The 72,089-nt window shown below is 36.8% G+C and overlaps 1 protein-coding gene and 2 pseudogenes across 2 annotated transcripts; 1 reads left to right on the forward strand and 2 right to left on the reverse strand.

Annotated features, from left to right (window-relative positions):
* Nucleotides 1-22,467: 22,467 nt before the first annotated feature.
* On the reverse strand, nucleotides 22,468-22,926 carry LOC122742787 (nucleoside diphosphate kinase B-like). Of its 2 annotated transcripts, XM_043987293.1 has the most exons (2): nucleotides 22,699-22,926; nucleotides 22,515-22,585 (listed from the first exon to the last, which is right to left on the reverse strand). In XM_043987293.1, exons 1-2 carry the CDS (start codon nucleotides 22,924-22,926, stop codon nucleotides 22,565-22,567), a joined length of 249 nt encoding a protein of 82 aa, XP_043843228.1. In that variant the 3' UTR covers nucleotides 22,515-22,564. The 2 variants fall into 2 exon arrangements, with proteins under 2 accessions (XP_043843227.1, XP_043843228.1); XM_043987292.1 differs by having other exon boundaries at nucleotides 22,468-22,926.
* A 6,082-nt stretch (nucleotides 22,927-29,008) lies between these two features.
* On the forward strand, nucleotides 29,009-42,562 carry LOC122738658 (annotated as a pseudogene).
* Nucleotides 42,563-43,403: 841 nt separating this feature from the next.
* LOC122744301 lies at nucleotides 43,404-44,544 on the reverse strand (annotated as a pseudogene).
* Between the last annotated feature and the right edge of the window lie 27,545 nt (nucleotides 44,545-72,089).

Below are 72,089 nucleotides of genomic sequence, written 5' to 3' on the forward strand. Positions count from 1 at the left end.
ATCTGTGTGCTTGTGAACAGAGCTGGTTGCTACCATTGGAGATTGTCAGTTCAAGAAATCAAGAAAAGTATTGGGGCCAATAAGTCAGTGATATAAGAAATTTTCCAAAGTGTACCAATTCTGAAGTTGTGAACTGATCCAATAATTCTGGAGAGCAATTTGGAACCATGCTCAAAGGGCTCTAAACCTGTGCATACCCTTTGATTCAGCAATACCATTACTAGGTCTATATCCCAAAGAAATCATAAGAAAGGGAAAGGGACCCATATGTACAAAATATGTATAGCTGCTCTTTTTGTAGGGGCAAAGAATTGGAAATTGAGGGGATGCCCATCAATTGGGGGATGGCTGAACAAATTGTGGTATATGAATGTAATAAATGATGAGCAGGCTGATTTCAGAAAAACCTAGAAAGACTTACAGGAGGTGATACTGAGTGAAGTGAGCAGAACAAGGAGAACATTGTACACAGTAACAGCAACATTGTATGGTGATCAACCGTGATAGACTTAGCTCTTCTCAGCAATACAATGATCCAAGATAATTACAAAAGACTCATGATGGAAAATGCTCTCTGTATCCAGAAAAAGAACTATGAAGTCTGAGTAAAGATTGAAACATACTATTTTCATTTTATTTGATGTTTTCTTTATTTTTTGTTTTTTCTTTCTTGTGGTTTTTCCCCTCTTGTTCTGATTCTTATTTCACAATGTGACTAATGTGGAAATATGTTTAACATGATTGTACATATATAACTTATATTAGATAACTTGCTATCTTGGGGAGGGAGGAGGGAAAAAGATTTGGAACTCAAAATCTTACAAAAATCAAGGTTGATTACTATTTTTATATGTAACTGGAGAAAATAAAATACTAATAAGGGTAAAAGCACTAAATATTTGAGTTTTGCTGAGTTTTCACAATATTTCAATCAAATCTTCCATATGGCTTTGATTAGAGATAGTTTTTAGTTGGAATGAAAGTGGAATGACAGGAGGGCTCACTTTACTAGGTTTCATTTATTGTTGACATCCAGGGGCATGCTGGTAAATAACAAAATGCTCACAGGACACACTTGCCTTATAAATATTTTCTCCAACACTTCTTTATATCTAGACAGTCAACAAAACATTCAATCAAACCCTGATTTGTAGTTCACTAATTTCAAGGTGTAAAGGCTTATACTGAACATTTATGAATTCTGGTTTGAATTGGTTCTGGCACATCCTTGCTGACATCACAAGTGTGAATTGAAAATAAGTAGTATTAAAATGAATTTTAGGAGAGACAGACAGACAGAGATAGAGATAGAAAGACACAGAGACTGAGAGACACACAGAGATGGAGACAGAGAGACAGAGACACACACACAGAGACAGAGACAAAGGGGAGAGACAGAGACAGAAATACACACAACACACACACACACACACACACAGAAATGTGTGACTGCATTTCAGCTTGAGAAATAGTGAAAAGTGAGTAAGATGGAACCATTGACATCATTTAAGTAACTAGGGATAAAGTCTTTCCTAACCATTCTTTCTTTTCCCACTTCAGGCAGGCAGGGTACAGAATTATGAAGGAGGAATACATTCTTCGGTATCTAATTTTTTCTTCTTATTTAATTTCTTTTATTAATACCAGTTTTGGGCAAAGAACACACCAGCATAAGGGCACACTTTATTTTGGCAAAAGCTACTCTGTGTAAAACTCAATCTTAGATTCAATTACTGTGGCTCAAAAGGTATAAAACACTCAATTTAGGAAGAATATCACCTTTTTGCTTCAAAGTACTCCTGACAAACATGATACGCAGAATACCACTAAGAAGAGATGGGCAGAAATTAGGCAGTTCTGGCATGGGATGCTTTACTCACTCCAAGTCATGGAAAGTTAAGTACTAAAAAAGAAAAAGAAAACTAAAAAATATGTTTAATCTGAGGAAATTAACCCAGCTCTTTGTTCTAAAAAGCATGACTAGGCCCTGGGAGAGGTTGGGGGAGGTTGAGAATTTCCCACTGGGGGGATGAGAGGCCTCTTACTGGTGCCTACAAATTTTTCTGTAGCTTCTTAAAGAATTGGAAAGCATTTATGGGTTTTAAGATGAAAGAGCAAGGCCGCACCTTCTTTTCCATTATAAAAGCCAAGAATTTCAGATAAACCAGAAACCATAGACTGGAGAGCACCTAACAGAGCAGTATCCAGCAGAGAATATGTGTCCAGTAAAGCAGCATCCGGTGGAGAATATGCATCCAGCTGAGCAATGTCCAGCAGAGACTACATCCAGCTGAGTAGTGTTTGTCAGGCAAGATATTATTTGGTCAAGCACTGTTTTAAAAGATTTGTTCTGACTAAGCATTGCTCCATGAAGGCTACATACCCAGCAGGGCTCAGTGCTGATGGAAGCAACACAATGCCATCACTAGAAGAAATCAATGGTTTTGCAGGCATGAGTTACCTGGTATTTCTTCATTGATCTTCCCTAAGTATATGTCCTAATACATGTATGCCCTTTCATATGTGTTATCCATATGTGCTCACCCTTTCCACTGCTGTGGAATTTTATTTGGGTGTAGGAAAGTATTATTGCTACTTTTCTTATTGTGTTATTTTGTTAAATGCTTCTAACTGTTTTCTTACTATTAAAAATGAATGCATCAGTAATGCATTATGAGTTTAGAGGATATGGAGCCACCATTTCCCTTGAAGAGGGAGTCCCTGGAAGCTTGGATAACTGTTCCCTGGAACTCCTGTTTTCTGTGTTTGTGGTGGTGGGATGTTTTGCCAATGCGCACTACAATAATAATACTCCCTTGTCCCACAAATTAGTTCAAAACTTGCTAAAATTAACCTTTTTGAATTTACTTGGTTCTGTGCCAGAGTCAAAGGAGTCTAGATTTTGCCCTTCAGCTTTCAAGATATCAGATACTGAAACCACCTCCTCTCCCAGAATTATAAGCATTAAACAGGCTGAGAAATTCAGAAGAGAGAAGACCATTGAATGTAGGTAGGGAAAAGCTAAGATCTATTTTTAATTCTGTCGCTTGTTTCCTGTATAATTATATTCCTTAGTCTTCTACAGACTCAGCTTTTCTTCCTGTCCAATTCAATTCAGTTCTGATTATTTTATTAAGCATCTACTATGTTCAAGGCCCCAACAGCTGGCCTTGAGTTAACACTGTGAAACCGACTTGATGTTTGCAAAATATTTAAAACACCTTGGAGACACGGCCTTATTTGTGTACTGAACATTAAATATACTATTTGCTAAATAATGTAAAGAAAGATTCCATTGACTTCTTTTAGTTTGCCAATTCAGAAGTCTTTCTCCAAAGTAGAAATTATGGGATTTTTTGTTTGTTTGTTTTTTTTGCTTAAATATAGATCTGGGCACAGTTACAAATTTTTATTATGTTTTTGGCTCCTGGTTTTTTATATCAGCTACTCAACTGCTTGCCTGATTTTACTGTTCTTGCTCCCCCCCCCGCCCCGCTTTAATGCAAAACATTATTTATTAAATGTTCTTAGTGGTAAAATATGGTAAGTTTTAAGAACAAGTCTTCTGCATGACAATGTTCCAAATGATTGTTGATATCCATTAGGTCTTTCCTGAATTTTTTCCAGATATATATCCCCAGTTCCTTCAATCATTCCTTATATGAAATGGATTGAATGTGGAAGTACAGGAGGATAGCTGAAATCACAGTCCAACTATAAAAAACAAACAAACAATAACTTGGTTCTGCCTACCAGGCCCTGGTAAGTTAACAAGACCTTGGTTTCCCACTGGGAAATAGAGGACTCAGTGCCAATCTTCTTGGGATTACAGAATTTAAACTAATGCACTGGAGATGTCAATGCTTTGGGTCTATGAGACTGTACCAATGATAAGTGCTTCTGAATTCATCCAGGAAACTTTGTCTGATTAAGATTTATTGGGTGCCTATGGTATGCATAGCACAGTTCTGGGAGTAGAGAGTGCATTTAGTTGATCACTCAGCACATCAGATGTTTCTGTTGGCATTTCATGCACTTAGGCTTCATTTGCTATTCTCTTTCTTGCTCTCAGAGAGCTTTGTTATTGACCAAAGGTCATCAGCAGACATTTCCTGGATAAAACTCCATTACTTTGCTACAAAAGAACACCTTTTGATTTTGTTTTTAAAGAAGACTGAGGTTTATTGCAACAGAGGATTCATAAACATTAGGCAAAAATATTCATATATCTTATGAGTTTGGAAAATCCAATAAAGAATATTACACATTATGAAATAAACAAAAAAGATAAAAGAATGGAAGCCTGTTGCTAGAAGCTCATTTTCTATAATGTAAAAAAGCATAATGACTATGGTAGAATAACAACTAAGATGCAGTTTGATGGTAGAGTCAGTAGCTTAATCTGACATTTGCTTATTTATTTTCTAAAAGGAGAACCTTTTGGCAGAAGACATTGAAGGCCCAGTTGATGTTCTACCTTATAGAATTCTCACAAACATAGGATGATCAGAGTAAGGACCTCATCTCTTCCTCGCATACGCAGGGTTTTTTTTGTTTTTTTTTTTATTAAACCCCAATTGTCCCAAATTCCAGGCCAATTGTGCCAGCTGTTGGATATTAGATCTGGAGTCGCATGTTTATTATCTGACAATTTTTACCCCAAGTATCTACTTGACAATGCAGCTTCCCCCTTATCCATCTACCTAAGTTCTCATACCACAGGGAAAGGATGCCATGGTTGTGTAACCACTTTCCTCAATAGGGCATCTTCATATTGTCCCTTATCTTCAAAACTATGCCATTTTTTGACCTTTCATTTCAATCTTTAACTTTTTAGAAGTCAGGAAGAAAAAAAGGAATTTCAACTAAAGTAGAAAAAAATTCAGGCCTTCTTTAGTAAGAGATTGAGGCTTTCCACTAAGAGCTAGCCCATCTCTTATTTCAGAAGCTTTTGCATCTTTACCACTCTTTTTATTCTCCTGTTTCTGTCATGCTAAAAGAGGACTTTGAATAGCTAAAAGTAGTCTGGCAAGAGTTAATATAACTGACTCCATTTTGTTCTATATTCATAATTTCTATATATGCTGCTTTATGTCCTACTGCAGGACCAATTTACCCCAGGCTGGTTTTCCCTTATGCCTTTAATTGCTTTATGATTACAAAAGAGGACTTTGAGGAATTTAATAGCCCAAGGAAGTCTGCACCCTCTCTGTATCTTATTTGATGAAGTAATTACAATTCCCTATGAGCTAATGGAATTGACTTTGGACACATCTCTTCTTCAGCATTTTCTACATGGCCAGCATGAAGGTCTCATCTTTTTTATGGTATAAATGTCACTAACTGAATGATAAGACACAAATTTGTTGACTTCTGATAGCATGTCACACTCTGAACGATTAAACTTTATTAATCTTTCTCTACTTTGCCTGACTAATTTTGGCAATATTATCTAATAGATCCCAGACAATTTTATTTTTATTTTTGTCACAGAGAAAAAGCCTGCTCTGTTTAATGAAACTCTTTTACCTGTAATTTTAAAATTTCATAACCTTTGCCCTTTAGGATTTATCTCTATCTTCTTTCTCTATTTTGAATGTTCAGCTTACTTCTGTCTCTCTATCATGTATATATAAACTACATTTTCCACTATCTCTTTTGCTATCCCTCCCCATAGAGTAATCCTGTATAATAGAGATTGGTATAATGATGCTGCAAAAAAAAGGAAAGAAAAGAACATATATGTGACATTGGTAAAACATAAATGACAGAAGATGGGTGGGGGCTCCAATAAGGAGGCCAATCAAAATTGTCTTATTTTGTTAGGTGTAATAGGGATAAGAATGGAGATAAGACTTGTGATTTCATCAGTATTGGAAAATCTTAGGTGAGGAAATTCCCTTAATTGGTGCACGTTGGTACCTTCCTTTCAACTTATAGAGTTGCCTGGAGTAAGAGAGGTTAAGTGAGTTGCTTGGTCTGACATAGTGAGCATGTTTCAGGGGTAGGACCTAACCAAAGTATTTCTGGCTTTGAGGCCAACTCTGTCCACCACACCTTGTAATATGGAAGAAAAAAAAAGAAAAAGAATTAAGCAAAATGAATCACTGTATCAAAACACACACACACACACACACACACACACAAACACAACAAAACCTGATGATGTGTAATGTTCCAAATTCATGTTCTTTACCTCTACAAAGAAGTAATAGGAAATCTCTTTTCCTGTGTGGAAATTTATTGTGATTTGGGGACCCTGCCTTTGGGCTGAGATTAAAAAGCCTTAGATGCTCAGGGTTTTTCTCTAAGACAGGCTGGTGCCCATCCCCCTCTGCTTCAGAGACCTGAGCTGAGAAGCCCCATGGGCCTTGGGCTGGATGGCTGAGGGAAGTCCCAGCTCCCTCTGCCCTGAGGGGATCTGCCCCAGAGATCAGAGATCCCAGGCTTGCCCTGCCGGCCCCTGGTGTGGCCCATGCAGAGGTGCCAGGCATGCAACAGGGGCAGGGGGCATGGGCCACTGGAGCCCTGGGTGTGGTATGCATGGCTCACTTGAGCACCCCCCCCCCCCCCCCCCCCCCCCCCCCCCCCCCCCCCCCCCCCCCCCGCCAGCTGCGAGGTTTAAGGGGAGAGAAGGGATATATAGTCTGGGAGGCAGAGACGCTGGGGGTGGTCACTGGAGTACAGAGATGCTGGGTTATCACTACGGCACAAAGAAGGAAGTTAGAAGAGAAATGCCAGAGGAAGGATGATGGTAAGGGGCTTTTCAGGGGGGTTCTCACTATGGTGCAGAGAGGGAAGTTAGACAGAAAGGGGGAATGCTAGAAGGAGGTTGGTCTGTACAAAGATGCTAAGGGGACTGAGAGATGTGATGGAAAGGGGAAGACATTAAGAAAGTTGCAGGCGTGGCAAATTTGCAATTCTTTACCCTTATCTCCTACATTTATTTTTATAAATAAACCCTGCTTTGATTATTTAATTAAAAGAGGCATTTGCTTATCAATTTGGGAGGAGCAGTGTGGGGAAAATTTTAAATGTCCCTAACAGGCTGGCTTAGGAAATTAATAGGAGTCAGATAGCCAGGCAGTAACTTAGGCCCAATTAGTTAAAATATTTTTACATTTGAATGACGATCATGGAAGGACTTTTTCTAAAGTTATAATTTTTCAGCTATAGATATAATTTTTCATATAGCCCACAGTTATAAAATTTACAGATTAGGATGTTTGTTTTTTTTTTTTAAATTCACCTGTCTCTTCTTTTTGGCCAGGCTTAGTCATTATAGTTTCCCAGCATTCAGTTTTGATTACATTATTTATATTATTTTAATTATTGCACATATTATTTTCTTTTTTCTGCTTACTGATCTTTGTGTCCATTCATATAAACATTTCAAAACTTTTTTGTAGTTATCATATTTACATTGTTTTTTACAGCCCTGTACTGTTTCATAATATTAATATTATTTCTTACCTTGCCATATTACTACTTTGGAACTTCTTTCCACCATACCCTAGTAAATTCATATTTTTGGAAAGTCTCATCATTGTGCAAGATTTCATCAACCTTGGTAGTCCACTCCAACACTACTTTCTGTCCCTTTGATTGGAGGGTGGAACCATGAACTTCAAACTTTTAGTTAAGGTGGGAGTTCAGTTCAAAACATCTCTTTATTTCTCCCCTGGCTGTACTACTTTGGAACTTTTCTGAATTTTTTACCATGTCCCCAAGTCAGATACTTCTCTGCATCTTTTTTAGCTTCCTTTTTATGTGTTGTCTTTTCTCATTAGATTAGAAAGCTCTTTGAAGGCAGAGACAGTTTTACTTTCTTAAATATTTGTATCCCTAGTACTTAGCACAGTGTCTGGCAAAAAGTAAGTGCTTAATAAATGTTTGTTTATTTGTTATTGTAATTAAACTGTATTTTGTTTTCATCCCCCTGACAGCTCCCTAGCTTTTGAACTAGTATAGTAAGCTAACAGTAGTAGGTATAAGATAGCAAAAGGGAACTGAGAAGTCACAGACTATCCCATAAATTAGGGAGCATAACAATTATTTGCACACTGTCTCATAAATTAGGAAAGTATAGGAGACACTTGAAACTGTCTCATAAATCAACTAAGGTCACATCCTAAGACTATGTAAATTAGGGGAAGCCAGCTAGGACTTATAAGGGTTTCTAGGTCCTGCTAACTACCCATGGTCTATAAGCCTTAGATAAACCTCAAACTTGCACAGTAAGACCAGCAGAATACCAACAAACATTATGCTAGTGAGCTAACACTAAGATGTTATTGATAACTCTGAGATGATGTGGATATGTTAATGAATGTTTTAATTATTGCACATATTATTTTCCTTTTTCTGCTTACTGATCTTTGTGTCTATTCATATAAACATTTCAATGATTTTTTTTGGTAAATTAGAAAGCTCTTTGAAGGTAGCACAGAAAAGTTATTCTGTTCCCCCCAAAGCCCTATAAAATGAGGCCCCTAAACTCCTCTCCCCTCCCCCTTCCAAGTATGACTCCATTTCCTATGTTTCTTGATTGCTCCCAACTCTGATTCATAGTTACATGAGTAACTATGTGTCTTTTCCCCTCCCCATTCTCTTCCCCATGTTACTTTCCTCCCTTCATCATTTCATCCCCTGTCCGCATGACATCTACCTCCATACCACTGTGACACTTGCTTCTGTACTCTCTGTGCCTTATTAAAGTGTGATTAAAGCATTACTCTTCACTTGCTGCCATTATGGTCTTTCCCAACAAGTATTCAAAGAATTGGGCATGCTTCCCCTTCACTCAACCCTGAGAAATCTCCTTGTGGTTTCAATTTTATTTTAGTTTCAGTTCCATATTTTCTCTCTCTCACCCCTCCATTACCCATTTAGAGGGCAAGAAATACACAACCCATTTCAAATATGAAGTCATACAAAAGAAATTTCCATATTAGCTATGTTTCAGGGGAAAAACAAAGAAAGAGAAAAAAATATATATGCTTCTGTCTGTACTCGGTGTCTATTAGTTCTCTATCTGGAGGTGAATAGAGTTTTTCATCACGTGTCCTTTGGAATTGCCATGGACCATGCTGTTAATCAGAGTTGCTAAGTTTTTTTTTTTTTTAACAGTTGATTACAGTTATAATATCGCTATTACTGTGCAAATTGCTCTCTTGATTCTGTTCAGTTCAATTTGCATCAGTATATTTACATCATCCTATGACTTTATGAAGCCATTTCCTGCATTATTTCTTATAGCACAATAATATTCCATCATATCTGTATACTATAATTTGTTTAATAATCATTCTTCAGTTGATGAACATGTCCTGAGTTTCTAATTTTTTGCTATCACAAAAAACTGCTAATTTTTTTTTTGTAAATATGGGGAATTTTCCTTTATCTTTTATCTTAGGGGTATAGACTCAGTAAAAAATTTGCTGGGTCAAAGGGTATGGACAATTTGATATATTTTTAGGTAGAGTTTGAAACTTTTCCAGAATGGTTGGATTAGTTCACGATTCCATCTACAATATGTATTTTTCACATTCCCTCCAACATTTGTCCAACATCTGTCATTTTACTTTTCTGTCATCTTAACCAATCTGTTAGGTATGAGGTGGTGCCTCAGGGTTGTTCTAATTTGCATTTCTGTAGTTATTAGTGATTTAGAACTTTTTTATAACTATTGATAGTTTTGATTTTTTCTTCTGAAAACTGCTTGTTCATATCCATTGAATTTTTTTTTTTTTTGGCGTGGGGCAGTGAGGGTTAAGTGACTTGCCCAGGGTCACACAGCTAGTGAGTGTCAAGTGTCTGAGGTCGGATTTGAACTCAGGTCCTCCTGAATCCAGGGCTGGTGCTTTATCGACTGTGCCACCTAGCTGCCCCCCACCCCATTGATTGTTAATTGAGGAATAGATCTTATTCTTTTAATTTGCATTAGTCCCCTATATATATGTATATGTATATGCACACATACATATATACATTTTTTTTAGAAATAAGATCTTTGTCAGAGAAACTCTCTGCAAAGATTACCCCAGTTTCCCAGTTTCTTCTTTTTATTCTAATTTTAATTGCAATGCTTTTGTTTATACAATAAAAAAGCTTTTCAACTCAACAACAAAAAATATTTCTTAATAGTTGCTAAATACACATATACCATTATTGCACATCACATTCCACAGTAGAATGCTCTCTAACCCACACCACAACTATACATCTCTGAGCTTGCAGTATTTGAGACAGTCCCACCCAAAAGACCATCATATCCAAAATATTGTAGTCACTCACTTCAATTCTAAGAAATACAATCTATCAGTTTTTACTTCTGAATGCCCAACAATACTGTCCCATGGTTATGGTTACAAAAGCATAATATACTTGCCTTATTCATTAGAGTACATTTAACAGAAGAAATTTCAGATATTTGAGGGAACAGCAGATTTTCAAGGTGAGACTTTTTATGGGTCAATCAGCCATCATCCCAGTGGTCTGTTATATACTCTATATATTTTCACCTTGAAAAGAAGAAAACATTTTAAAAATCATTTACCTCTTTTAAATCGATAGTTTGTCCCTACTGTTAATTTTGTTTAAACTACATCGGGTCTTCCCAGAGACTTTGTACCCCATCTTATCCCTCTTGTTTATAAACCCTTTACCTAATTTTTTTTTTAAACTTAAGTTATTGATTTCCCTCTGCAATTTCCTGAGTTATAGGAAGAAGTAGCAGAAACCTTGTTCTGGTGTAATTATACTTTGTCTAACATGTTTTGTAAGTACACTTGTTTTATATCATATAAAAATCATATAAAGACTAAATGTAGAAAACTGACTGCTCAATGCCTCAGCACAGTTTTTCTGCCACAGAAAAATTCACACATTCCAGAAAAATTCATACAGCCCATCACAAGATGACACATGGGGAGGGGGAGAGCCTCATTCTCTATATAGCTAGTGATATATCTATATCTATCTATCTATCTATCTATCTATCTATCTATCTATCTATCTATCTATCTATCTATCTATCACTAGCTACATGTGTGTGTGTGTGTATATATATATATATTTTGCAGGGCAATGAGAGTTAAGTGACTTGCCCAGGGTTACACAGCTAGTAAGTATCAAGTGTCTGAGGTCAAATTTGAACTCAGGTCCACCTGAATCCAGGGCTGGTGCTTTATCCACTGCACCATCTAGCTGCCCTGCTAGTGCTATAATTTTAAAGGCCAGCAACCCCCAAACCTCTAATAGTTATAGAGCTTTTAATAGGTACTATTAGCTATAGGTCTTTATATTTCCATTTCTTATAGAAGATCTGCTTTTCTTCTTTTTGTTTCCACCTTTTCTCCCTCCCTTGTTTCTAAACTCTTTGACTTAGTCTAAATTTTTATAAGAATACCAGTCATTGAATTAAAAATTTAGTGCCCAGTATCAGGTGATACACCCCCCCCCCCCAATTTGCAAAGTTGGTTTCCTGAGAATGAGTACTTTGTTAATATGAATGTATGGATCACCTAGATTTGATGGAGCTGCCTTATAATCCAAATGGATTTTATTAAACCCTGGATTAATAGGAGTAAAATGCCTTTTTCTCAGACTTCAAACTGAAGCCAGACAGTCCCAATTTACTCTCTCCAAGAGAATAAACAAATTTAAAGTAGATCTTATTGTTCTCCTGATCAACTATCTAGATCTCCTTGTCTTTGATAATGCCCTCCCTGTTTCCACATAATCTAACCATATCTTCTGCTTTAAGTTAAGCTATTAAACTGATTTGTATTGTTCAACTGATTTTCATTTATAGTATTTGCTTTGGGTTGATTTGTATCATGTTAATGAAGTTATTTTGTAACCAGTGAGCAAAGAAACCTTAAAAACCCTAAGAAAGAGGGAATCTTTGAGCTCCCTTCTTTGGAAGGGTCTCCAGCATGATCATGTTATTTTTCTTCTTGGGGAAAAATAAATTGGTATTATGTTTTTTCTGTCTGTCTCTGATTTGGTTTTGTCCTGTGGGAAACATGTTCTCTGATCTGGATTTTTTTGTATATTTTTGTAGGAAACAGGAAGACAAAAACTATATATTAATTTTTAAAAGTAAAATGGTGCTATGACTCAGGGTTGATTAGAAACTGGAAATGGAAATCATCCTGGAACACAGATTCATGGCAAGGCACCCTCCAGGAGATTTTCTCCCAAATAAGCTATGGACTCTGACTTGTAAGGTGAAAATTCCTTTCCAGTTTCCTACTCAAACCTCAGACTCCTGCTATTACTTTGAGTTTTTGTCCCCTGAAGAAACTCTGAAATTCTTAATAGATAGTCATTACAAGCTATTTCTAAAAGGTAGGAATTTCTCTGGTTGGGTATATAAATTTAAAATTATCTAAACTGGCCAAGTCCCCTTAATAGATCTATTTCATTGCAAATGATTAAGAAAAATATTTTTGATGTGCACAAATATTGTTTTAAAAATGATTAGAATTGGGGGCAGCTAGGTGGCTCAGTGGATAAAGAACGAGCCCTGGATTCAGGAACATCTGAATTCAAATCTGGCCTCAAACACTTAACACTTACTAGCAGTGTGACCCTGGGCAAGTCACTTAACCCTCATTGCCCTGCCCCCCCCCCCCCAATAGGGCTGGAAAAATAATTAGAATTGAATATAGATAACAACAAACTAAATTGTCCTAATGGAGCTCCTTTAACTGGTCTGTTTATCTTAAAGAAAGGCTAAAAAAAAGTTTTCTTTTTCTCTCTCCTATCTCTCTCCCTTCTCTTCTTCCCTGACAAGGGAATGTCAGTGGGGGATGGAGATGGACTGATAAAGGAAGCTTAAGGGAACTAGAAATTGTTTGGAATTATTCCATGTGTGTCTATATCTGATGTGAGATTGTGTTTCATGTCTCTTTGTGACGTGGAATTATCTCTTCTGTGTGTCCAAGTTTCTGTTGAAAATGTAATTTTGTGCTTGGAATTTAGAAGAAAAGCTTGTTTAATTGTTTGATAAAACTAGCCCCAAGCTGCCTTGTTAAGGAAGTGGGGGAAGGGCAGAAAGAAACTTGCTTCTCTAACAGTATCTTGCAAAATACCTAGAAAACTGAATGTGGCATTAAAATACTGTATGATATGATTATGGATTTGAGTCAGATTAAACTCTGAGGATGGGGTCTGGAAGGTACCCAGCCCTGACCCAATATAGTTTGTTTAGAAGTATATTGCTTGTCAAATTCTCACTGTCTCCTTTAAGTTTAATTGCCAATTATTTCTGTGACTTCCCAACATAGCCGAAGATAAATTTTAACCCTGTCATCCTTATCTTTAGAGACAGGGGCCTGGAGAGGGGAGTCAGTGGGAACTGTGAGATTTGAAACATCTGGCTCTCACTCCCCTGTTTCCTTTTCCTTTGGTTTGACCTTGTTCCCCCTCCCCTTTTCCCCCTTGCTCCTGGAACATGTATGCATGTCTCCATACATTGATCACGAGCTGAACACGCACCTTGGATGAGACAGGATTGGATGTTAGATTGTGAGCTCATCCACCCTAGGTGTACGTGGGGACAGTCCTTTTCAAGATTACTATAAAAACCTAGAGGATTGGGCATATCTTTGCAAGACTTCAATGTGTAATTGGGTTTTGCCCATCCTCATGAGGATGTAATAAATCTGTCTCTGCTTGACTTGGTGGTCTCCTCGAGTTATTTGGGTAAACTGAGGCAGTTTGCTCCATACAATACCAATTAAAAACTTTTCCAACTAAAAAAAGGGACCATTTCAGTGATTATAGAAAATTTAAAAGTTCACTGGCTTTTTTTTTTTAAAGCCTTACCAACAAAGGAAAAGTTTGGTGTCATCAGGCAATCATCAAAAAGGTCAGTGAATTTGATTGGGCCACTTAGTTAAGAAATTTTAGGATTCATACAAACTAAAGTTAAGGAAAATCTGTTACATACTGTCACTTTTTAAATCTTTTGCAATGGAAAGCTTAAAAAACACACATAGAGGAAAATATGAAATGCTTAGAATAAGTGGTTCTTGAGTGAAATACTAGTAAAATGAAATTATCAATTGAGGTTCTATATGATATCATTTGGAAAATAGATCCAGGTATAATTGAATTAATTCTGGTCTCATTTTAAATGAACTTTATTATTACGATGTTCTATCAGGAAATTTGTATGGTTTTAAGCTGTTACCTCAGTTTTGTGAATTGTAATATGTAAAAGAAAAGGGCCCAACAGTTTAATAGTATTAGAGATATTGTTAGAATATGAATTTAAAATTCTTTTGGGTTATGAATTTAATTGACTATAATAATGGTTTTCTGTGAAGTAGGCATAGTAAGAACCTGTTCTCAGGTATATTTTAAGGCTTTAAGATCTAACCAGATGCTCAGTAAAGTACAGTGATTTGCTTTTTGTTAAGAGCTAGAAATTACAAAGAAAAACATTTTATTTAAATAAAAAAAAAAATCAGTCCCTAACCATTGGGCAATACTGTCCTAATGATGTGGGATAGAATTTGGGGTCAAATTGATTGTTAATTGTCCCAAAAGAATTACAAGACTCAGTGACTCAGTTTCTCAAATTTTATTGTAATACTGTGAGTGATCACAGGGAGAGAACCAGAATAGTAGAAAGGTATCTCTCAAATAGTGAAAGAAAAGACAGTTAAATTTATAGTATGGATAAATTGATTATCAGTCTCATTATAATAATCTCCACTTTAGGGAGGTACAGGGAAGGGCCTGTCCTACTCATTATAATATTCTCCACCTTGGAGATGTACAGGGGAGAGCTTATACTAATTTGGGGTTCCTGGGTTCCTAAGCCAACCCCTGAGGTGGGTACTTTTTTCTGTGGAGGTGTGTTTTGGGGATTCACATGTCATAAGCTGAATCTGGGGACAAATTTGGCCTTTTCTGCACATGTCTCTTTCTGGTTCCCATAGCTAGTTTTAAAACATCTTGATTTTTCATTTATTTCTGGTCTAAGTTTCTATAGCCTGTCATTTCCTTTATTGTTATAGTTTCAGGTCTTCATTGCCTCTTTCCCTCTATTCTGTTATGGGCACTGATTTCTGTGGGTAAGAGAACCTAACATCCTGACTTGTAAGTTATCCATTAAATGGGGTCTAACTCCCTTTTGGTGCTAATATCTGAATTAGAGCATAAATCTTATATATTATTTTACCCCAGAAGACTGAAATTGAGGTGGACATAAGATTGTTCTGAGGAGATGAAGCTTAGAAATGGTGGCTTATATCTGGAAGCTTATATTATTATATTCTGATGCTCATGAATTTTTCCATTTTCAATTACATACACAACAAAATGAAAAAGGAATTGAAGTAAACTAACTAATTATTGTTATCTTATGCTAAGAAATTGCCACAGCCACCCCAACCTTCAGTAACCACCAAATCAGTCAGCAGCCATCAAAGTGTAAACAACTCCTTATGATATAAGAGCAGGTGTGCTCTTATATCAGGATTATTATGGTAAATTAGGATTTAATATTAAAAAAGATATGGCATTAAGAAAATCTATTAGCTGTATGACCTCAAGAAAGTTCTATCTGTCTCAGTTTACTTTTCTATAAAAGGGGATGATAATGAGGGTCACAAGATTGTATACTGTTTGGCATAGGGAAAATAATAAATGATTTTCTGTGTAAGGTATAGATCAAAAGCACATGTAATTAAATTAAGAACACCTGATTGGTAATTAATTGGTTTTGTTTCAAATTAAAAAAACACACACATATATATATATATTCTTAATATTGTTTTAAGGTATTATGTTTCTAATTTTTCTTATAGTATATAAATTGGTAAACAATTTTATCAGCTATGGTTGAAAAGGAATTTCTTTTATAATTTAGATGTTAAAAATTTACTGTTCAAAAGAGAATGAGGGAACAGCTAGGTGGCACAGTGGATAAAGCACTGGCCCTGGGTTCAGGAAAACCTGAGTTCAAATCTGAGCCTCAGACACTTGACATTTACTAGCTGTGTGACGCTGGGCAAGTCACTTAACCCTCATTTCCACAACAAAGAGAGAGAGAGAGAGAGAGAGAGAGAGAGAGAGAGAGAGAGAGAGAGAATGGTTTGGAAGCTGAAATATTATAATTAAGAACTTATACTGTTAATTAAGTTATTTAAAGTTATTGTTTGAATCAAGTATTTACATAGATTTTTTTAAAAGAAAAATTGTAATCATAAAAGAAAATACCTTGTAAAATCTCCTTATAAATCTATAAATATTCTTAGGGTCATCTAGTCATAAATTTCTTATCAACTCTGTACAAGGATTTTTCTGCATTGGTAAAATGGGAGTGAAAATTTCAAACCTACTTATAAGGTAGAGTGAATTTCATCTAAGGTTATTGTCTATCATATGCATCTTGAAGTTATTAATTTTGATTTAAGGGTCAATGTGAAATTCCCTTAGGGAAGGATGTATGGTTATCTCTCAATCTTTTTCTAGGGGGTTTTAGATTCAGGGGAGATAAACTGTCTTATAGTCACTATTAATGTGGGATTCTGGAATGCAATCTTGATACCTAGTGATCAGCAGGAGAGACGTTAATTGAACTAGATTATTCAGTCTATATGAAAAGACTTGTTCATAAAGACTCTTAAGTCCAAATGAACAGGACTGTATCAAGTGGTACCAATTATAACCACTGTTCCTGGGAACAGAGTCCTATATACATATCACATTTCAAAAAGGGCTGCTGAACTGATTTGGGCTGCCTAGCCAAGTGAAAATCTTTGACTGTGGCTCATCCAAGGCCCTAAGCAGAGGACAGCTTCTGCAGACAATTTACCCCCGGTACCCTGTGTAATTTAAGATTCTAAATGTGGATTCTAATCCATTCCCCCAGTTTTGGGGGAAACTGACTAAAATCACTGATAAAACGAGTTTAGGTTTTTAAGGGTTTATTGGAAAATAGAAAGGAAAAGATTGAGAACAGAATTCCAACAGTCTGGCATTCCTATCTTTCCTCAAATTTCCTGTGAAGTCCTCTGCTGCCACCACCATCAAGTTAGGAACCCAAAAAGCCCCCGAGCTCTCCGCGCAGGCTCCCTTTCCTCCTTCCTGTCTCCTCCCAGACCATAGGAGGCTCCTCAAGTTGATTGGCTGATAGCCTTGATAGACAGCACCCATGAGCAAACATCATTTCCTGATGCCAAGGAAAAGCCACAATGCCTCTGAGGCATTTTCCTCATGGTGGAGCTTTCCCACAGCAAGTCTCCAGTAGGTGGCATCATTCAAATCATTACAGTCCCCCCTTTTGTTCCTCAAGAAACAAAATGTTTCCTTGACGGAACAGTAAAAAGAATATAATAACTATTGCTAACTAATAATATGTGAACAACAATATAGAAAAGGAAGAGAGGAAAGTTTTGTCCAGAGGGGCGATTTTTTTTTTGTCCTCATGAACCGACGCTTTGACATTAGTCTTGCAAAGGGAGAGCCTCTGCAGAGGGTACATGTTACAGATGATGTATATTATAGCAGAAAGGAGATAGTAAAAACTAACAAAACAAAACAGTTCATATAGAGTCTCTGATTTCTCTTGTCTTCTTGAAGTGGTAAGATGTCATCAGGAGGAAGCTGGATTCTGGTCTGGAAAACTGGATTCTGGACTCTGGTCTGGAAAGCTGGATTCTGTACTCTGGTCTGGAAAGCTGGATTATCTTCTTTAACTGTTTGAATTGCTGTATTTTTACTAAACCATAGCATAGCATTGTCAACGATCAAATTAATAAATTCCATTACATTCCCTCCTTTATATCCTTAGACTTTTAATAAAGGGTTGAGGTAGTTATGCAATCGGTAACACTTTTTACCACCATGTGTCTGGATCAAAGTCAAATTTAGTATGTGTTCATGACACCTGAAAATGTTATGGAAAGGTTATCATACCATATCTCATGGTTCCGAGACAACCAGTGATTGTGCTAGGCCACAGGTGAGTTCAACTGAGTGAGATAAAAAAGATAAATAAGTTCAGTTAAATTAGGTTAAATTAGGAGGGAGAGAGGATGAATACTGGACTGTGTCTAGTAATTGTTCTCTACATAGTCACCATCATAAGCAAACCATGGACTTACGTATACCTGTCTCTCCTTTTGTTGCACATATATTCTCTCCAGGGCCTGCATCAGAGTTCACAGCAAGTTAGTCTCTGAAATGATAAGTTTCCATATTTCTGAAATCTCATTAATTTCACCAAAGACAGTATGATGGTAAAAATGCATGCTATGCTGCATAACTGAGAATATATTAGTGATATATACAATAATTCCAAACCATACCCAGAGTATAATGACATATAAATAATAAATGAATGTAAGTAGCTGATTATATTAGACATTATTACATAATCTTCTTTTAGACATTATTACATGATCTTCTTTTAGCAAGTAAACCACATCATCTTATACATGAATTCTCTAGTATAACAGTAACAGATACTTAAAGTGGTAATTAATTCATCAAAAAGAAATAAGACTTCAATTAGCAAGATTCAATATTCAATATTTTCAGCAAGGTATCAAGCAATAGGGTTCAATAACCCTTTTTGGTCTTTTTTAGTTAAACAGAACAACATAAAAGAGAAAGGAGAAAAAAAAAACTCATTAGAACCCCTTCGTGGTTGCCAAACTGTGTAATTTCAGATTCTAAATGTGGATTCTAATCTGTTCCCCCAGTTTTGGGGGAAACTGACTAAAATCACTGATAAAACGAGTTTAGGTTTTTAAGGGTTTATTGGAAAATAGAAAGAAAAAGATTGAAAACAGAATTCCAACAGCCTGGCATTCCTATCTTTCCTCAAATTTCCTGTGAAGTCCTCTGCCGCCACCACCATCAAGTCAGGAACCCAAAAAGCCTCCGAGCTCTCCGCGCAGGCTCCCTTTCCTCCTTCCTGTCTCCTCCCAGACCATAGGAGGCTCCTCAAGTTGATTGGCTGGTAGCCTTGATAGACAGCACCCATGAGCAAACGTTATTTCCTGACATCAAGGAATAGCCACAATGCCTCTGAGGCATTTTCCTCATGGTGGAGCTTTCCCACAGCAAGTCTCCAGTACGTGGCATCATTCCAATCATTACAACCCCAAGGATGAGAAGTAGATGGCACTCAGAGGAGACTGCATTCCTAAGATTCTGGAGAAAGGCTGAGGATACCCAACATCCCAAGAATTTTGTACCTTTCTCTTTGTCTTATCCACTTTGTCAGGTCACCCCATGGTTTTGAATTCTCCTACATGTGGGATTGATTTTGGTATCTGGTGGTTTATTTGTGGGGGTTTTCTTCACAACCACCTCTGCCCCCCATTTGAAAATGCTCAGTTCCTCTGAGGTCACTCTGTACCCTCTCTGATCCCTAGTTCAATAGGCTACAACCTTCCTAAATCTATCCTCCTTCTGGCTTAGACAGAAACCTGGACACCCCACTCTGATTTATGGATTAGTACCCCCATGAAAGGGATTCCTCATGTGTCATTAGAGTGAACCTCCATGTATTTGCCAGATTTTTCAGGACCTACAGGCCTTCCTATCATTCTATTACCTTCCTGACTCCTCACCTTTCCCAATACCTTCTTTTGCCTCTACATATGCCTCTGTTTGCCTTCTGAGGAAGAGTTGGTACAGAGTAGCTTCTATTGCTACCTTGGTTGTGATTATTGAATCCCAACTCTTTGGAAATCTTCCCTTGAGCTCTCATACAGAATGGAAGAGAAAAACTCTCTAAGCATGGACTTAAAGGATTCTCTTGCTGAGATATTGCTCTGGAACGGAAGGGCTCTGGACACTGTTATGTTCACAGAGCAAGGTGGAGTCTGTGCTTCTCTAAGTAAGAAGTGTTATTTTAATGTAAACACATTCCAACAAAATCACTGCCTGCGTGAGCAGGCCTTTAAGCTAAAGACACAGGGCATAGAGGCCTATGTCTTTTTCTCTCTCCTCCCTAAAGTACTTGGGAGTACCATTCACTCTCTCTTGTTTGGTACCATAATCCTCTTGTTCCTCATTATTCTTTTCTTTCTTGCTGTCTATGAAGGCATCCTTCTGGCATTGGAAATATCAAATGGTGTTCCTGTAAAGGCTAGGTTCCAAACAGAAGTGCCTTGGTCTTCAGGGGTCAGTGAGACCAATCCCTTGACCAACAGATGAAATTGTTTTTGTATATTTTTATAGGAGACAGGCAGATAAAAACTATATATTAATTTTCAACAATTTCAAGTGTAAGACATTCTTTGAAGCCACTTCTCTATGTGTTTCTATGTGACCATTAAAGATAAAGAGATCACCAGATATTACAAAACAGGTGGGGGACAGGCCCCAAAGGAACAACATGATGTTATCATTACAAGATATTGGAACATTTCAGGATGGGAAGACTAATTTGCTTCTCTAAGTATGTGCCTTGTTACAAGTCTTCCTTATATGTACCTTTCTCTTTGTGTTGCCTTAGGTGAATCACTCTTTCTACTAATATGTGTATTTGTAGAACACTATGATGCATGTTTGTAAGGGAAATATTTTATTATTACTTTCCTCACTCTGCATCAGTTAAATGCTTTTGCTTTGAATTCTTTGTATCTTCTGGCTGACTATTAACTTCCTGATGTAGATGAACAGTTAAAGCAGGACACAATTCACTGACTACAGATCTGTTGATTGCTGTTCCCCTCCTCTAGATTCTGTTTCAGTGGAAAGCCTTGACCATCTATTCCTTTCAGGAAGAGTGGCAACTGCTATGTTCTTTTTCTCTCAATGTCCATAAGCTTTCACTCCTACAAGTCTTTTAGAAAAGGCATAAATCCTTCCCTTTGATATCTCCACAAGAAGTCCCTCATCTCCCTAGCAGGATATTCTCAGTGACAAGCTCTTCAGAACAAAGAGCAGGAGGTCTCAGACTAGCTAATGACCTCATAGTCATATTTACAATTCTATTCCTGTTTCCTGAGTTTGGGCAAACCTAATACTAGCTCATGGTGAGTTTATCATACACTTTCCAATTTTAAATTCTATATGCAAGACTATAATTCATTTACTAACTAATTCTCCTCTATTTGTGGGTTTCAGGGATCCTCAAATTCCCAGCTCTGTTCTGCCCATATGAGTGGATGATGAAAAAGGCACCGAAACAAAGTTAAGCCCTATGGTGAAGGTCATCATGTCTTCTACCTATTTATCTTCCTTCTTTTCCCTTTCATACATTGATGCAGGCAGACAGTCTGAAAGGAATTGGAGGCACACCTATCTATAAACCCCAGTTAACCCTAATCAAACACTTAGTGGGTACATGTCCTTACTGTGATATGCAGCATAAAAATTATTCTCTTATTGGTGGGACAAATTACAATTCATCAGGCTTTACTTTGGTGGATATGATTTAACTGATATTGGCATCTCTGCTTTTCTAATTGCAACTTTCATTTTATTTTCCCATTATCTAAAGCAGAAAGAATTGATTGATGGTACCTATAAAGTTTCTATCCTGTTTGTGGGCTTATTTGCATTCTGGTTATACCATTGCTAAAAAAATTAGATTGAGGTTATTGAACTAAAGAGTACTATTCCTCTCAAATGAGAGGGATGTACTGAAAATGATAAGGCCTGAAGAACCTTCTCTAAGCCCCAACTTTGATACATTTTTCCAAAGGTCTCACAGTCATGCCCACCAAAATTACAGTTCAAATCTAAAGGATATTTTTTTATATCCACTGAAAATATTCTGGACTAAATAAAAATATTAGCTTTTTAATTGGAAAAACTTGCTTCAATTTTGGATATAGGTAATCTTGCTTTTTTCCTGCCCCTCCAAATAAGCCCTGGTAATTTCAAAACATTTCCTATAAATTAAATCTTGGAATTCTTTGGCAATCTGTGTGCTTTTATAGCTCTTCTTATCTTCTTGTCCAATATGCTATTATTAAATTACCTTTTTGGATCAGTTAGGTGGCTGCTTAATTTCTTAAAATAGAGATCAGTTATATTCCTGGACACTGGCGTCAAGGGGTTGAGACCAGACTTTTAGTTTCCAGCCACCATTTTTCTACCTTTCAAGTTTTGCTGATTTATTTTAAAGGCCATACTATTTGCCAAAACCTATCATGCTCTGCACTTGGATAAGAACAGAAACTCTTTCTTGGCAATAAGTATGTTTTTGGGTTTTGGATATATCTCTTCTTTCTGATGCCCAGGCCACCATCTTCTTTTAGTGTAGTCTTTTTTTTCCCCCCTTATTTCCAAGGCTTTATTGAACAGGGTTACAAGACTGTTTTAGAAAATGCTGGTTCCAATTCCTTTCAAACCCTTGGCATGAGATGTTGTATTCAGGGATAGACACACACACATACACACACACACACACACACACACACACATGCATACCACAACTACTGAGAGTGGTGGGTCCAATCTATATCCATTTTTAAAATCTTATTCATAGACCCAGTCATGGGCACAAGACATATAGTCAACCAGTTCTTCAGGTTTAAACCACAGGCTGATCTCCTTCTCAGCACTTTTTACAGAATCACTGCCATGAATGATGTTCCTGCCAACTTGAATGTAGAAGTCCTCACGAATGGTTCCTGGCTTAGAATCAGCTGGGTTAGTCTCCCCCAGCATCACTCTGCCTGTCTTCACCACATTAAAGCCTTCCCAGACCATGGCTACAACATGTCCTGAGTTCATGTATTTCACAAGCCCAGGGAAAAATGGCCTGTCCTTCAGGTCAACATAATGCTGTTTTAGATGTTCCTCTGAGGCCCTAAGGAACTTTATGCCCACAGGGCAGAATCCCTTCTGCTCAAAACGTTTGATGATTTCCCCGACCAGGCCCAGCTGGATGCCATTGGGCTTGATGGCAATGAAGGTGCCCTTGGTGGTGGCCATGGTCCAGGGAAACTTAGGCTGGAGCCGGAGAAGCAGGTAGCTGTGGGTATGGTGGAGGTGGCGGCTGGACCCGAAAAGTCTGCACTTCACTCTGAAGCTGAGAGAGGAGAAATTGGAGCCCAAACCCTAGAACCTGCCTCCACTGTCAGGAGGCAGAGCCTAGGAGAAAGGGGTTAGTGTAGTCTTAAATCTCCAAATTCCATTTCCTTCTATGTTGGAGTGTGCTTAGTTTTAAGGCTTAAAGGCTTGTTAAGAAGTGAGCCACAGGGGGCAGCTAGATGGCGCAGTAGATAGAGCACCGACCCTGGAGTCAGGAGTACCTGAGTTCAAATCTGGCCTCAGAAACTTAATACTTAACTAGCTGTGTGACCCCAGGCAAGTCACTTAACCCCAATTGCCTCACTAAAAAAAAAAGAAAAAAAGAAGTGAGCCACAAAGAAGTAATGGATTTAAATTGTAGAATGACCTATGCAATTTTGGACATGACTAATATGGGAATTTGTTTTCTTATAATTCATATCTACATATATTTATTTATACCCAGTGTTTATATGAATATGTACACACACCTATGTATGTGTACATATACACATATAAATACACATGTGTGTATATGTAGACACACATAAAATGTATACATATATGTGTGTAGGTATGAGGAAACTAGGTGGCACAGTAAAAAGAGTACCTGGCCTAGAATTAGGAAGACCTAAATTCAAATCTGGTCTCAACCACTTGATAGCTGCGTGACCCTGGGAAAGTCACAATATTCTTTACCACAGTTTTCCTCATTTGTAAAATGAATTGGAGAGGAAATGGCAAGCCACTTCAGTATCTCTGCCAAGAAACCACCAAAAGTGGTCAGAAAGAGTCAGACATGACTGAAATGACTAAACAACACATATACATATTTTATGAGAATTCCTTTTTTATTCTTAATTGTTCATTGGGAAGAATGGGAAAGAGAGAAAGTAAATTCTTGGTAATCAGAAAAAAAGTAAATTAAAATTGGTAGGAAAAAAATTAAAAAGTAAATAAAAACCTTCCCAACAACCAAGGTCCATAAAGAACCTTTTTGAGCTGGCCAGATGGGATACCACTTTGGAGAATGTCATGATGACTAGACCTTAGCAAACTCTCTCGCTTGCTCTTGATCACTCTTGTTCTCGCTCTGTTTCTTTCTCTCTCTGTCTCTGTGTCTGTCTCTCTCTCCCCCTGCCTTCTCCTTCCCCATTAAAAATCTGGGTAGTCAAAGATTTTAATATAATTTCATCAATTTCACTTATATAGTAAGTTTTATTAAATATTTCCCCCCAAATATATTATAACATGGTTTTGTGGCAGGGTCATGTGTGTATGGGTGGGCGGTCTTTAAATTATAGTGTTAACTGTTAGCTGCTTTTTCTCTCCCCTATGTGTCATCTGGGGTTGGGTTGTGTGAAGCTAACTGTGGCAGGCTGAATGGTACTGAGGGTGTTGGGCAGTCAGTCTTCCACAGTTAATCTTTAGCTATTTCTGTACGAGTATTTTCAGCTTAGTGAATTTGACAGGGAAATTCCAGGAATAGAAAAGTGAACTACAGTGATTTCCTGAGGAGAAATTTCCTGAAGTCACCCACACGTTTTCAATTTCTTTGGCAGTAGTGGGTACTCTCAACCTTCTAGTGTCAGTGCATATTTCTAATCTTATGGCATGTCCATTGAAATGCCTTGTTAGATACCACTTGATCTTTCTACAAGAAGAGAACTCAGATATCGGGAGTACCTGCATGAGAGAGAACCCTAAGTTAGGAGGATATGGGAGATTCACCATCTATTTCTTTGTGACAGAATTGATCAGGGTAAGAGAGATGGTATCAGCTGACACTCTTTAAGAACACTTAAAATTATGGGAGATTTGCTCTGCAAGAGAGTCTCTTCTTATTTCTCTCTCTCTCTCTCTCTCTCTCTCTTTTGGGTGGCTTTGGGTTTCTTGTGGAAACTTTTGTCAGTATTTCTCATTTTCTGTATTTCAATTGGCTCTTATGAGTCTTGCATTTCTTTCTTTTTATTACAGAGGACAAAGTCCTTCAAGTTGACTACATTCTGATAGATCCATGTTAGTTTATCAAGTTAGTTAGGGTGAAGGTGATGCTTTCACAACATAATGTTAAACACACATTTGTGATCTTTTATTTTCTCTCCTTCATATTAGCAGAGAGACATACTGAAGTGACATTGAAGACAAAGAAGGACAGAGAGAAATAAATATGAATGTAGAAAGCCACTTGATATAAGAAAGAACTTCAAGAATTGTGACCCTTGGGGAAAGAGAGAAATGTCATGTCTGTACTCAATAAAGATACTCAGAGCCCAGTAGAAAGCTACATTTAAGGGGAACTCTACAAGGACTTCACAAAGACAAAAAGGGCTTCTGTTGATTAAGAGTTGTAAATTTACCCTTTAGGTATACATGTTTTCTACACATGTACCTCATTATCATTGTACTTTGTAATTAGAACACACTATCCAATGGACCTGTGCATACTTGTGGGAAAGTGTTTTCCAGACTTTTTTTCTTTTTGGGGGAATGAAATGTTTCATACCAACTCTTCTTCTTTTTTTTTTTTTTGGTGAGGCAATTGAGGTTAAGTGACTTGCCCAGGGTCACACAGCTAGTAAGTGTTAAGTGTCTGAGGCCGGATTTGAACTCAGGTCCTCCTGACTCCAGGGCCGGTGCTCTATCCACTGCACCACCTAGCTGCCCCCATACCAACTATTCTTAACCTTTAGTAAATACTCCTCCCCCTCTTTTAAGAGACTATTGATGTCTCCTGACTGATTGAAATGGAAAGGGAGGCTTATGAGTAAGTAGTTGAAACCCTATTCCCCCAAGTGTATTCCTACAGTCCTTAGGAGAATAGAATACAAGAGTCCCTCTGGAGTAGCAAATAGTGAGTTTAAGTGTGAGTTGAGAGAATAGTCCCAGAAGAGATGCTAGGCTCATGTGGAACATGAGCCTTCCTTATCCTAACAGAGATCACATTACTGTCAAGCTCTACTTGCTTCACTAAGGTGGGACCCTGGGATACACCACCTCTTGCTACTACCTGCAAGGATTCATGTTTCTACATGCCTGCCATGGGATCAGAAATTTAAAAGTTGTGAATAGTCTCCAAAGTGACTTTATACCTTCTAATCACCTGCTTTTATCGATGGAAATCTTCTCATCTGCTATGCTCATGTTCTTTCCCCCATCATTACCATATTCCTATTTCTTTTTTATCCTCTCCATTTCTGTGATAGTTTAGGTGTTTTCAGTTGTGACCAACTTTTCTTGATCCCATTTGGAGTTTTCTAGACAAAGACACTGGAGTGGTTTGCCATTTCCTTCTCCAGCTCATTTTACAAATGAGGAAACTGAAGCAAACAGAGTTAAGTGACTTGTCCAGGGTCACACAGCCAAATAAGTTTCTGAGGTCAGATTTGAATTCATGAAGATGAGCCCTCCTGACTCTGTGCCTCGCAATCTATGCACTGCCTCACTTAGATGTCCACATCTATGGTAATGAATTTCTAACTGCTGAAAAACAAGCCTCCTCCCCCAGTTGCAGATATCTTCTCCTTTATTCTCATTTTCTTCCACCTTAGGTCATCAATGTCCCATTCCATATTTGCCTGCCCCTTCCACTGTGTCTTCTGGAATTTCTGCTCCTGAGGAACATAATTCCATCATTTTAGAGCTTTTACTTGTATGACTGTGACCTCTACTCTCTATATTCCTCAGTATTTTCTCAAGCCAACACCCTTGCTCTGACCACCATCTCTCCCTTCCCAAACCTAATCACTTGTTGAACTAGTTCAACTCTATTCTATTCTTTACTCTTCAATCCTTTATTTCTTTAACCTTGTCAAATCGCAACTATGTATTATTCACACCATTTGCCTTCTTTCCTCTTACTCATAGGCTACTGAATGGAGCTAAATGAAGTCATAAATCTGTGCTGACTATGTTGACTACAAATGTATGCTTTCCTCCTAAACACTTTTGAGGGAGGATAGGGTAAAAGAAGGTATAAAATAGAGTAAATATTATGGGGGAGCAAATAAGATGGAGGGAAACAGCAAAAGTAACTGGGAAAAAATTTGAAGCAGAGACAAGAACAATGTAAGAGGAGGATGATGATGAGGATGATACTTACTTTGCCGGGCTATTGTGAAGAAAATTCATTGTCAGGTAGAAGGTATTATATAGATATTAGCTATAATTGTTTCAATGATCAAGCTCATGGGTGTTTTGTAAGGAAATCTCTCTTTAAAGTACTATATAAATGTAGTCTACTATTAAAAAAAATAAGATGAGCAGGATGCTATTAGAAAAAAAATCTGGAAAGACTTATATGAGCTGAAGCAAAGTGAAATGTACTGTATACAAAATAACAGCAATATTATATAGGATGATCTGCAGCTAATGACTTAGTTATTCTCAGTGGTGGTGTGATCCGAGACAACTCTGAAGGTCTTATGAAAAAAAATGCAATTCATATGCAAAGAAAGAACTGATGGTATCTGAATACAGATGGAAGCATATTTTGTTGTTGTTGTTGTTAGTTCCTATTTCTAAAGTATTTTTATCTGATACGTTTTGCACAACGACATATGTATAGCTTATGTTAAATTGCTTGAGTTCTTAAGAGGGGGTAGGGAGAGAGGAAGAGAATTTGGAACACAAAGTTATAAAAATTGATGTTTCAATTTGTTTTTATATGTAAGATAGGGGAAAATTCTAAATACATAAATACATTTTAAAAATTAGGCTATCCTATCCAACTTCAAGTAGGCCCTCACAGCAACAAGGCAATCCTTTTACTGATCCCTAATCAATTCTCCATTCTACTGAACACAAAGGCTATTTTGACCCCTCCTTTCCTCATGACACTCCTCACCTCACTCTTTCAGATAAAGGATTATTGAAGCTCTGGATTCCTAAGTGTCCTATTGCATCGACTTGTGATGCCAGAATTCTAAAGAAAGAGGTATATAAAGCCAAAGTGATCAGTCCACGTTTTGTTATTAGTGAATTTACTTACAGAAGCCTCCTGGAGCCATTCCCTTACAACATAGAGCAAATAATCAGGACATTACCATGCAAGTTTGTACAAGGGCTTTGTCCTTAAACTATTTATGAGTTTTAATAAAACTTCTTAAAAACAGAGTGGGTTGAAACATGCAGGATGTGACTGAAGTAGCAGGATGTGTAAATGTTCAACCAAGACAGAGTTGGCTGCTAGCCATCATTCTTGACCTACTAAGAATATTTTTGAGTTTCTTGTTCCTAACTATTATCATGATACATTTAATCTACAATGCTACTAATTGCAACCATGATCTATTTAGCCCAGAGGGAGGACCTTATCTTATAATTTTCTGAAAAAAAATTGAGGCCATCTCTTAAGAGCATCCTATTCTATCTTAATCATTTGCATCCATTTGGCATCTAGCATCATCCCCCATTATCTCCTCATTTATTCTACCTTGGATGAAAGGGTGACCATTCTCATTTCCAAGGTCAACCTGTCTATATGTATGCTTGAGTCTGAGAAGGAGGAATCCAAAAAATAAGAGAAGCAGGTAAGTGTCACAAAACCCAGAGAAGAAAGTAGGTGGGAGATAATATAGATTAACAGTGTCAAAAGCTACAGAGGAGTCCAAAAAAAGATAAGAATTGAGAAAAAGCCACTAGATTTGGTGATTAAGAGACCATTGGTAACTTTGGAGAGAGCAATTTCAGATGGATGATGAGGCTAGAAGATACTCTAGAGTGAGGAAAATAAGTAGAGACAGCACTTATAGCTTACTTTCTTAGGAATTTAACTAGTTAGCAGAGATGTTTGGATCAAATCATAGTTCCTAAAATTAGGGGAGGCATGAACATGATTTTAAGTATCAGTTAAAGAAACAATAGCTTTTGTTGTTGTTCAGTCATCTCAGTTGTGTTTAATTTTTTATGACCTTATTTGGGTGTTTTTGGGGCAAAGAAACTGGAGTAGTTTGAAAATTCCTTCTACACTTCTCTCTTTTCCTTTGGCCCAAACGGGGGCAGCATGGGTAAGTGCTGTGGTCTTCATACAGCTAGAAAGCTCTGCAGCCACAGAAGAGACCAAAAGTGTCATGACAAACAATATAAGAAAGCTCATTCGGGCACTATTTTGAAGGCCAATCCATTTGGAGGAGCATCACACACAAAAGGAATTGTCTTGAAGAAAGTTGGTATTGAAGCCAAGCAGCCCAATTCTGCCTTCAGGAAATGTGTGAGAGTCCAGCTGATTAAGAACAGCAAAAAAGTCACTGCCTTTGTTCCCAATGATGGCTGCTTGAATTTTATTGAGGAAAATGATGAAGTTTTGGTGGCTGGATTTGGTTGAAAAGGTCATGCTGTTGGTGCTATTCCTGGAGTCTGCTTCAAGGTTGTGAAAGTTGCAAACATTTCTCTCCTGGCCTTGTACAAAGGCAAGAAGGAAAGACCAAGATCAGAAAAATTGTATGATGTCTCTGTCATAGTAAACAATTTTCATGTAAAAAAATTCCTTCTACAGTTCATTTTATGGAAGAGGAAACTGAGGCAAACAGGGTTAAGTGACTTGTGCGGGGTCACACAGGTAATAAGTGTTTGAGGCTAGATTTGAACTCAGGTCTTTTTGACTCCAGGCCTGTCAGTCTATTCACTGTGCCACCTAACTGCCTAACCAATAGCTAGGGGGATATTAAAGATTAGAGAGAGCTTTAAGATGGTGACAAGGATCTTCTGGAGAATACTCAAAGACATGTGACCCTGAGTTAATGTAGAGGGACTTACCTTGAGAAGGAAAGCACCTTCTCTTCATTTAAAATGTGGGTGAAGGAGGAGATAGTGGGGGTCTATATTTAACTGGGATAAGAAAGAGGTGGGGAGAAGGAGCTCTTGTTGAATGGCATCAATTTTCTCAGTGAAGTAGAAGACCTTCAGCTGAGAGGAAGGGGGAAGGAAGTGCTGTGAAAACATTTGAGGAGAGATGAAGAAGTTTGGAAGGAATGCTTTGGTGAGTTATAGAAAAAGGTTGACTTGTTGCAGTGAGTACGCAGCTGACATTATGTTTCATAAATTTATAGAGAATGCAATAAGCATGATTTATCACTTTTCCCATCTTCATTCAGTTGCAACTAACTAGGAGTAAGGGCACAGGATGGTGCACTTTGGTTTTTTTTTTGTTTTTTTTTGTTTTTTTTAGTGAGGCAATTGGGGTTAAGTGACTTGCCCAGGGTCACGCAGCTAGTAAGTGTTAAGTGTCTGAGGCCGGATTTGAACTCAGGTACTCCTGACTCCAGGGCCAGTGCTCTATCCACTGCGCCACCTAGCTGCCCCTAGGATGGTGCACTTTGAACTCAGGTCTTCCTCACTCCAGGTCCTCTATCCATATCAGTACCCCAATGTCTAGAAACCCTCTTCCCCTTATCCAGTCATGCATTAGATGGCAAGGTGGATAGAGCCATGAGCCTAGAGTCATGAAGATCTGAGCTCAGAGTTGTTTAGATACTAGCTTGGTGATCCTGAGCAAACCATTAAACCTCTCTTGTAATTTTCTCAACTGTACAATGGGGAGCATGATGGCACATGCTTCCTGATACATATATGGTAAGTAATATGTATGGTATATAAATATGGTATATAAATGCTTTCCCAGCTTCCTCTCCCCTCCTACAGTATAGTGGATCATAGAGATTTGAGTTTTTTTAACCACTGGGTTGGGATAAGGAAGGAAGGATATAAGTGATGGCTGGGAAAAGAACTAAGGGTTAGAGATGAAGAAAAGATTATTCTTAGTTTGCTCTTTCATGAATCTAACTGTTTAAACCTAATATACCTACAATGTAGGAACAAGGCAGGAAACAAATGATAGCTTTTGTAGATGTCTCATTCCATAATGAATTTATATTTAAGCCTATTTTCTGGGAAATTGTTGTTGTTATTCAGTCATGTACAACTCTCTCTGACTCTGTTTGGAGGTTTTCTTAGCAATGACACTAGAGTACTTTGACACTTCCTTCTCTAGCTAATTTTACAGATAAGAAACTGAGGTAATCAGGGTTAAGTGATTTGCTGAGGGTCACACAGATAGTAAGTGGCTGAGGCCAGACTCTGGAAGATGAGTATTCCTGATTCCAAGCCCAGTGTTCTATCCACTGCACCACTTTTGGATCTTCTGATATGTGTTAAAATTGTATCTTGTTTTGGTCCCTCTTGAAACCCACCTGCTTTTAGTCAGTATAGTAAGATTTAGCTGGAAATAGCTGGAAAAGATTGCAAAGAAGAACCGCAGAATCACATACAAACCATCCCAAAGATCAAAGAAGTATAATTTACAAATTATATCATAGATGACAATTATATCATACTATCTTTCTAATTATATTATACAAACTATCATAGATTCTAATGATCATACATTAAAATTATATCATAATTATAAATTATATCATAGATTAACTAAAATGCATATCCTAATATGTGCTAAATCAGGAGAAACCATCTAGGTACTACTTGTCAAGGTTTCTGGCCTATGAAATGTAAATTCCAGACAAAATCCACAAAATCTTTCACAGTTCCAAACCAGTAGAACATCAAAAAAGTGCAAATAACTTTGGGCTGATGACTTTGACATTTTACTAATAACTTTGACATGCTTTTGATATGTTAATGAACCAGCTCCAAGCAGGCACAATTAAGAAACCCTGTAAAAAGAAACCTCAAATTCCTGTCCCCAAGTCATTTTCCATCTCCTAAAGGTTTTTGCTGACTAGTGCTCCCAACTTTAATCCATTGTTACATGAGTGATATTCTCTTCCTCTCCCCCTTCTCATGCTATCTTCCTCCATTCAGTACCCTATTGCCTATTCCTATAATGACATCTGCCTCTGTCCCACTTTGCCATTTTTCTCTCTGTCTTATTAAAGTCTTATTGCCAGCTCATTTCCTAGTGCTAATCATGGTATTTCCTAAAACATCCCCAAAGAACCAGGTGTGCCTGTCCTTAATGAATAATTTCATAATTTAATTATCAATTCACCATGTTAAATGTTCTTACATCTAATATTTAAAATTTTTTTATTGGCATACTTTTTTTTTTTTTTTGCTGGGCAATGAGGGTTAAGTGACCTGCTCGGGGTCACATAGCTAGTAAGTGTCAAGTGTCTGGGGTTACATTTGATCTCAGGTCCTCCTGAATCCAGGGTTGGTGCTCTATCCACTTCGCCACCTAGCTTCCCTATTGGGATACTTTCAATAAAACCTGTGAAAACTTTTATGAGATAATGCAGTGTATTTCCTGCATTATCAGGATCAGTAAAAGAATTTATATAGCAACAAAAAACATTGAAAAGCCAAACAAATGTGATTTAAGATGTCTAATCAGTGCAATGACCAACCATGATTCTAGCCCACCTTCTGATAGAAAAGTTATGGCTGGTATGTACTGGATCCAGCTCAGATTAGTAGATTGTTAAATTTTCAATGTGAATATTTTTTACATCAGAGAAATTGATAAATACTACAAATTAGGGTATATTTATGATTATCAAGTGATGGAGAAAATGTTAATATTACAGATTAAATTTAAAGGTGTATTATACATTCTCCCTGGACAGGCAGTTGTTAAACATTTATTAGCTCATCATAGGGTGATGGACTCATGGTTCAGAAGGATTCATAAATATTTTTAGACTTTGACAGTTCAGGTATTTGGTTTTTTTGACTAAACATATTTATTACAATGATTTTTGTGGGGGTATTTTTCTTTTTCTCCATTGGGAAAGGTTAGAGGGAAGAAAAATTGATTATTGTTCATTGAAAAAATAAAATTTAATTTTAAAATAGCTTACTTATATTTTTTTGAAATTTATATTACTCTCCCTCTCCACTGACTTTTTCTAGCTCTTGTTCTCCTACTGGTAGTTCCATCCCTTTGACAAAGAAGTACAGTTATGTAAAACAAACCAATACAATGACCATGTCTGATAATAGATCATTCAGATGTATAGTACACCTATTTAGTTAGAGGAAGAAAAATGTTTCATTATCAGTCTAATGTCAAGATTAGTCACTGTTTTGGGGCGGCTAGGTGGCGCAGTGGATAAAGCACCAGCCCTGTGTTAAGGGCTAAAATTCTAGCTAAACTGTCTAAAATATCTAATGAGTGGTCGCCAATAAATTATAAGCTTTAGCAAGAGTTAGACTTTTAAGCATTTATTAAGGAGAATAAGAATTTGGTAAAGAGAGAGAAAAAGGCCTAGATTCCTATCTATTAAAGGGAGAGCACATTTCTAGCTCCCTTCTCCGCCAGAGTCCAGAGGAAAAAGGCCCGAGACTCCGCGCCAGTCTCTTCCTTCCTCCTCCCACTAGTTCGCGTCACTTCCTGATACCAAAGACAAGACTCCTGGTCTTGCCCTCAAAGACCTTCGCTTCATGGGCAGAACTCTTCTACAGTTAGTATCCAGCAGGTGGCGTTATTCCAATCGTTACAGTCCCCCCTGTTGTTCCTCAAGAAACAAAATGTTTCCTTGACGGAACAGTAAAAAGAATATAATAACTATTGATAACTAATAATATGTGAACAACAATATAGAAAAGGAAGAGAGGAAAGTTTTGTCCAGAGGGGCGATTTTTTTTTGTCCTCATGAACTGACGCTTTGACATTAGTCTTGCAAAGGGAGAGCCTCTGCAGAGAGTACATGTTACAGATAGTATATAACAGAAAGGAGATAGTAAAAGCTAATAAAGCAAAACAGTTCATATAAAGTCTCTGAGTTCTCTTGTCTTCTTGAAGTGGTAAGATGTCATCAGGAGGAAACTGGATTCTCTTCTACAGTTAGTATCCAGCAGGTGGCGTTATTCCAATCGTTACACCTGGATTCAGGAGTACCTGAGTTCAAATCTGGCCTCAGACACTTGACACTGACTAGCTGTCTGACCCTGGGCAAGTCATTTAACCCCCATTGCCCTGCAAAAAAACAAACAAACAAAAAAAGCAAAAAAAAAAAAAAAGATTAGTCATTGTTTTAATCCGAGTTCTCATGCCTTCCAATGCTGTTTTCCTTTACATTATTGTCTCATTTGCATATTTATAAATATAATTTTTTCTGTATGAAATATAACAATGGAGAGTATTACCTCAATCAGAAAGAAAATGAATGTATACTCAAAGGATTCTTTGGGAGTAGTGGAAATCCTACGTTGCTGAATAAGCAGTCTTTAAATGACTTGTTCATGCCAATGTCTCCAGAGCCAATACATTATTACTTGAATTGAAATCAAATATTGAAATTTCCCCATTTTACAATGGATTTCAAATCCAGTGGGTAGAACAGAATTGAATATTCAGTACACAAGAAGATAGAAGTCATAGAGCAAAGCTGGGGAGTGATCTAACTTTATAATCCCTTGCAAAAATAGTAGATGATTACAATACACTTTAGACATTTCATAGTGCTTCCCAAGGCCTGTTTCAGGAAATTACTGCTCAAATAATGAAGCCCATGGTATGATGATACAATACTTTCTACTTGGACAAAAATGAAACAGAACAATAATATAACTTTATTTTTGGCAATGGAAAAGACCAAAGACACTAAGAGTGAGGGGTTCAGAATACATTTTTACTGAAAGAGAGCACAGGGAAAAAACAACAACAAACATCTAGTCTTAATGTTCCTTAGGTTTAGAATCTATAACTTGGTCTTTAAATATCTACCTATCTATCTGTCTATCTGTCTATCTATCTATCTATCTATCTATCTATCTATCTATCTATCTATCTATCTATCTATCTATCTATCTATCTATCTATCTATCCATCTATCTATCTACAACCTATATCAGATTGCTTGCTGTCTTGGAGAGGGGGAATGAAAGGGAGAGAGGGAGAAAAAAATTGCAATTAAAAACCTTATAAAAATGAATGTTGAGGGGGCAGCTAGGTGGTGCAGTGGATAGAGCACCGGCCCTGGAGTTAGGAGGACCTGAGTTCAAATCCAGCCTCAGACACTTAACATTTACTAGCTGTGTGACCCTGGGCAAGTCACTTAACCCCAATTGCCTCACTAAAAAAAAAAAAAAGAATGTTGAAAACTATCTTTACATGTAACTGTAAAAAAATACTATTAAGATTGAAAAATATATGTTTCTAAACTTTATGCAGTTATATCCTAATCTTTGTTGCCTCTTTCCCTTTTTTGTACCTTTCACATTCATTTTATGCCTATGTGACCTGGTCCCTTTTGCCAGTACCATTTTTATTTTTCCTGCTCAGTGAAGCTTGGCCTGCCTCAGAACTGAAATAAGTGAATCCATTTTTACTTTTTGCAAAGCATACCCAGGTTTCATTCTGAGCATATTTTCCACATTTCCAGCTAGAATGGTAGGTTCTGTCAGGAAAACTTTGAAACTTCTGTATCTAGTGCAATATGGAAATTTCATAAATTTGCCATAGGCAAAATCTGTTGTTTCTCCACAGCACTGCCTGCCTCTATTTTTGCAGTAAAAAACAGCTGTCCCTGATACTTTTCTGCTCAAAAGTCCTGTTTTATTTTTGTAAAACTATCAAGAAAATTAAATATCCTTCCTTTGAAAGATCGTATTAAACATATGATTTTTCTTTTTCTGTCTGGGTACCAGGAAGGGGACAGAGGTGATATGGAAATTCAACAACCCCCATGCTAATAGCAACAATGATAATGATGATAATGATTAATAATATTAATTACTAAAATTTACATAGTGTTTTAAGGTTGGTAAAATGTTTATATATACATGGTCTCATTTGATCTTGACAACAGCCCTGTGAAGTAGATACCATTATTATTCCCATTTTACAAGTGAAAAAACTGAGGACAAGAAAAGGTATTTCTCCAGATGCTTACATAATTGATTTAGTGACTTTCTTGGCCAGTGTGCTTGTTTCCACAACTGTGAAATATTTGGGATAAATGACTCTTCATTTTATTTTATTTTTTTTTGGTGGGGCAATGGGGGTTAAGTAACTTGCCCAGGGTCACACAGCTAGTAAGTGTTAAGTGTCTGAGGCAGGAATGGAACTCAGGTCCTCCTGAATCCAGGGCTGGTGCTTTATGCACTGTGCCACCTAGCTGCCCCCCCCCCTGACTCCATTAACTTTTTTTTTTTTTTTGGTGAGGCAATTGGGGTTAAGTGACTTGCCCAGGGTCACACAGCTAGTAAGTGTTAAGTGTCTGAGGCCAGATTTGAACTCAGGTACTCCTGACTCCAGGGCTGGTACTCTATCCACTGCGCCATCTAGCTGCCCCCTCCATTAACTTTTAACCCAGATAATGAATGATTATTGCTTTGAGGTATTTTGCCTTTCATTAATCTTCCTTATAATAGCATTTGGGAGAAGTTTTCAGTATCATGGACCATGAGTATGGTACAGGTAAACGTGTGCTGGTAAATGTTTTGTTTAAAAAATCAGCTCTCTGGGGAAAATTGTGTATTTCATGTATTTTAAAGTTGAATTAGGATCATTAACATTTTCCCATCATTGTCTTAAGTATATACAGTGAACAAAACAATAAATCAAGCCCTGATATAAAACATTTGCCAATTTCAGAAGTTTAAATATTCCTACTGAATTTTTTTTTTTTTTTTTAGTGAGGCAATTGGGGTTAAGTGACTTGCCCAGGGTCACACAGCTAGTAAGTGTTAAGTGTCTGAGGCCGGATTTGAACTCAAGTACTCCTGACTCCAGGGCCGGTGCTCTATCCACTGCGCCATCTAGCTGCCCCCCTACTGAATTTTAAAAAAAATTATTTTTAATTTGTGAAATATAACAAGCAGTTCCATAACATAGAACAATAAAAAATGATTACACATGAAATTGCAATTCTGTTATGTACAACTTGCTATTACTTCCAATATACAATGAAATTATCATGTAAATTTTTTCTTCCCTCCCCCACCCTAGAGATTAGACACCATTAGACACAAAATGTTCCTCCCAGCAGGAGGTGTTATTCCAACTCTCACATAGGTATACACACACACATACACAATACATATATACACACACATATGTATATATGTATGTATAAATATATATGTAAAATTATTCTATATATATTCCAATTATCAGTTTTTTTCTGGAAGCAGATAGCAGCTTTCTTCATATGTCCTTTAGAGTTAATTTTCATATTTATAATAGCCAAAATAAATTATTTGTTCAAAGTTGTTCTTAATTTTGCTCATACTGTATACATTTTTCTCTTGGTTCTACTCATTTTGCTCTTCATTACTTTGTTCAAGTTTTTCCATATTTTTCTAAAATTGTTGAGCTCATAATTTCTCAGAACACAGTAATATTCCATACCAATAATATACCATTATTTGTTTAGCCATTCTACAAATGATAGGCAACCTTACAATTTCCAATGCTTTGCCACCACAAATAGAGCTGTTAAAACATTTTAGAACATATAGATTATTATCCTTTCACCCTAATTATCTTCAGAAATGACTGATATTAATGATATTTCTGGGTTAAAGGGTATAAGTAGTTTAAACTATATTATAATGCATTAATTATTAAAACCATCTGGTACTGGTTAAGAAATAGAAAAGGAGATAAATGGAATAGAGAAGACATGTAATTTATGGTAGCAAATAAACATCATAACCTTGTATTTGACAATTGTAAAGACAGCATTTGGGATAAGAATACATTATTTGGTAAAAAAAAAAATTGTTGAGAAAACTGGAAAGCAGTATGGCAGAAACTAGGCATAGACCAATTTCTTACACCATTTACCAAAATAAGGTCAAAATGAATACATAACCTAGATATAAAGATTTTACAAGAACATTAGAAAAACATGGAACATATTACTTATCAGACTTCTGGATAGGTGAACAACTTATGAATAAATAGATAACAAAGTTTGATGTAAAATGGATAATTTTGATTACATTAATTTTTTCTTTGTTTAGAATTTTATTTTCCAAATTACATGTAAAAGCAAATTAAGACATCAATTTTTTAAAACTTTGTGTTCAAACTTTTCTTCCTCCCTCCATTCCCAACCCCCACCCAAGGAACTTAAGCAATTCAATGTAAGTTACACATGAGTAGTTATGGAAAACATCTCTACATTAGTTAGGTTGTGAGAGAAAACATAAAAACAAGACTTCCCATGAAGGAGTTATCCAAAAAAAGAAAAAAAATTTGTTTCAGTCTGTTTTCACATACCATCCGTTCTTTCTCTGTAGGTGTATTGCAATTTTCTTAAGTCCTTTAGAATTATATTGGATCATTGCCTTGCTGAAAATAACCACATGCTTCCCAGCAGATCAACTTACACTACCGCTATAATTTTGTATACAGAACATTTCTCTGTGCTTCAGTTCATGTGTGTCTTTCCAGGTTTTTCTGATAGCATTGTGTTCATCATAACTTTTGTATAGTACCTTAAACTTGATAAAGAATTTTCTTCACAACAGCCCAGCAGAGTAGGAACCATATGTTTTGACATTGTAGTCAATCATCATAACTATTTCCTTCCATCCTATTCCCTTCCAATGATATTTACTCTATTTTCTATCTTATTTTAACCTATTCCTCCTCAAAAGTGTTTGACCTCTGACTGCCCCCTCCCCTGCTCTACCCTCCCTTCATTCACCCTTCCCTCCTTATCCTCTTCCCCTCCTACTTTCCTTTAGGGTTAAATAGATTCCTCCTCCCAATTGGGTATGTATGTTATTCCCTCCTTGAGACCATTCTGATGAGGTTAAGGTCTTTGAGCTAATTCTGTTTTCTTAAATTTTTCTTCCTCCCTCCCTCCTCAACTCTTCCTGTGAAAACAAGCAATTCAATATATGTCATACATTTGGTGTTATGCTGAACATCTTCACCTTCCTCAAAAGTGTTTTGCTTTTTACAACTCCCTCCCCCAAACTTACCTTCCCTCCTTCCCCTCTTCCCCCCCCCCGCCACCTTACCTCATTCCCCACCCACTTTTCCAAAGGGCAAAAATATATTACCATACCCACTTGAGTATGTATGTTATTCCTTCTTTGAGCCAATTCTGATGATAGTAAGGTTCACTCATTGCCCTATTCCTTCCCCATCTTCCCCTCCCCCCATAAGCTTTTTTCTTGTTTCCTTCATGTGAGCTACCTCTCCCCAGTTCACCTCTCCCCTTCCCCTCCCCGCATGTATTCCTCCTACACCTCAATCCTATTTTAAAGATGTCATCAAGTGTTAGCTAGGTGGCACAGTGGACAAAGCACCAGCCCTGGACCCAGGAGGCCCCAAACCCAAATCTGGCCCCAGATATAAGACACCCCACCTTGTCTGCCCCACAAAGAACAAGTTAAAACAAAAAATGAATGCTTTACAGATGTCATCCCTTCATATTCAATTCAGACTTGTGTCCTCTGTGTATTCCTTACTGAGAAAGTTCTTATGAGTGGGAAGTATAATCTTCTCATGTAAGAATGTAAATAGTTTAACCTTTTAATGTCCCTCATGGTTTCTTTTTCCTGTTTACCTTTTTATGCTTCTCCAGAGTCTTGTATTTGAAAGTCAAATTTTCTATTTCATTCAGGTCTTTTCGAAACAAATGCCTGAAACTCCTCTTTTTCATTGGAATCCTAGTTTTTCCTCTGAAAGATTACAATCAGTTTGCTGGGTACATGATTCTTGACTGTAGTCCCAGTTCCTTTGCCCTCTAGAATATCATATTACATGCCCTCTGGTCCTTGAATGTAGATGCTGCTAGATCTTGTTTTATCCTTATTGGAGATCCACAGTATTTGAATTCCTTTTTTCTAGCTGCTTGCAATATTTTCTCCTTGACCTGGGAATTCTGGAGTTTGGATATAATATTCTTGGAGGTTTTCCTTTTGGGATCTCTTTCAGGAGGTGATGGGTGGATTCTTTCAATTTCTATTTTACCTTCTGCTTCTAGAATATCAGGGCAATTTCCCCAGACAGTTTCTTGGAAGATGATGTCTAGGCTCTTATTTTGGTACTGGTTTTCAGGTAGTCTAGTGATATTCAAATTATCTCTCCTGGATTTATTTTCCAGATCAGCTGTTTTTCCAAGGAGAATATTTCACATTGCCCTCTATTTTTTTATTCAATTGTATTTTCTTTACTTTGTCTTGATTTCTCATAAAGTCACTAGCTTTCATTTACCTAATTCTTTGGCAATTATTTTCTTCAGACAGCTTTTTAATCTCCTTTTTCAAAAGACTTTTCAAGCTGTTGATTAGGGAAGTGCAAATTAAAACAGACTTGAGATATCAGTTTTATACTTAGCAGATTGACTAAAATGATAGAAGAGGAAAGTAACATATATTGGATGGGATGTGGAAAAATTGGGACACCAATTCATTGTTGGTGGAATTGTGAACTGATTCAATAATTTTGAAGAATAATCTGGAATTATGCCCAAAGAATTATATTACATCTTTGCTATGTATACTTTCTAGTGGAATCTCTGGCTCAAAGTTTAGGAGTATCTCCTTTAAATATTTAGGTATATTCAAATATTTAAAACACTATTATAATTCAAAATTGCTTTCAAAAATGGTTATGCTGAATCATAGCTATACCAGTTATGCTTTAGTGTGCCTATTTTCCCTGCAACCTTTCAAATGATCATTCCATCTGTTGTCATCTCTGCCAGTTTTCCTAGTATGAGGTGAAACCTCAGGGTTGTTTTGATTTTCTTTTCTCTTATTATTAATGATTTGGAACATTCCTTCCCATTGTCATGCTAGTCAGTCAAAGCTATATCTAGGCTAGTTACATTTAAACCCCCGGGTGGTGTGCTTTTCCTGCTGATTATAACTTGAGAATCATTTTAATCAGTTAGCTTTAAGTAGCGATTAGGTGGTATAGTAAAAATAGTTGGTACAAAATATTACCCCAAAGAGTCTCCCACAAGTACATGGAGAGTTTAGGGGAACATCCTCTTAAACTGAGAGAATACATGTGACAAAGGGGTCTATTTCAGTTGCTGCTTCCTGGAAGTCTTTTTTATTCCATTCATGGGGTGCTTAAGATGTTCCATCCATGCCTAGTTTAGATTCTCTGTCAGGATTGTTGTGGAACTGTGAATCTATGACCAACATGTACTTGTCTTCCAATGCAGATACTGCCATCTGGTGATCTAAGGATATATCTAATACATCTACAGGAAGATGGGAAATCCCAAATTTCCTGGATCCTTAAAAGGTCACAAGGTCCCCCTCTAGCCAAAGGTGTGTGCCTCATACATTATCTCATTTGAGCTTCACCTACTGTGAGGTAGGTGTCATTAATATCCTTGTTTGCAGATGAGGAAATTGATACTCTGAAAGGTTATCTGGCTCACTCAGTTTTACAATAACAATAAGTGTCTAAGGTAAGATTCAAACCCAAGCCTTTCGGACTAAGTTTAGCAATCTATACACTATATCATACTCTAGTTGAAATAAAACTTTTTTCCTCTTTTATATATTTTATTTACTTTATTAGCTATTTCCAAATTACATATAAAATTTTTAACATTCACTTAAATTCTTTGGAAGTGTGGGCAGCTAGGTGAAGGAGCTGTTTTTCTCTCTCCAGGGGTAGATTGGATATAGGGTTTTTATATTCTTTCAGAGACATGTGAGCTCTTGCTTTCTCTCTCTCTTTACTAACTTCTAATATACTTTAATAAATGCTTAAAAGCCTAAACTGTTGCTGAAGCTCCTAGTTTATAAGTAATTACTAGCTAGTTTCTCCCACACACTGTGGGGGGTGGGGGTCAGGTAAGGCCACACACATTAGATTTTATCATCACAGTTCTTTCCCTCTCTCCTGACACTTTCCCCTTCTTGAAAAGTCAATCAACATGATATTGATTATACATGTGAAGTCATGCAAAACCTATTTATATATTAGCCATGTTGGAAAAGAAACCACACACACACACACACACACACACACACACACAAGAAAATAAAAATAGTATGCTTCACTCTGCATCCAGAGTTCATCAGTTCTCTTACTGAAGGAAGATAGAATTTTTCATACATTATTTGTAATAATCTTGGATCATTGTCTTTATCAGAGTAATCTTTCACAGTTGGTCACCCTTACATTATTGCTATTACTGTGTAAAATGTTCTCCTGGATCTTCTCACTTTACTATACATGTCTTCATTTAAGTCTTTTCAGGTTTTTCTTTTCTTTTTTCATGAGGCAATTGGGGTTATGTGACTTGCCCAGGGTCACACAGCTAGTAAATGTTAAGTGTCTGAGGCTGGATTTGAACTCAGGACTTCCTGACTCCAGGGCCAGTGCTCTATCTACTGGGCCACCTAGCTGCCCCTTTTCAGGTTTTTCTGAAACATCCTGCTCATCATCTTGTAACACAATGTTATTCCATCATAGTTATGTACTACAACTTTTTTAGCCATTCCTCAATTGATGGGTTTCCCCTGGATTTCCAATTCTTTGCCACCACAAAAAGAACTTCTCTATATATTTTTGTACAGGTTGTCCTGTTTCCCTTTTGTTTGATCTCTTCAGGATACAGACCCAGTGGTGGTATTGGAAGGTCGAAGAGAATACACAATATTATAGCTCTTTGTGTGTGGTTTAAAATTGTTCTCCAGAATGTATGGACTAGTTCACAATTCCACCAATCATGCTAATGTCCCACTTTTTCCATATACCCTCTGGCATTTGTCATTTTGCTTTTTTGTCACTTTAGCCATCTGATATACTTTAGAGTTGTTTTAATTCACATCTCTAATTAGTAATTTTTAGAACATTTGTATATGACTTGATAATTTTGATTTTCTTTTCCCCAAAATTGCCTATTTGTATCCTTTGCCTATTTGCCAACTATGAAATGGGTCTTTTTAAAAAATAAATTTGGCTCAGTTCCCTATATATTTGAGAAATGAGGCCTTTATCAGGTAAATTTGCTCTAAAGATTTTCTTCAAGTTTCCTATTTTCCTTCTAATTTTGATTGTATTACATGGGGCCATGCTGGAGAGCCATAATGGAGGGGAGCACAAAGGTAATCAATGCATCAACAAAGTTTTACTAACGTATGGTGTTCTGTGTCCCGGAATGTTGTCTTCTGGACCTATGGGAACCTATAGCACCTATAAGGCAGGCAGTTTTGTACCTGAGGTGTGTGGTGGTGTTGGGGGGCAGTTCTGGCTCTGCTTAACAGCAACTACTTTAAGACTGTACAAGTCATATCCAGCATTACTAGGCAAACAGGGTTTAACAAATAGCTACATTGTATTATTCCCCCATTTCTAAGTTTAGGAAGAATGTGTTCATAGGTTTTATATTTCTGGTGTCACTAATCAGAGGAAAGATTTGAACTACATGAAAAGCACATCGTACCTAATCCCTTAACTACTGTCATGTTCTCTAGACAGTAAAATGGCAGCACATTAAAAGACTTTAAAATTGCAGCTCCTTCTGGATTGCACTCTTCTTTAAACAGACCTCCTTTTCTGGATTCAGGGTTACATTTACCACATCTGAAATGCCATTTTGCCCCAAGACACATGGGACACTAAGGAAGACATCTTCATTAATGCTATATAGGCCCTTCATCATGGTGGAAATTGGATGCACTCTCCTAAGATTCTTCATAATGCTTTCTGCCAGATCTGCCACAGACAATACAATGGCCCTGGAAGTGTAGCCCTTCAGCTTGATCACCTCATAAGAACTTTCAACCACCTGTTTATAAACTTCTTTCCAATTCTCTCAATCAGCATCAGTTCCCAAAGCAGAATAAAGATTCTTCAGAGACACACTGGCAACATTCACACCACTCCATACAGGAACATTGGAGTCTCCATGTTCCCTAAGGACCCATTCATGACAACTTGAAGAATGGACACCAAGTCGATCCTCCATTAGGTAATGGAATGGGCGGAATCCAGTTTGCAACCACTTCCAATAACATGGTTTTTAGGAAACCCACTTAGCTTCCAGGCTACATATGTCAAAATATCAACTAGATTAGAAACAATATGAAGCTTGCAATTAGGGCTGTATTTAACAATATTAGGAATGATAATTTTTTTTTATGTGAGGCAATTGGGGTTAAGTGACTTGCCAACTGTCACACAGCTTGTAAGTGTCAAGTGTCTGAGGCCAGATTTGAATTCAGGTCCTCCTGAATTCAAGGCCAGTGCTCTGTTCACTGTGCCACCTAGCTGCCCCAGGAATGATCAATTTAAAGATATTCACATTAGGCAGGACCAAATTAAGATGACTTTCTCTCTCTTGTTGACATGCCCCAGTGATAACAATAACTAGCTTTGAGTTTCCAATCACACTATAGTCTTTGCCAGAAACAGTCTTTGAGAAAAAGGCTGCCATGTTGGAGGTCCATCTTCTCTCCCTTTAGTTTGTCTTCTATGACAACAAGTAGGGCAAGTTCATCAGCTAAATCCTTCATTAAGATACTGATGACACATGCCATGCCAACTGCACCAACCCCAACAACATTGATCTTGTTTTGGGGAACCTGGTCTTCCTTTAGGACATTGAGAGTCAGCTGATCCTTGATAGTAGTTGCCATTTTGGGAGAAATCTAGGTTACTGGTCAGGCCTCAAGGAGTTCTGAGTTAGATGTGAGACTGCTTCTCCCAGACTTGCACTGCTCCTACACTCTCTTGACCAACAGTGCTCTTCTCTGACTTTGAGCCATGACCCAGAAATTGGTATAAGCAATGGATTTGCCAAACAATGTCTGATCCTGTATTTAGGGCTAGCACAGATATCCCTGGTAAACTCTTTATGACCAGTTGCCAGGTACCCTTACCATCTCTGTTTTAAGAGCTCCCAAAGCTGCTGCTACTGCTATCTCCACCATCTAGTCCCATCAGTAGTATTTCATCTATGTGGATCCCAGCTTAGCCTCTACCCCCATGTTGTAGACCTCTCTTTCCAAGCTCCTAAGTTGTCCTGGGCAGGAAGAACTTCTCACTCTGACTTTTTGTTGGTTCTGTCACTTGAATTCAATTTGAAGTGTTATTTTAAACTTGTTGGGAGGAGAGTGCTTCCTCTGCAGAAATTCCCTCTAATTAAAACTTACTATAGACAGCATAGTATAGTAGATTTGGAGTAAAAGGTTTTGGGTTCAAATCCCCTCTCTACTATTTTATTTTCTGTAAAATCTTGTGTAAGTCCCTTCTCTCTGGGCATCATTTTTCTCATCTTTAAAATGGTTTTGGACAACATGATTATCACAGAATCACAAACCCCAGTGTCACTTTCAACTCTAAATGTATGTTTCTGTGAAAACCTCAAAAGGAATAGCATTAAAAACAAATGTAAATTTCTTATTCTTGCACAGTACTCTGCTTCTCCATTTTGTAAAATTATACTGACCATGCCTGCCTATGTATTTGTGTCCATTACCTCTACTTATATGGGACTCTGTCTTTTGGGCACCCTACATGTTAAATGCAAGCTCCTGAGCTTTGAGGGAAAATGTTATCATTAAAGTTGATATTTAGCATCCTCTTTCTGTGTTAATATTTTGAAGACTCTTATTCAGCAATGTTTGTACAGCCCATCCCTGTGTTTTCTAATTGGAAGAGGAGAGGGAATACACTAATGTGCTTTTAACAGTAATCCAGAGCCCATTCCCAAATATCCACTATTTGCTTTGTTTTCCAAATTCTCCCCAACCAGTACCTTAGCTAGTAAAATCAGCCAATTAAGGTAATCATTATCATCATTTTTTTTGTTTTACTTATGGGGATTTGTTTTCAAATATCTTACCAGAGACAGAAAATATTAAACTAGAGATTTATTTTTGAAACACTAGGGATTCCCTGCTAAAATTGTGCCAGATAACACAGATTGCTAAGTATTGTGTTCCCAGTGCAATGTATTTCTAATGAGAAATAACAACCAAGGATACAAAATACTCCTTATGGGTGTGCCTGCTAACCAACAATTGGACAGAATAAAGCAGAATCTTCCACCCATTGGGCTGAATTTCAGGTCTCTCTGCATCTGTACACAGTCAGTATCCTGGATGACAGCACAAAGACAGATTCTTGAGGTAGCAAAATGGTATTAACAAATGGAGAAGAGGTTGTATTGATTTACAGACCCTAGAACAATAAGACAAAAATCGAGTAACAGAGATTTTCCCACTTAACTAGAGACACACATTTTAATATTCTTGTTATTTTTATTAGTTCTGTCATTAATTTTAATCTTCAAGTCATATACCAAACTTTATTTCAGGTAGCTCAAAGTATATTGTTAAATATTTTAATAGAGTCATAAGATTAACATTTTTGGTATGACTTTGGAATTAATGCCATTTCTTTTTATCATCAACATGATTTATATTAGAAGCACAGTGGACAGAGAAATACCCTTGGAATCAGGGAAATTTGTGTGTGGGAGAGAAAGACACGCAGAGGAAAAGACACATACACAGACAGAGACAGAGAGAGAGGGAGAGAAGGAGAGGGAGTTAAAGAAAGAGAGAGAGAGGCAGAGAGAGACAGAGAGAGAGAGAGAGAGACAGAGAGAGAGAGACAGAGAGAGACAGAGAGAGACAGAGATTTGATGAAGACCTAAAAGTAATTGTAGGAAAGTTCTCAAACTTTTTGGTTTCAATTTAATTGAACAACCCTTCAATTTAAAAAAGTTGTTGAGAGACCCCAAAGAGCTTTTGCTTTTGTGAGTTAAATCCAAGGGTATACTAAATCCAGCTCAAAGCAGCTTTTGAGAGCCAATTGTTAAATTTTTAGTATGAGAATTTGCATCTTGGAAATTGGCAAATGCTACAAATAAGGGCTCAATTTACTGTTTTATTGATTTTCTAGACTTAATATAGTGATGGAGAAATTGTTAATAATGCAGATAAAACTTGAAATTGTGTCCTGCATGCATTTTCTCCCCTGGAGACCTGGCTTTTAATAATTTGACAGCATGCCACTAGTTGTGTTGAAATTGAAATGTACAAAATTTAAAAATATTTATTAATTCATTTTAAAAGATCAATGATAAACTCATTCATTACATGTTATAAAATAACAGTTTATGAAAAATAATAATATTTAAAAAAACAAAAGAATGAGAAGAGTTGCATTGTTTTGAAAAGATTTTTGCAAATCTATTTAGTGTTTGGCATAGTAGAAAATAGCTGAATTTCTTCCTTTCTGTTTCTACATTCAATATCTTGAGCTATTTATTTTGTTTATACAAAGAAAATACCTAGCCTTATACAAGGAAGGAGTATCTTATCAGGCAAAAAACCTCTTAGTATTATTATGAAGATAGATTTGGCCTTGCAGAACTCCAGAAAGGATCTTAGGAATGCCCTGAGGTTCTTGGACCATGCCTTGAGAATTGCTGCCTCAAGTCTATATGCATAAACTAGTTGCCAATTTATGTCAGTAGGGCTTTCCATATCTGGTTTTCTCCAGGTCCAGATGAAATTAAAGTAGTTATAGATCCAGAAGAAAAACCAAACATATCTTATATCCTCTCATTATCAGGTTTAATGAAAGTAAGTAGAAGAAACATAAGCTCAGGCTTTTTATTTAAAAAGCCTCCTGGACACTTTAAAGAAACACAACCAAATACTCAGACACACATCCATACACAAGAAAAACAAAATAAAACAGATTCCAATTGTGGAAGGGGTCATTAGATTGTGGAAGGGGTCATATTTTATTTTTGAGGCAATTGAGGTTGTGATTTTCTCAGGGTCCACAAGACTAGTAGTAGACTGAGGCCAAATTTAAACTTAGGCTTTCCTGACTCCAGAACCAGTGCTCTATCCACTACACCACCTAGCTTTCACCACCACCTAGGTTGCACTAGCTGTACCACTTCCCCTTGGATTGGATTTTTAATGGTGGAGGGAGTTCCTTGGCATACCAACATTTTTCTTTTTTAAAGCTTTGGTGTTTTCAAAGGTTTGAACAAAATGTAAGGTCAGTTTTATGTGATATGCAACAGAAGCCTTGAGACAAAATGAAAGGTTGGATAGAGTTTATATTTATCTTTTCCCTAAACCGTATTCATACTCCTTATTACTTCTGTCAGTGACACCACCATTCCTTTAGGCTTTCATCTTAGAATGGACCAAGCTATCTTTAACTTTTTCTTCTCCTTTCATATCTCCTTCTCCTATCAAATATTTCTACATTTCAAGTTATTGTCAGTTATAACTATAATGTGCTCTCTTCTCTATTCTTACTTCATTGCCTTGGTGAAGTTGCTTTTTTGCCATCTACCTGAAATGTTGTAATAATCTTCTAATTTTTTTTTGTCTCTGCTTTCTCTCTCATCCCTCAAACTCACCCTTCATATTGCTGTCAGGTAATATATGTTTCTATGCTCAGTGCTGTTTGCCTACTGAGTAAAGTTCAAGGTCCTTTGCCTGGCATTAATGCTTCCTACAATGTGATGATTCCTTTCCTTTCCAATCTTTTCATATAGTGAGCTCCTCCACTACTGTATTCAACACTTCAGAGAAACAATTTACTGTTTACCTGCTGACTATAACTGCTCTCCAAGGTTCTGATGATCTCATAATTGCCTATCACAGTGGTTTTTTCTCAGCCCTTATTTTTCTTGACCTCTCTGAAGGTTTTTCTATTGTGAACCAACCACTTCTGAGCAACTCAATCCTCCCTGGGGTTTCAAGGCATTGCTGCCTCCTGGTATTCTTCTCTCTGACTATTATTTTTTTTAAATTATTTTATTATTTTCCAGTTACATGTAGAGATAGCTTTCAGCATTTGTTTACTTAAGGTTTCCAATTTCAAATGTTTTCTCCCTCCATCCTTCCCCTCCCTCCTCCCCTCCTCCATACAGCAGGCAATCTGATATAGGTTTTATATATATATATATATATATATATATATATATATATATATGTATGTGTATATATGTATATATATACACACAAACATATATACATATCTATACATATATATGTACATACACATATACACATACATAACAACATTAAGCATATTTCTGCATCAGTCATGCTATAAGAGAAGAATCAGAGTGACTGACCATTCTTACTTAGTCACCTTTGCTGGATTTTCATCCATGTCCCCTTCCTCTTTGCATAAGCATACCACAGGGCTATGCTTTTAGACCACCTCTCTTCTTCTAACAGTCTTTCTGTGAACTTTTCAATGCCTGCAGTTTCCATTATCTTCTATCTTCATATGGCTTCCAAGTCTACATATAATATCCTCCTCTTTTTCTCAGTATGAGTCCTGCAACACTCACTGCCTACTGGACATATATGCTTCAGTGTTCATAGACATCTCAAACTAAATATGTTTAAAACAGAACTTTGGCATTCATTCTCCTCCCTCAAAACCTACCCCCTTTCCTAATTTCCCTATTTTTGTTGAAGATACCACCATCCTTCTAGTCACTTGGGTTCACAACCTTGATGTCATACTCATTTGTTCCATTTTTCTCACTCCCAAGGTTTCTACCAGCCAGGAATGTTTAGATATACCCTATTGTCTTAATGAAAAAAGAACTTTGCATTTTCATTTAATTGCATTATATATTCTTTAATTTAATGTTTGTACTTTTGTGTTATTTAATAAATGCCAAATTATGTTTAGATATTCTACATTCATGGATGGTGTGACAAAATGCCACTTGAAAACATCTTTGTCTTAGTGCTATTTCAGACATGCCCAGAGCAGAGTAGAATTTGTAATTGCTGTTACATATAGTCTACAAAAATAAAAAATAGCATGATCAGCCCATGGCTTTAAATTTGAACTCAATCATATTATATCAGTTTTAATTTCTAAAAATACATCAATTTATGCTTAATATAAGAAAATGAGAAAACTATACAATGAATGTGCTATGAGCAGTGTAAATGCCTTGGATGCCTTAGTTAATAACTTAGTTGAAGATAATGCTCCTACCAGTTCCAGTGCATTCAATAAACTAACTAATGAACAAAACAGATTTTGTCTTAATTAAGATTGCTATAATTCCCATTCAAAGCCATCAAACATTCCATCTGATGTCCTGGCTTATGATATTCTAAAAAAGAGAGATTAGAATACCAATCTTGTTTATTTAAAGTTAATTATCAGCCAGATGAAATATATTTCCTAGAAGTAAAATAGAGAACAAAGTTCTCAGTCCAATTAGTATGAAAAGCTCAGGTGGTAGAATATCAAAGGATGCAGCATTTTGCTTTTACTGCCATTTCTTTTCTGATGATGCAAAAAAAGGTCACATTGATACTATAGTTAACCAATTTGATGCCACATTATCCTCTAATCTTGAACCTCTCATCCTTTGTCATCATGTACCAAACCCAATTCCTGGATTACTCATATTGTCCTCCTCCCTTACTTATATACAGGAGTTTTTGGCCAATTCTAGAAGAAGTCATAGAACTCTGCTTACTAGACACAGTAGAAATTCATACTATTCAACTGTTATAGGTAAAACAGGTTAAGATGATCATTTATAAACTGGAAAAAATCTAAAGGAAGGCAACCAAGATAGCAAAAGGACTACTATTGATATCATATGAGAATCATTTGAAGGTGCTCTTGATATTTAGCCTGAATAAAAATCAGGTGGAATATGATAGTTTCTCCAAGTATTGTGGCAAAGCTGTCATGTGGCAGAGGAATTAAACTTGTTTTATTTGACACCAGAGGAACAATGAGGAGCAATGGGTGGAAATTACAAAAAAACCGAACTGAGGTTTGATGTCGGGAAAAAACTTCCTAGACACTAGGACTATCCAAAAGTAGAATGGGCTATGTAAAAAAATGGCTTTCTATTCCTTGAACATCATCAAGAAAAAAAACTTTTTGCACATGTTATAATGGTGATTCCCTGTGTAGACATGGTTTGGTGAGTCCCTTTTAACTTTAAAATTCTATGATTCTGGGGCAGCTAGGTGGCATAGTGGATAGAGCACCGGCCCTGGATTCAGGAGGACCTGAGTTCAAATCCAGCCTCAGACACTTAACACTTACTAGCTGTGTGACCCTGGGCAAGTTACTTAACCCTAATTGTCTCACCAAAAAAAAAAACAAAAAAAACCAAAACCCCCCAAAATTCTATGATTCTGCTCTTTGCTGGTCTTCTGGTGTCTGTACCCCTGCTACGTCAGCAAATGTTCCAGTAGCCGATCCTTTGCTGCTCAAATGCCCAAGAAGCAGGGTGAGGGAGATGTCACCTGCTTTTCAAAATGCCATAAGGCTCTATACAGAAAGAAAGAAGACAAAAATATGAAGCAGTGCTATACCAGACACAGGTTTGCCTAAGAAGTCACTTGTTTTGGGAATTGGCACTGGTAGGGGGTAGGACACCCTGCCTTCCCACCTCCATCACCCCTCTAGAAGTCAAAATTTCACCTGCCCACCTCAAGGCTAGCAAGGAAAAGAATTCTGAGGGAGCAGAATCAACAAGCAATTCAAGTCAACATTTATTAAGCACTTACTATGTGCCAAGCACTGTGTTAAGCACTGGGGATTCAAAGAAAGGCAAAAACTGTCCTTGACATTAAGGAACTCACATTCTAATTGCTCATAAGCATACAAGATATACATACAGTAAATTGGAGGTAATATCAGAGAGAAGGAACTTTAGCATATTCAGAGAGTTCTGTTTCAGCAGCAAATTAAAAATTCTCATCGACAGAAAACAGATGATATCTGCATCTGCTCTAAAATGTGTGTGTACATGCATGCATATTTGGGGAGAACTCCATCCCAAGGGGGGAACTACAGGATCAATAAATATAATCAATAAGTATGATCAATAAATATTTGTTGAATAAATGGAGCATATTTGTTGAATAAATGAATTATTTACATGTTTTCTTTCCTTCTAGATTTCAAGCTCATTGAGCACAAAAATTGTGTCAGATTCCATTTGTTAAAAAAAGCAAATCAAAAAATTTCATGTACTTATTAAACTCCTGATGTATGTCAAGCACTTTACAAATGTTTTCTCACTTAATCTGCATAAAAACACAGGGAGAAAAGCACTATTAGTACCCCCCTTTTGCAGTTGAAGAAAATGAGGCCACTAGAAATTAAATAATTTGTCTAAGGTCATACAGTTAGTAATGTCTGAGGCTCAATTTGACCTCAGGTCTTCTTGACTCCAGGTGTTTACAATCATTCCACTATGACACCTTACCTGCCATTTATCCCTAGTGCCTTACAGGAGATCCTGCACATTTTAAGTCCTTAATTAATATCAGTTGGGCAGAATTGAAGTTACTAACTTAAAGTTGTGAAGTTTTCTTTAGTGTGACATTCCTGCTTGATCGCTATTCAATTTTGGCAACATTTTTAAAAGGGTCCCTTTTCTAGAGTTCCTTCTTTATTTTTAGTCGAATCCCTCTGGAAAAGTTTATGATATCTTAATTATAAGTTTTATTTAGTCACTATTGTGACTGCTTTCCAGGGCCAAGGGAAGAAAGGAGCTTTATAAGTAAAACAATTATTCCCTCAAAATCTGTGTGGGCTGGATTTAACCTCCCTTCCTTATGTAAATATGCTACTTCCTAAGAGGCGTCCCCAATCACAGTTTCTAAAATTTGCATTGGGTAGCACTTTCCTCCACTTATGTGTGGGAGTTGGGGGGGGGGTCAAATTGTACACAACCTGTTTACTTAAACTAGATGACAATATTGGGATGTCGGTGGGTGGCACCACAGCTGCTATGTGGCTGTTGCCTTAACAGGGAACAAACTGTACCAGAAGGGAAGATACCAGAGTTGGTGGATATAGTTAGTCTCAGAAACCTGAAGCATTGCACTCACTTGGTGAAGGAGGTTACTATTATACCCCTCCCCCCAAAAAAAGCCTGCCTCTTGCCTTATCAAGAAGACCCACCTCATTACTTCTTGTAGCTCTATCACTCCAGACTCTCCTCTTTTTATTTCTTTCCTTTTGACTCTCTCTGTGTCTTCTTTCTCTCTGACTCTGTTTTCTCCTTTCTTTCTTTCTTTCTTTCTTTCTTTCTTTCTTTCTTTCTTTCTTTCTTTCTCTCTCTCTCTTTCTTTCTTTCTCTCTTTCTGTGTCTTTATCTCTTTCTCTGTGACTATTTCTCTTTTTTGCTTTGTATGTCTCTCTTTTATCTATCTCTGTCTCTTTTTATCTCTTTCTGGCTCTGTTTTTCTGTCTTTTTCTGTCTTAGCCTCTTATCTCTCCCTTTCTCCGGATATTTCTATCTTTATATCTCTCTCTGTCTCTCTATTTTTATCTCTTTTTTTTTCTCTGTCTCTCTTTCAAATACCTAAATGAATCTAATACATCATTGATATCTAATATATCAAACCTTAATGATTCTCGTCCATGTCCTAACAACATACATTCACCAGGGGGGGGTACACTCATTGTACTAAAGCCTTTCCTCTCCTCTTGTCATTATGAGGCTACCAATAAAGCAAATGGGTTGTCCATTGATTATCCTTCATTCTCATGTGATCATTCTCCTTTTTCACTCATACATTTAGAAATTACTTCTTTTACTCCCATGTTCACATGGATACATAATCTTCCAACTTCTTTCTCATAGGCACTGGTGCCCTGGTGACTTTGGACCATGACTTTACTTATTATTTCCCTGCCAAATACCAGAGGCATTTAGGATCTTGGATTTTCTAAGCATAGAAAAAAAGGTTAAATAAGAAAGGGCTGTGGTTTTCAAAAGTGTAAATGATGGAAAATGCATTTAGTGGGATTACATATTTTCTTTTGGTGTGGGGGGCATTCACTTTAAAAACGTTTTAGTCTCAAGACTAGCAATAAAGGCTAAAAAAGGGGGAGAATGGAAAAGCTTATGTCCCTGAATTTTCTCCATGTAATTGAGCTTGTTTTTTAATTACAAAGAACCACTCATGTGACAGGGAAATAACTGTCACTGAATGCCTCCTCTCCTTTGATTTCTGACATTTTTGGCACATGATACATTGAGTACAAAGACTCTGGCTGAGTAATACTAATCACATTTGTCAGGCCAGCTACAATAATCTGCTGTTGGGGAATAAAGTGAAGGGCCAACTTGCCTGGTGGGAGATATGATTATAAAACTCTTGATACTTTTCATTCTCAGACTCCTCTAGTGTTGGGGATTAATTTTTCATCTCCATTTAATTAAATGGGTAAATATGAAAGGGAACAATTTTAGAGTTGACCGATCATCTCCTATGGTCTTATTCATTATCATAAAGAAATAGATAGCTTGAAGGCAGGCAGAACCATCCCTCCCTCCCTAGCAGAAGGCAAACTGCTGCTCCAAAGAGCAGGAGGGGATAGCTGCAGGGTAGGTAGCTAGGAAAAAGGTTGTTCTATAAGCTAGTGATAAAATAAGATTCAAGACTCATTCATGTACATGCAATCAGAACATAAAGTGAGGTGATTGAGGCTGAAGACTGAAATTAAGCATTCATATGGGGGTGTAGTGGCAGGAATATATAACATGAAAGAAAGATCCTGTAGAAACTATCACTCATAGGACTTAGCACTGGAAGTGTCCTTAGAAACCAACTTACAGGGCAGCTAGGTGGCACCAGCTAGATAGAGCACCAGCCCTGGAGTCAGGAGGACCTGAGTTCAAATCTGGCCTCAGACACTTAACACTTACTAACTGTGTGACCCTGGGCAAGTCATTTAACCCTAATAGCCTCACCAAAAAAAAAGAAAAGAAGCCAACTTACTCTAGCTCTTTCATTTTATAGTAGATCCAATACTTTTTTCACTGACTTAGAGACTGCCATTTCCTGCTTGTGTGACCTTGAGCATGTGGTAGAATCCTAGACTCTTAGAATTGAAAGAGACTGTACAGTCATTTTTTTCTAATATATTTGAAAATGAAAACCCTATAAAAATTTGCAACAACTATTGACTAAGAAACTTATGTATGAAAGATGCCATGCTAAGTTCTAAGGACAGTCATATATATATATTTTTTAAAAGACAATAACTGATATCAGAAAACTTAAATTCTTTTTAGGAGTGGGAGAAAGGGGTGTAGATACAAGAAGCATGTAGATAAATATAATCCAAGATGGGGCAAAGATGAGATCCTGAGAAGGTGTTCCAGGAAAATTTGAGGAAAGAGAGAACATTTTAACTGAGAGTATCCGGCTTTATAGAGGAGGAGGCAATTTGAGTTTTTAGCCTTGAAGATGAGAGAGATTTAAAAAGTTCCAGAAATAGGATGCATTCTAGACATGAAACATAGCCTATCCAAATATATGGAGATACAAGAGGGCATGGTGAGTTGATACAACAGCTATTAGAACGGTGTGACTTGAAAACAGAGTATATGATAGGGAATATGATGGTATAAAGCTGGAATGCTAAGTTGGAGCTAGATTGTGAAAGGATTTAAAATCCAGGCTAAGATATATTTTGTCTTAGAGAAAACTGAGAGCCACTGACAGTTTTCAAACAGAAGGGTGACTGGTCACAGCTGTGCTTTAGGTAGATTATTTTTTCAACTGTGTGAATGATGCATGGGAGGAGAAAGAAACTAGAGCCAAAATTAACACTTAGGAGCTAAGAGGTGATAAGTGAAGTATTGTGGTTAGAAAGCTAGCTTCAGTGTCAGGAAGTTTAATTCTGACTATGTGACCCTGGTCAAGTCACTTAACTTTTCAGTATTACAGGAAACTCTTTAAAACTGTAGAACAGGTTTTTTGTGCTGGTAAGGAAGTTTCCTCTCTAGTTTCTCCCTAATCCAGAAGTTTTCAAAGTGTGATTCAGAGACCCATGGCAGTCCTTGAGATCCTTTCAAGGAGTTCATAAAGTCAAATTATAATAACAGTGTTTTAATTTCCAATATAGTAAATATTGATATATTTAACCCATGTAAACCAAAGGTCTTTGGGGGTAAGTCCTCAATTTTTAAGTGTGTAAAACAGTCTTGAAATAATAATGAAAAAACTTTAGAACTGCTGCCCTATACCAAAAAACAATAAGGAGAGAATGAAATTGAGATGGACAAAGAGAAAGAAACACAGAGCCTGACAGAGGCATAAAGAGATACAGATAGAAATTTGGAGAGATAAATATAGACAGACACAGATAAAGATACAAAGTGACATGACAGAGGCAAACTCCTAGATTCTAGTACTCCTGCTTGGCAAGCAATGAGCTAACTCAGATAAAAAATAAGAGAACCCTTCCAACATCAAGACAGGAGAGCCAAGATGGAGAATAACTTTAACTCTTTAAGTTTTTGTATTCTTAGAAGTCTATCTGGATTCTGAGAGGAATGTCCTATGTCATAAGACTGATAGTAAGAGTTCCTCCAGGGCTTCTGTGTTTTCATTTGATAGCTGGTCCTGCTGGATATGTAAATTGAACAAAACATTTTGAATTTTATTGTGTTGACTATATTCCTTTATTCAGAAGACTGAACTGTTCATTTCCTTGCATTTTTGAGTTCAATGAAATTTCTTGACTTTCTGGGTACTCCCAGGATCTAATGAGCACAGTTGGTATGCAATTATTTATTGGCTATTTTCTTATGAATTTTGCACTCATTGATTTGTTTATTGATTAGATGGCAAGAATAAAAACAACTGTATTCAATGTGTCTGCTTCTCTGGGAAATGACTCCATTGTGCCAGTCTCTGAACCTAGGACTCACTGAAATTGCTCAATAGGAATTTCAAAAATACGTGGAGTTTGCACAGTAGGTGGATATTGAAAGCTGTTCTATTCATGGAATAATTAGGGTTACAAAAATCTCGAGCTAGAAGTAACATCAAACACTATCTAATCTAATCCCCTCATTTTATAAATAAGGAAATTCCAGCTTAAGATAGCTAATTGACTTGCCCAAGGTCACACAGGTAACTAGTTGCTCGGTGCCTTCTTTTTTTTTTTTTTTTCTGAACAAAATCAGGTGAGTGACTATGATTGCCACATCTGGTGGTTACATAATTGTCTAGGCCAGTGTTTCTCAAAACTAATGGGGCCATAAGTTTTTCCAGGTATGATGCAGATCATATGGAATTTACACTTGCAATAATATACACACATCTCCCAACTCTCACATAGCATTATTAAATTATAGGAAAAATATACTATAAATTTTTATGACAAAAATATTATATCATTAGCAAAAAAAAAAGTTTGAAGACTGCTGGTCTAAGTACTACTTCTACCCCTACCCCACACACGAAAATGCTCCAATCTTTGAGGTTTTGGTTTACATTAGGGGTAAAGGTAGGGGTAGAGAGAACACTAAACAAAAATCCTTTATTATTTAAGTCAATGGGAAGAAAGTACAGCTGGCTTATATGATTTATATTTATATGGCTTTTCTATCTATAGAATTGTTATCAGACTACAGGGCTTATTTGGCATTTCTAAGTGCAAATTCTAACTCTTTTCAGGCAGCCTGGAAAAAATTGCTTTCAAAAGTGGTTTGTCATACATAGTGATAGGGATAGGAACAAGGTCCATGATTGCATTGATATAAGGAACTCACTAGTGAGGAAATACCTTCTACCAATGAAAGTTAGCACCCTTTCTGTAAGTTATGGTCTTAGAGCTGGGGTTCTTAACCTGGGGTCCAAGAATTAAAAAAAAATAAATGCTTCAGTATAATCATCTATCCTATTTGTATTTGGCCTGCTGGATTTGTCATGAGATCTGGACCTGATTTGTGTTTATTTGTATTATTGAAAAAGAAGTCAAAAGTAAGCATGAGCTGAAAGGCTTCGTAGCTAAGAGATGAAATCCCCAATTTTGTTTTCATAATGTATCCTGAGTTTTTCTGGGGACATGGAGAAATATACAAGCTGAATGAAATCTCTAGAATGAGCACTAGGACTCTGGGGGAATAACTTTGAAGAAAGACAGCTAAGGATGAGTTTGGTGTCTTTTTGGAGAGGAATGCTATAGCAGCAGCCATAGTCAAAACTGGTAGACAGGCTGGCCAGTGCAGGAGCTCAGATACTTGGACAGAAGAGGGAGATAAAGCCAAGGAGATGAACAGCAGGGGAAGATGATGAGCCAAGGCTGCTAGGATGAGAGACAATATGGGCTGCTTGAATTCAGAGATAGTTGATGGTGATGATTCCTCCCTCCTCCTTCCCTCCCCCCAATGTTCCCCCTAGAGGAATGAGTTCCTGTTTTAAAGTTTTTCTATTCTTTGGGGTTCTGTTTATATTTTTCTCTTTTAATTAGTTATGAAGTCATCTCTCTCTAGATAAAGATTAGATTATCTTAATTACTTTGTGAGTATGCATGTATGTGCATATGTGTTTGCTATAGACAGTGCAAATAGGGAAAGGAAAAAGGTTATTTTAATATGCAAAAGTTAACCAGGAAAGAGCATTATGATTTGTAGTATAAAGGTTATGATTTTTAAAATTAATATCTTGTATAATTACATAAACTTTCCCAAAGTCAGACTTTGAATGTATTTTCATTGCTCTGGGATAAGGAATCTATTGTGGTCAAGTGTGTCTGAGAGAAGAGGGGTGACTGAGGCAAGAACCTCCCTCCTTGTCTCACAGGAGAGAATGGGGGGATGAGACAATAGTGCTGAGAGAGCAGTAGCCAAGGGGAAGGCTTTCCCTAAAGCCAAACCCTATGGGTCAAGATAGGTGAGGTCTAGGAGAATCAATAATGTCCCTTTGGTGTTAGAAGGAAAGAAAGCCCTCCCCAGCCAAATCATATTTGACAAAGATAACTGCTGATTATAAGTGGAAAAGTCCTTTGAAGGAGCATTCCCCCTACTTTTAATTCTGCTTTAAAAAAAACAAAACTGTTCTAATTCTTTGTTTTATAAGCAGAATTACCTGCATTACTTCTCATACACTTACTATACATGTACCATAAGAATTCTAATTTTGATAATTTTTAAATTTTAATATTATTTTGTTAATTATTGTTTTCCCTTTTATAGCTTTAGTGTAAAGTCACATGTAGCCTAGGATTGGCCAATTAAAAAAAGATGACTGAATATTCTTTTTAAAAAATTTAATTGTGCATTTTGCTAGATCTCCCACCCCTCAGTTTACATTTTACTTTTGAAGGAATTTTTTTCACTTTTTATGAAATTTAATGCTATCTTATTTTTTAATTACTTTTGTTTTTCTTTTCATTCTTTATCTTTTCAAATTCTCTTATTTGAGAGGCAGCTTCCTCTGCATTGAACCTATGAACTGCTTTATTTTATATCAATGTTAATGCTTTTTATTTGATGGTGCCAGTGCAGTGTTGTTATGAAATTGTTTATTAAAGTACAAGTGGAATGCTATCTATATAAATACATCTATACATATATATGTGTGTTTACATGCATGAATATATATACATGTATGTAAGGGAGAATGAAAGAAAAACATATAGAGACACAGAGACACTCAAAGACCCAGAGAGAAACAGAGACAGGAAGACAGAAAAAAAGAGCTGATAAGTTTTAATTTTGGAGATTTGGCCAATTTTGGAGATAGTTGGTGAATTGCTCTTTGATTATAGGTTAAATATTGGCATTATGTATCTATATTGTGAAAGTATGATAATGATACTTGGGAAAAAATCTATTATCTTATGAATGCAAGTATCTATAAGGAATTATATATATTTGGAGTAGACAGCATAATGGGGAAGTTAAGAAGTAAATGTATAAGCAAGCTTTGTTATTATTGTTGCTTACTAATTTCACTCATGCCTAACTCTTCATGACCCCTTTTGGGGGTTTTCTTAGCAGAGATACTGGAGTAGCTTACCATTTCCTTCTCCCGCTAATTTTACAGATGAGGAAACTGAGGCAAACAGGGTAAAGTGACTTGCCCAGAATCACAAAGCTAGTAAGTATCTAAGGCCAGATTTGAACTCAGGTCTTCTTAACTCCAGATCCAGCATTCTATCCACTATGACAACCCACTGTCCCATAAACAAGCCATATATGTGATATGTTGGGGATAATCTCAGAAGGAACACACTAGAATTAAGGAAGATTGGGAAAGGTTTTTTGGAGATGATGGAGCTTTATCTGAGACTTGAAGGAAGCCAAATAAGCTAGGAAACAGAGTGAGGAAGGAGAGAGTTCCAGGCATAGAGGAAAGCAAGTAAAAATGTTCAGAATTGGGAGACAGAATGTCTTTTAAAAGAAATAGTAAGGAGGCCTGTGTCTCAGTTATTTGAAGAATACATCTTAACGGAGTAAGAAGTTTGGAAAGGCAGAAAGGGGAAAGATTATAAGGGGATTGAAAAGCTAAACAGAGGTTTTTCACATTTGGTCATAGAAGTAATAGAGAGCCACTGGAATTTATTGCATAGTTGTATGACATGGTCAGTTTTACACTATAGTATAGTCATTTTTATAGCTGATTGGAGGATGGCTGGTAGTAGGGGGGAACTTGAGGCAAGGAAACCCGGTGTTAGGCTAATGCAATAAGCTAAGGAGTAGGTGATGAGGACCTGCACTAGGGAGGGGACAGTGTAAGAGACAACAGGTCATACACAAATGATGTTCTGAAGGTAGAATCATCCAAACTTGGGGGTCAGGATTGGATATATAAATAAGAGAGAGTGAGGAACTGAGGATGACACCTAGGTTGCAAGCCTATGTGACTGGGAAGGAAACTGTTTCAAACTGTTGTTACTCAGCACAAAAGATGGAAAGCAAAATCAAAGATGCTTAGAAAGCGTCCCACTGGGAAGTCTTACCTAAAAATAATTCAGGAATACCTGACAAAACATAGTCTAAAGAAAAAAAAGGCGAGGTAATCACACTAAGGATACAGAACCTATGTTAGAAATTCATAAGGAAAATTTTGGAAGAAACTACCAGGGACAATACCTGTTTCCTTGGAAGAATGAGGTAGAGACCCTGATAGATTGATATCTGGACACCATCATACAAAGTAAGTTAGACTAATTGAGCTACTTCTGTTATTATTGTAAAGAAGATGGCCAGAAGAAAAATCAAATTTAAAAAAGTAGATAGGCACCTGATCATAAGAGGAAAATGCCATCTTCATGCTGGTGAAGATGAGACCTTCATTATTATCCCTGGGAAAGGAGGAACGGCCAGAAAAAAAGTCACTCTGGTTCCCATAAGACCTCATCATCAATTGATAATTAATATTTTCTATCTGAACTGATAGGAACTTACATAGAAGTAAATGAAAAAAAATTGAGAATGGAGACTTTCACTGCTGTTTTGGCCTGCAGAGCCCAAGTGACTCTCATATTCCAATAATTATGAAAAGCATTTAAAAAATATGTACAGCTTCTTAAAGAGTTTGGACCCATGAGACTGAGGAATAACCAATAATAATGCTCATTATAAGTTGTAGTAACTTTCTTGAAGAAATTTCTGATGTTTATAAATCAATGGACAATAGCTCTGGTGTGATCAGACTCAATATGTGTTAGAGGCATGTTAGCTCTAAGTATAACCATTTCCAGTATAGTTATGATATTAGCAGAATACAGCAAAAAAGAAAAAAGAAAAAAAAGAAAAAAAAAGGAACAACAACAACAACAACAAAAACCCACCAGAATCTCATGTAAGTCTTAAATTGACACTTAACTTGAGTAAACTTTGATCATTCATGTAAGCTGTGCAGAGGCTTGTAGGAGGATAGAGACAAAACTGTGACAGCAATTACCAGAAAAGCACTGACAACTCTTCAACCAGTAAAATGGATTAAGAGAAATTGAACTTTAGGGAATCCTAAGTACTAAAGGAATGGAAGGAGCATCAGAAGAAGAAGCTGAGCAGGAGGGCATTCGTGTTTACATGAGTGAGTGGGATTTTGTGTATGCCTGAGGAGCAACTCACAAGCTCCAGCTCAGCAAATTTCAGTCAGGAAAATAACTACAAAAATGTCTTTATCTGTGATTAATTACCTCAGAGACTATCTCAACAAGCTAATGGTAAATGGCAGTATCAGAGTCCAACAGACCATTGCATTGCCCATTGTGTTGGCAACAAAAACGAATGAAAAGATATGTAGGTGTATAGACTACTGAATCCTGAAAAAAATGTCTAAAGTGCACCAGTATACCACATTGAGAATTCTAAATTCCCTGGATTATCTATCTATAAGGCAGCTAGTAATTTCTTGTATTAGACTTGTACAGTGACTAATTATCAGATTCCTATGATGGAAGAAGATGAGAAGACTGCTTTAATCTTCTCAGCTGAGAAGTTTTACTAGTTTGAGATCATTCCCCAAAGCATTCTGGAGGCATCTCTAACTTCCAAAACATTAATGGAGAAAGTAGTTGAAAACTCGAACTACATGTAAGTTTTAATATACCCTGATGATATTACTATCTTTGGAAGAACATTGAAAGACTGTAGAAAAAGACCAATGAAAGTGTTGGATTTTCTAGAGGAAAATGACAAAATTATCAGTTGATAAATTAAAAGTTTGTAGAAACTTTGTCAGGTTTGTAGGTCATATTGTATGTCATGATAAAGTGACCACTGATCCAGAGAAGCTAGAAGAGATCCTGATTTGCCCAATCCAAAAAACCTTCAAGTTCTGAAGAATTTTCTGGTATTTAGTGGTTATTATCACAAATGTGAAACTGTATTATTACTGTTAAGCTACTGAATAACTTCACTGAACTGTACCTGATTGAAGTGTACCTGAAGAAAAGGAAGACAAAGTGTTTTAAATCCCATAAAGGCCCCTGGAGAAAGATGGATAGATAGGCACAGAAAGAGTCTGAAAGGTCTGGCCAATTGCTTCACTCATGCCAGCTTGGAAGATTTGAACTCAGTGTGGTACTAAGGAAGGGTGGTAACAAGGGAAAAGTTGAGTTTTCTAACAGATGCTTGAGTGACAGTACCATTCATGATCCCGTTTATAGAGTTCCTGGCTTCGAAGTGAGTTGTCACTGAAGAATTCAATGACCATGTATATAGAGTGAAGTTATAAGTGTGGACTTAGACTATTACAATGACATATTCTGACTAATGAATGCCAAATTAGATGTTGCCAGAGCTGAGCGATAAGACCAGCCCACGACAAATACACTATACTGGCCAGGGATATTTAAACTATTTCCCTGTTTTGAGGAAAGAGTTGAACAAAACTCAAAGTATTTTATACATGAATTTGTGTCCTCAATCACCCTCATCATCATAAGCATTCATCACAGTACAAAGTAGATGTTCTATAGATGAGGAAAATAAGTTAGATGACTTGCTTGTGATCACATAGACAGTAACAGTGCCAAAGACAGGAGTCTAAATTTCATCTCCTAATTCAAAGCCCAAGACTTTTCTGAAGGATATAATTTCCAAGCTGTCTTTATGGAAATTTGCCTTTTTCTCTGTAATTTGAAGTGCTCACATTGCTGGTTGCTGGGCAGTGACTCAGCAAATCAAATAATTGGGAAGAAAGAAGAGGTTGAGCCAGTTAGTGCCAAAAGATCATCACCTTTTTGTTACTTCTTTCCTTTTTGAAGGTTGCCCATGAGGCTGATATAATTTTACCAGAATATACTTGTATAAAAATATTAGAAGTGGGAGTATAGGGTTGATTACACAGGAAGATTTTTTACTCTGATTCCTTGAACTCTTCAAGAATGACTTAATTCAATGTCCTATACAATCTGGCCCCAAATCCTTATCTCCTTGTGCCTACCTAATGTTCCAAGCAGAGATTTAAATCTCTTTATTCAGAGACAATAAAGCATTTGGAGTGTTAATCTGATCAATCGGTTTTGCTTTTTTTTATTTGTTGGTTTTTTTGTTTGTTTGGTTTTTTTTGCTAAAGACATTGCACAAAGAGACATAAAGTGTATGATTGTAAATGGAGAGAAAATTCCAGAGTAGCAGGAAAGGGTACAACTGAGCTCCCCATCCCACTGCCGTCACAAATCCTACACAATTCCAGAAAATGGATTAGACTGAATAATTACTGGAAAATAAAGGGGAAAAATCACCCTGAATCAGCTTGCCAGGTAAGGTTGGCATAGAGTGACAGGGAGGTCTAGGGACTCTGGGGAAGGAATCTAGTTAAACACAGCAGCATGGAGCATTCCATTGTGGGAAGATTATATATACTAAGTTAATAAGAGATACAAGAATCAAACAAGGAAGTGTATAAGTACACTTCAAATACAGAAGCCAGCAGTAGGTGTGACTCAAATTCCAGAACCAGAATGGTTCCAGCCTCCAAGCAAGTCTGTAGAAGAAAAAATGGAACATGAATTTCAAACCAAAGGAGAAGCAATAGTTCTGAAAGTCAACAAGAAAAACCCTCTATCTGGCTCATAGTAGCTGAATCTAGCAGCGACCTGCTAGAAATCCAACTGGGGCAGGCCTAGAGGCCTGTCACTCAGATCCAAATCCAGATCAGGAACTTACAGAGCTCAGACCATGAAGGCAACTATACTTTGCCCTAGATCAAATGACTTTGGGAGCACTGAAAGCTTATAGATCTCATTCCTGAACTTTCATTGATATCATGGAGTAATATAACACAAAATACCTCTAAAAAAGTAGCCAAAATATTTCCAAGAAATTAGTCAAATGACATAAACTCATCCCAGAAGTTTTTTGTAGAAATACACAGAACCTGGCACTAACAGGAAGTAGTCTTTAAGAATCAGGAAAACAAAAAGAAAAATCCTACCACAATAAGCTATCATGTTGCCAGGAACACTCAAGACACAAGCAAATAATAAGAGAATATCCCCAAATTATTTATAGGAAAAGCCTCAAAACAAAACATACCTTGGACACAAATTCGAGTAGAATTCCTGGAAAAGATGAAACAATTATTTTATTTCTAAAGTGTTAACTTTAAAAAAAATAATAAATGACATAAGAGCACTAGAGGAAATATTGAAAAAGATAAGAATTATGGAAGAAAGAATAGGAAAGAGGATTAATAGCATGATACGAGAGGTAGAAAACCTTGCCCACACAACAAATTCTCTGAAAATTAGAATGGACTAAATAAAAGCTCCCAAATCCATGAGACAAAAAGAAATATAAAGAGGTCAAAAAAGTTTAAAAATTAAAAAAAAAACGTATCTCATATCAAGAACAATTGACCTAGAAAACAGTTCAAGGAGAGATAATTTAAGAATCATTGGACTACCTTAAAACATTACCAAAAAAAGAGGCTAGACATCCTAATTCAAGAATTCTTTAAAAAACAAAAACAACACAGCATAAATCTCTTAAACCCAGAGAGCAAAGTGGAAATAGAAAGCCTTCACTGATCACTTCCTGAAAGAAACCCCAAAATGAAAATTCACAAGAACAATGTTGACAAAACCCAGAACTTACAGGTTAAAGAAAAAAAAATACTGCAAAAAACCAAAAAAAAAAAAAAAGGAATTAAATTACACAGTCAGCATTACACAAGCTTTAGCAACCACCACAGAAGCTAGGGAAATATTATATTCCATAAGGCAATACATATCACAATCATGAATAACTTACTTAACAAAACTGAATATATTCCTACAAGAGAAACTGGTCTTTTAATGATATAGAGAAGGTGTAAATGTTTCTGAAGAAAAGATGAGAGCTGCCTAGAAACTTTGAAGTGCAAACATAGGAGTCAAGAGAAACACAAGAAGATAAATATAAAAAATTGTAAACCTTAAAACACATACAAATGCTAGCTATTATTACTCTTATCATAACCTAGTCCATCTGGATTATTCCATAGCCCTTCAAATTTCATTGTGGTTTCCTATTTCTCTCCCTTTATTCATGCCATTTCCTTGAACTTGAATGTTCTCAGTCTCTCTCCTTCCACATCTAGGTAAGCACAACTCACTCTTCAATTAAAGTCCCTCCCGTGCCATGAAGTCTTTCTAGATTGTTTTAATACACAATAGTCTTTCCCTTCTATGAACTCTCATTATCAATGTTACTTATTTCATAATTAATCATGTACCACTCATATTTTGATACTTCTTATTAAATGACTATTCACATAATTATACTTTATCCCTCCAAATAAAGTATGACAGTCAAGCAGCCAGGTAAGAAACCTTTATTAAGTACTTACCGTATGCCAGGTAATGTGCTAAGTGCTGGGCACTAGCTAAAGGTAAAAACATGGTCCTTACTTTCAAGAAACTCATATTCAAATAGGAGAGACAATATGTAAAATTATACATACACACAAGATATATGTAATCTCAGAAGGAAGGTCCTAGCAGTTGAGTGGGGGTATATGAGAGACTGAAAACATCCCCCTAAAGAAGGTCGGATTGAACTGAGTCTTAAAAGAAGTCAGCAGGCAGAAGCAAAGTGGGGGATTTTATCGGGGCGGGGGGGGGGGACAGCCATAAAAAAGGCTGGTAGACTGGAGATGGAGTGCCGTGTGGGAGAATTTCAAGTAGACCAGTCCTGCTCAATTGTAGAGGAGTTAAGTTTGGGAATACTAGAAAGGTAGGAGGGGTCAGGTTGTGAAGGGTTTTAATTTCCATTCAAAATATATTATATTTGAACCTGGAGGTAGTTGGGAAATACTGGAGTTCAGTGTGTGTGTGTATGTTGGGGGAATGACATGGATGGTTAGGTCTGAGCTTAGGAAGAACACTTTGGAGGGTAAGTGGAGGGTGGACTGGAGTGGGGAGAGACTTGAGGCAAAACCAACTAAAAGGTAATTGCAATAGTTTGGGCATATGATGATGAGGTTCTTTGTTGGTGTGGTGACTGCAAGTAAAAAGAAGAGGTTAATAGATAAGAGAAGAGGTTTGAAAGAGGTGGTAAAGGTAGAAACCATAAGATGACAATACTTTGGAGATGTGGAATGAATCTGACTGAAAAGTCAAGGAAAACATTGAAGTTGTTAACCTGGAAGAATGATGGTTGCCTCAATGATATAAACTTCAATTTGGGCTGGGGTTGAATTCTTTGTTTCCCTCATGGCACATAGCAGAGGTTAAATTTTTTTAAAAAATTGTTTTTGCTTAATCAACTTATTGTATAAATATTTGGGTGTTTGCTCAATTTTGAAAAGAAAGGGTTTAGATTTTCTTTTTTAAAAGTAGATTTTTGTGTTTTAAAGGCTTGTGGAAGCCACTGTGGAGTGACAGAAATCATGAGTATATATGTTATTCCCTCTTTGAACCAAATCTGATGAGAACAAGTTTGAAACAATGCTCACCCTGCCCTTCTTTCCCTCTATTGTAGTAGGTTTTTGGTGCCTCTTCATACAATGTAAATGACTCCAATTCACCTCCCCTTTCCTCTTTTCCCCATATACTCCTTTTTTTCACCCCATAAATTTTTATGTCATCACATTAAAGTCAATATATAACTTTGCCCCCTATGAATATTCTTTCTATATACCCAAAATAGAGATACAGTTCTAAAGAGTTATAAAAGTTATCTTATCATGTAGGAATGTAAACAGTTTAACCTTATTGAATAACTTTTCCCCCTGTTTACCTTTTTAATGCATCTCTTGACTCTTGTATTTGAAGATCAAATTTTCTGTTCAGTTCTGGTCTTTTTATCAGGAAACCTTGAAAGTACCCTATTTCATTGAATGCCCATCTTTTGTGCAAAAGATAATGCTCAATTTTACTGATTAGTGGATTCTTGGTTTCAATCCAAACTCCTTTGCCTTCTGGAATATCATATTCCAAGCCTTCTGCTCCTTTAATGTTGAAGCTGCCAAGTCCTATGTAATCCTGACTTTGGCTCCATGACATTTAAATTGTTTCTTTCTGGCTGTTTGCAACATTTTCTCCTTCACCTGATAATTCTGGAATTTGCCTACAATATTTCTTGGAGTTTTCCTTTGAGGGGGCGGGGTTACTTTCAGGAAGTGATCAATGGATTCTTTCAATGACTATTTTATTCTCTGATTCAATATAAAGGAAGTTCTCCTTGATAATTTTCTGTAATATGGTGTCTAGAATCTTTTTTTGATTTTGGCTTTCAGGTAGTCCAATAATTCTTAAATTATCTCTCCTGGATCTATTTTCAAGGTCAGTTGTCTTTTCAATGAGGTATTTCACATTTGGAAGAATCTAATTTTGACTAAAAATTTTTCAGCTATAAGAATTGCTTCAAATTGGTTACATTCTGCCCTAGCACTTACCCCCACCACATTTTCTTCTTTTTGGTGCAGCATTGAAAGTTTACTCAACTTATTGGTTAAATATATATGTATATATAATATAAATAAATATAATATCAGACAACCACAATACTGTCCTTAAGATGGCCCCACCCATAAAAATAAGAAGTGTGATAGGTCCAGAGACTGAGAGAGATGTGAAATAGTTCTTGGTCAGGCAGAAGTTGAACACAAGAAGCAGGGAAGGTTAAGGACTAAGTAAGGGATACAGAAAATACAAAACAGTTATCATGGCTTAATGAGTCTCATTCCACATTTGACATTTTTTTGGTTATGTCTCAAAACTTAACTAGGCCTGAACAATCAGGGAAGGGCGATTAGAGAACTCTATCACTCTGTGATGGAGTCATAAGAACCAGGAGAACTATTTACTCAGATTGTAGATTGAGACATATATTTTTGGATATGGCCAATGTGGGAACATATCAACTTATTTTCCCTCAGACACTTTGCTGGTATATGTGGCAATGATGACCCACTATAGGTCAAAGGAGGTGAGTATTGCTGATCAAATTCAAAAGGTTTGGCCAAGCTGTTTGTGTCATTCAGTATCCCATGATTCAAATATACCTTAGATAAAGCTGTAGGTTAGTTATTCTGTCTTGTGATCTTATTTGACCAAAGTAACCCACGTTTCTAGCCTACCCATCATCTTTAGAAAAATTACATAATGGAATAAAAGTAGACTGCCTGTGATCCATTTAGATACCTTAAATATGATCTTCCTAAATATTTTCTTTTTTCTTTATTTTTAGTTAATGTTAATTTTTAAATTAATTTTTAATTTAAATATTTTCTTAGTTCTAAATCCTCTTCTTCTGTCCACCCTTCTCACTCACTGAGAAGGGAAGAAATATGATATTTATAATATATTTGAAGTCATTCAAAACATCTTCACAATAACCATACTGCAAAAAAGCAAGAAAAATGAAATAAATGAAAAAATACACTTCAATCTCCACTCAGTGTTCATTACTTCTCTCTGAAATATTTTTTTATCCTTTATTCCATATTCATGTCTTCTACAATTATATTGGCCTACTTGCTTTTACTCAAACATGATCCTTGTCTCTTGCCTCCAGGCCTTCATACTAGTTGTATTCCCTACCTGGAATGCCATAGTTCTCACCTCTCCCCTTAATTTCCTTCAAAACTTAGCTCAAATCTAATCTTATCTAGAAGGTCTTCCCTGTTCTTACCATCTGTGAAAGCCTTTCCCTTTTCAGATTACTTTCTTCTATTTTTTGACATATCTTGTATCTACCTATTTATTTATATGTTTTCTCTTCCATTAGAATGTGTGCTTCTTAAGGGCAGAGACTATTGTTTTTTACCTTTCTCCCCCCACTCCCAACATTTAGTACAGGGCTAGACATAGTAAGTGCTTAATAAATGTTTATTGGGGGCAGCTAGGTGGTGCAGTGGATAGAACACCAGCTCTGGAGTCAGGAGTACCTGAGTTCAAATCCGGCCTCAGAAACTTAACACTTACTAGCTGTGTGACCCTGGGCAAGTCACTTAACCCCAATTACCTCACTAAAAAAAAATGTTTATTGACTGATGAAATGGCTTAGGGAAATTTTCCACAGCCCATGGTTACTTTTGCTGCCAACTTAATAAAATTTCATAAGAACAAACTTTCTTCATCCTTTATCTACCAAAGCATATTTGCTAAGAGGTGCTTATCACTTAGAAAAGTAGTTCAATGAACTTATACTATGAAAGGACTTATGCTTTTATAAAATACTTTTATAAGCTTGCTTATGCTTTATAAAATCATATTTATAACAGAGAAACTGTTAGGAGGTCATATGATAGAACACCATTATTTTGGGGCTCCTGAAGAAAATTTTAGGTATCTGGTAGATCACAAAGTCTTTAGATTTTGCACTACATATGTCTAAGACTACTCACAAAATGACCTTACAAAGATAAAGTAAAGTGTATATTTCTTTGTGTGCTCACATTTAATCTACATGGTATAGGATATTTCTCTTTACTTTTTTTTTTGTGGGGCAATGAGGGGTAAGTGATTTGCCCAGGGTCACACAGCTAGTAGGTGTCAAGTATCTGAGGCCAGATTTGAACTCAGGTCCTTTCTGGATACTGGGCTGGTTCTCTTTACTTTTAACTTGCTTATTAGGTGAATGAAAATTTTGAGACATAGTTTCTGGGTACCTGATAATTGATTTTTTAAAATGATGGCTAACAGATAATCAATAAATTGAGGTCATTGACTTGTCTCATAAACCAAAGATGCCCCCTGGAGAACATCCAATGTTTAAATACCCTCAGAAGAATGGGTGCTCCTGACAGGCAGAAATCAACTCTGATTGCTTAACAAATAATGAGAGAATGAATATTATAATGAGAGGTGGCCTTATTTTAATGAGGCACTATGTGATATAACTCTGATCAGACAGACTCATATCCACCCAGACCACTCATGTAGTTGAACAATGGACTGGAATTTACCTAGTTTAGATTCTATTTACCCTTTAACCAGATAAGTAGATCCAACCCAAGATTAAAGAGAATGTTAACCCAATCGCATCATCATCCCTGTCCTTGACCTAGTCTTTAAAGGAGGAAATAGAAAGGGGGGAAAAAAACCTGGATCTCCATGATGTTCATAATAGGTTATTAATAATCATTTGTCTCACATGAAATTAGTAGTTAACAAGCATTTATTAAGCACTTGTTATGTTCTAGGAAGTGTGCTGCTCTCTGTGGATACAAAGAAAGGCAGAAAACAGCCCTTGCTCTCAAGGGCCTCACAGTCTAACAGGAAAGACAACATGAAAACGGCTACATACAAACAAGTTATAATCAGGCTAAACTGGTGATAAAGGACAAAGGGAAGGCACCAAAACCAGGGAGAGATTGGAAAAGACACCTTAAATGGAAAAAAGCATGGATTTCACTTTTAACAAGTAGTTCATTCTCATTGAAACTTAATGAGCTAACTAGCATTTTTCCAATTACCAAGAATTTGCACAAAAGCCTCTTTGTCTATATACAGCATAAAAGGTTGCCATTTTCCTATGAAAAAGCTTGAATGGATTGCATTGAGGAGGGTGTGCCTACCTTTATTATCCACTGAAATATTAAACCAAACACATTAACTTTTTAAAAACTAGTTCACATTTCCCTCTACCTTTCTGACCTAGCTGACAGTGGTTTCCTCTACCAAATCTCAAAATATGGTGACCATATCTTTAAGCTTCTCCCTTCCCCTTCTCATGACTCTTTCCCAGTAGCCCCTGCAAATTCTTTGTATACACACACCTGCCCCAGGACTTTTCATACATCCTTCTTATAGCAAAGGCAAAGATCTGTATGAATTCCCTCAGAACTGTTTTGATTCTGTCTTCATTAATCCTCTCTTTGCATGCCTATGACAAAAATGTTTATTTACTTGAAATGAAAAAAACAACAACAACCATGCAATTAAAAAAAAAAAAACTAGTTCAGATTTCATTGGCAAAGGGAACTACCTGTGAAGAACTTCTTTTACTAATGTAGATGGGTACCTTCTCTGCAACATATGGTCTTGCAGAGTTGCCTGGGGAATTATTAGGTTAAATGACTTACCCAGGATCACATGTCCTAGCTATTATACAATAATGAATTGCTTAATTGTATGAAAAAATGTTGATAAATTTGAAAAAGAAAACAATGGAATGATAAGTGAATAATTTCAAAATTGTCCTACCTTAATTAGCCTCAACTTTCTGCTGTCAGATATCAGAATAATACCTTAGGCCTCATCTGTGCCTGCAGCTGCAATCATGAATCTTTCACTGAAGCCATTATGGACTTTTCCTCCTACATTGTGTGACCATTAAAGTGCCTTTTCAATGGTTTGTTTTGCTTTGGAGAATTCATAGGTGACATTGAAACCAAGACAGCCACAAGAGCCAGTTTCAGCAAATTCAATTCAACCAGCAATAAGCAATTGCTTTGTGCAAGGCATGTTGTTAGGTGCTGGGGATACAAATGGAACAGGACAC

The sequence above is a fragment of the Dromiciops gliroides genome, chromosome 2 (assembly GCF_019393635.1).
Source record: "Dromiciops gliroides isolate mDroGli1 chromosome 2, mDroGli1.pri, whole genome shotgun sequence".
NCBI lineage: Eukaryota > Metazoa > Chordata > Mammalia > Microbiotheria > Microbiotheriidae > Dromiciops > Dromiciops gliroides.

Coding starts and splice junctions, on each gene's coding strand:
- LOC122742787 (XM_043987292.1), bottom strand. CDS start 22,926: ATGGCCACCACCAAGGGCACCTTCATTGCCATCAAGCCCAATGGCATC.